The 70,301-nt window shown below is 48.4% G+C and overlaps 5 protein-coding genes across 9 annotated transcripts in view; 3 read left to right on the top strand and 2 right to left on the bottom strand.

Annotated features, from left to right (window-relative positions):
- LOC100275390 (uncharacterized) overlaps positions 1–538 on the top strand; it is a 966-nt gene extending 428 nt beyond the window's left edge. Inside the window, exon 1 of the mRNA NM_001149474.2 lies at positions 1–538. This exon is cut by the window's left edge and continues 428 nt beyond it. Within this exon, the coding sequence (NP_001142946.2) occupies positions 1–119 (119 nt within the window). The 3' untranslated portion in view covers positions 120–538.
- Positions 539–1,984: 1,446 nt separating this feature from the next.
- Positions 1,985–7,242, top strand: LOC103636309 (photosystem II reaction center PSB28 protein, chloroplastic-like). 5 transcript variants are annotated; one of them, XR_002263951.3, is made up of 3 exons: positions 1,985–5,245; positions 5,493–6,271; positions 6,381–7,019. XR_002263951.3 is itself a non-coding variant. In XM_020542308.2 (3 exons), the coding sequence occupies exons 2-3, from the start codon at positions 6,187–6,189 to the stop codon at positions 6,842–6,844; spliced, it is 549 nt and encodes a 182-aa protein (XP_020397897.1). In that variant the 5' UTR covers positions 2,308–5,245; positions 5,493–6,186; the 3' UTR covers positions 6,845–7,242. The 5 variants fall into 5 exon arrangements, 3 of the variants coding, with proteins under 3 accessions (XP_020397897.1, XP_020397896.1, NP_001309039.1); XR_002263950.3 differs by having other exon boundaries at positions 5,425–6,271; positions 6,381–7,017; XM_020542308.2 differs by having other exon boundaries at positions 2,308–5,245; positions 6,381–7,242.
- Positions 7,243–8,551: 1,309 nt separating this feature from the next.
- LOC100286166 (uncharacterized) lies at positions 8,552–14,877 on the top strand. Its single transcript, NM_001372394.1, has 9 exons — positions 8,552–8,919; positions 9,823–9,905; positions 11,969–12,020; positions 12,153–12,278; positions 12,370–12,452; positions 13,033–13,218; positions 13,634–13,970; positions 14,159–14,302; positions 14,393–14,877. Exons 1-9 carry the CDS (start codon positions 8,700–8,702, stop codon positions 14,527–14,529), a joined length of 1,368 nt encoding a protein of 455 aa, NP_001359323.1. The 5' UTR covers positions 8,552–8,699; the 3' UTR covers positions 14,530–14,877.
- Positions 14,878–21,143: 6,266 nt separating this feature from the next.
- Positions 21,144–22,323, bottom strand: LOC103636307 (uncharacterized). Its single transcript, XM_008658662.4, has one exon. It carries the CDS (start codon positions 22,091–22,093, stop codon positions 21,389–21,391), a length of 705 nt encoding a protein of 234 aa, XP_008656884.1. The 5' UTR covers positions 22,094–22,323; the 3' UTR covers positions 21,144–21,388.
- Positions 22,324–58,703: 36,380 nt separating this feature from the next.
- Positions 58,704–63,759, bottom strand: LOC103636306 (uncharacterized). The gene is made up of 5 exons (XM_020542373.3): positions 63,028–63,759; positions 62,118–62,227; positions 61,661–62,032; positions 60,146–60,896; positions 58,704–59,287 (listed from the first exon to the last, which is right to left on the bottom strand). Exons 1-5 carry the CDS (start codon positions 63,287–63,289, stop codon positions 59,196–59,198), a joined length of 1,587 nt encoding a protein of 528 aa, XP_020397962.1. The 5' UTR covers positions 63,290–63,759; the 3' UTR covers positions 58,704–59,195.
- Between the last annotated feature and the right edge of the window lie 6,542 nt (positions 63,760–70,301).

Genomic DNA, 70,301 nt, shown 5'->3' with positions numbered 1-70,301 from the left:
TGGCGCCGTTCGGCTCCGCGCCCGCCGTCGCCGCGCAGTCCCCCGCCGCCGCGCCGGCCCCGGCGTCGGCGCTCGTGCTGCTGGCCGTGCCGTGGCTGCTGCTGGTGGTGGTGGTGTAGCGGTTCGGTCTAGCGGCGTGCGCGACCTGCCTGCCGTGGACCACGCCGGCCTCTCCACACAGCTGCTGCTCCTCGTGGATCATGTCATGTGCATGTCTCGGCGGCAGGCGTGCAGGGTGCACGGAAAAAGGTGGTCCTCGCGGGTTGGTCGGCCTCGGCCGGGCTGGCTGGCTCTGCAGCTCGCCTTGCCGCCACTACTCTCTGCGTCCTCGTGAAGAACTGCTGCTTCTGCTGCTACATCTCATCAGCTTTTACTTCTCTATATCTCCTGTAAATCTTAGCTTACTTTTCGGGTGGGGTTACGGCCGGCGATTTCGCTATAGACTTTTTTTGTTTTGTTTTTAACTTTTGTTCAGCGGAGATTATTATTTGGGTGATTCTTGCAGTAAAACTGGACGGGTGGTTCCGTATTCGTGCTAGTTGATTGCTCAGCTACGAAGCACTGTGCTTACTACCTTGCGTGAAGCTCGAATTTGGTCCTCAATTACATGCTCCCCTCATACTTGCCTGCTGCTGATTCCATAAGCCCTATCCAGCCAATCATGGCTACATCACTGGTAGTCTAGGAATATATATATTTTTTTACTGCTAGCTTTCTGAACATGAGCATTCACCTGGAAAAGTGTGCGATGATTGTTTCCTTTCTAGTACCACTGATCAGTTCATGAATGAACAGAAAGCTCTGAAAAAGAAAGGGGGCAGGCACGATAATTCACCAGAAAGAACTCCACACCGGCCGAAATTCTATACCCACGTACGTACGTACCACGCTTTCTTTGCTCCATCCCATGATTGTCAGCGTAAAGTCTCTGGCATTGCCACTTCGCCAAGGAATTAGCTTCCAAGACATGACCAGCTGCTGCTGTGCTGCGGGCATGTGATCTAGCTAGCAGGCAGCTGGCTATGGCGGCGCCCAACAAAAGAACTCGCCGGATTAATTGAAGAAGATGAAACGAGATGGACACATGTGACGTGCGCTCGTGAGGGTGGGTAGGCGCGCGGACAAGCTGCTCCTTGGTGGGCCGGGCATCCAATGATAGGAAGAAGACACCCCGCGCGACGAAGATGGGATCGCCCGGCCGCCCATTTCGTCGTCAGGCTACACGACCTTCTTCGATCACGTGCAGTGTCCATTCCATCATCGAGATCAGTCTGACGATCGATCTCCACGATTACCAGGCAATTATGCATGGATAAATGGGACAAGGGTAAATCTGGCTTGGTTTTTAGTTAACCAGTTACCGGGAGGAGTATTAGTACCAGGCTACCACCTGTGTGTTTGGTTGTGGAACAGCTAGGACGGGATCGTCCCTTGACGTCCTCTCTCGTCCCTCCAAATTTGAGGGACAACAGGGGACAACACAGGATAGTACTGTCCCAACCCTTGATCCAGAACCAAACAACCTAATTTGAGGGATCGTCCCATCCCATCCCGTCCTGTCATTGCAACCAAACGCACCCAGCTTTCACTGTGGATGTGCGAGCTCGTGGACTGGACCGGAGAGGCTGCTGAATCTGAATCTGAAGCTGAGCTCCTTCCACAGCGGTCCGTCCAGCCAGCACGAGCAAGAAGCTAGACGAGATGAGCAACCCTGCCTGTCTCGTGCGTCGTGAGCTGTCTGCCTGCCAGTGTCAGCTACGAGCCATGAGAAGATTCTCCTGCTCCTGCTTCTGCCTTCTGCGCTCTGCTCCAGGGTAGGGTAGGCTGTCGGAGGAGGAAGACGCCAACGGATTAAGTAGGCAGTCACGTGCCCTTCGTCTGCTAATCGGGGTCCCTCGGCTCAACCTCCTCCAGTCCTCCTATTCCTAAATCTCACGTAACGGCGCGGCGACAGAGACTGCTTTCTCCCATTGATTTGCTTTCTTACTCCGTGTCGTGTCTTGGGACCGAGAGAATCGGTTCCTCGGCTCGTGGCAAAGCGCCAAGTGAGAAAAAGGCAATCTGGCGTGGAGGGCCACCTCCTACACATCACAGGTGCCCTAATTTCTAATAAACCTCAAATTTAGGCCCAAAATCCAGCTTATTATTATAGTCCATAACTGGCACAGCCAACAGTTGGACTCCCTTAATCCCTTTCCATCCTGGTGGGCTGGGCCAAAGTTTCCGTAGCTTTTCTTCGCCGGCCTTTCCTCTTCTGAGCTGTCAATTCTCAACGATCACAAATAACCGGCCTCGGCCTTCCAATGCAGGAGCGGCGCCGCAGCCGCCGCCTAAGCTCGACGCGCCGCGGCGGTGGATGCGACGCCACACCCCCGGCCTTCTCGCCGCCAATCTCCTCCGCGCCTCGTCGCTCCTCAGACCCCCGTCCGTCCTCGCCGCCCGCGCGGCCTTGCTCCACCATGCGCCGGACGACGCCCACCGCCTGCTCGACGAAACGCCGCGCGGGAGGGCGGCCGCCATCGTACGTGCCCTCACGTCCGCACCGTCTTCCTCCTCCGGTGACACGGCCTGCATCGCGTGCCTCCACTGCGCGGCCCTCAAGTCAGGCGCCGTGCTGGACCCGCCAGTGCGCACGTCCCTGCTCGCGGCGTACGCCAGGGCCGGCCGCGGCGCGGGAGCGGGAGCCGGAGCAGGCGCCGCCCTGGCGCTCTTCCGCGAGGCCGTTGCGCCCGACGTGATCCTGTGGAACGCGGCCGTCGGCGCCCTGACGACGAGCTGCCGGTACGACGACGCCGCGGCTCTGTTCCGGCGGATGGCGCGCGAGCTCGGGGAGTTTGACTCCACCACCGTGGTCGTCATGCTGTCGGGGGCGTCCCGCGCGGGTAACCTTCGGCGTGGAATGGAGCTCCATGGCATGGCGGCCAAGAGTTGTCTCGGCGCTCATTGTCTCGGCGCGTGGAACGCTCTCGTTGACATGTATGCAAAGTGTGGTGAGTTTAGGTCCGCAGAGGTTGTGTTTCATAGCATGCCGTGCAGGGACACCACCTCATGGAACTCTGTCATAAGTGGGAGCATTTTTAACGGGCTCGCTGAGGTGTCAGCGTGCTACTTCAGGGAAATGAGTTGCTCCATCTTCCAGCCAGATGAGGTGAGCCTCTCTTCTGTCCTCTCAGCCTGCTCTCGTCTGGATGATCTCTTCTCCTTTGGGGAGTCTGTGCATAGCTGTGCAGTCAAACTCGGTTATGAGGACACCGCGTCTTGCTCAGTAGCGAATTCTCTCGTGACGTTCTACTCTGAGTTTGGAATGCCAGAGGCTGCGAAGAAGGTCTTCGCCAGCAATTTGAACAGGAATTTGGTATCATGGAATGCTATGATCAAGGGTCTAGTCCAGAATGAAAGAGTAACCGAGGCCCTTGCTGTTTTGAGGCAAATGAGATTGGAGAACCAGCCAGATGTCGCCACTTTGGTGACCATAGTTTCAGGCTGTGCTGATCAAGGCCTACTTTCTGAAGGGGAAACACTCCATGGATACGTAATCAGAAAAGGACTTCTTCGTGAGGAGCCTTCCATGGGAAATAGCTTACTCGATCTGTATTTGAAATGTGACGAACCATCTAATGCAGGCCTGTTGTTTATGACAATGCCAAGAAGGGACTTGATATCGTGGAACACAATGATTTCTGGTTACTCAAGATATGGCCCACTGAGAGAAGAGGCTCAGTTAATGTTCAAAGGATTACTTTCTGAAGGTTCATCGTGCAGCTTGGCCACTATGCTAGCTGTCATACCATCATGCTCCATTCCGGAAGAACTTAGCTTTGGGAAAGCACTTCACTCTTTCAGCCTGAAGTGTGGATTTACATCTAGTGGGGTTTCGGCTGTTAATGCTTTGATACACATGTATATGAGCTGTGGTGATCCACTGGCCGCCTTTTCGCTTATTGAAAGAATAATACCGGTATCAGATATCATTTCCTGGAATACGGTCATAGTTGGGTGTCTGCAAAATGAACTCCATAAAGATGCATTGGAAATCTTTCGGTTCATGTATTGTTCTTTGGCCATAAACCCTGACAGTATTACAATAGTTAGTGTCTTATCAGCATGTGGAGATCTTAATCTACTAGCACTTGGGAAATCCATCCACTGCATGATCCTGAAGCACTTGTTTGCTTCCAATTTGAGGGTGAAAAATTCATTATTGACCATGTATTTTCGCTTTGGAGATACTAGAAGTGCTGAGTTAGTCTTTTATAGCATGGGAGACACAAATTTGTGCTCCTGGAACTGTATGATCTCTGGCTTTGCACAGAATAACAAAGGCTGGAGAGCATTGCAGTTCTATCAGAAGATGGAGGATTTCGAACCTAATGAAATATCTGTTGTCGGTATCATCTGTGCTTGCACACAGCTTGGTGGTTATAGACAAGGAAAGAGCATACACGGGCATGTGTTCAGGTCTGTTCTGCACAATAATGTTTTTATTTCAGCATCACTTGTTGATATGTATTGCAAGTGTGGGAGACTGGACATTGCTGTCAGAGTATTTGAAGCTTCTGCCGAAAAATCGATTGCCGGGTGGAACTCCTTGATATCAGCTTTTGGATTCCATGGCCATGGGATGAAATCTATAGATCTTTTCTGGAAGATGCATGATTCTGGAATGAAAGCCACGAAAAGCACATTTATTGCTCTACTGTCAGCTTGCAGTCACTCTGGACTTGTTGATGAAGGGTGGAAGTATTATTGCCTTATGTCAGAAAAGTTTGGGATCACACCAGCCCCAGAGCACCATGTCTGCATTGTAGACATGCTTGGGCGGGCTGGTCGGCTGCAGGAAGCGCACAAGTTTGTGGAGAGCTTGCCGTCTCAACAAACACACGGAATTTGGGGCGCACTGTTAAATGCTTGCAGTAGCAGGAGTGAACTCAAGATGGGCGAATCCATCGCAAAACATTTGCTACATTTGGAGCCTGGAAATAGCGGTTATTATGTAACTGCAGCAAACCTTTATGCATACAAAGACATGTGGAGTGGTGTGGCCCAAGTTAGGAGCGTTTTGCAAGATAAAGGGCTGGTGAAGCCCCATGGTCGTAGCACTGTTGGTTAAGCGGTGGGTCATAAACCATGGAAGCCATACAATATGACGAATCGCCATGAATGTTTGTCAACTTCCCAAGTTCTTCTCACAAGCCGTCTCAATTATGAGCTGCAAGTTGCACGCTGGTATAGTGGTATCTTATTCGTAAGTACGCTGTCTACTCTTTGTACCCTGTGTTCATAAGGTTTAGCTAGACCATGATCCAAATCCTACATGGCATAACTTTTCTACTTCTCCTTTTTCTTCAAATGCAAATTATGCAATACTAGTACTTAAATTCCACTGCTGTTTCTGACCAGTTTTTTTTTAACTAACTGTGCAAGCATACAACTGCGGAGGAAAAACTCCAGGTCGTGTATGTTTCACTTCACTAATTGAAAATTACTGCCAGAACATGGTAATTTTATAAAGGGTGCCTTCCTCCAACATGGTGTGCTGGGCAGCTGGATGGTGTTTGGGCGAAGAAGATGAAGGGCAGAGAGGAACGGAGACGGCCTTTGGGCGGCGGCTGCAGATAATATAGGAACTGCTGGCAGCCGATACTGCTTGCGAGTTACCCCCGCCAAAGCTGCTGGCCGCTCAAGCGCCGGTTGTCATTCCTGGTGCCTCCATGGGCCACGAGGGCACCACACAGCCACAACTGCATGCATGCCTTCTCATGATCCAAGGAAAGGAAGAAGACAGGCTGAGATGTGTGAGGAGAAGAAAAGGAAGGGCGGTGGGCCCACCAAGAAACAGGAGCATACGTGCAAATATGCGAAACCGGAGAGCAGAAGCAAGCAGTTGTCAATTGTCATCGGGAGGAGGAGGAGGAGGAGGAGAAGAAGATAGGGCCTGCCTGCAATAGAATCCCTCTGGAATCTGGATGATGGATGGCTGTCTTTTGAACACACCGCCACCCAATCACTATCGTAGTATCTCGTCCCACTCTGCACCACTCAAACCCGCTGCTCCCCTCTGCATTTCACCCGTCCTCCACCTCCTCCCAGACACCACACCAGCGCTCCCTTTCTGGCTGCAGCTTCCCCGGACAGCTAGCTGCCTGCCTCTCACTCGAGAGTCACAGAGACCACCCCTAGCTAGGGATGGCCGCAGTGATGAAGGCTCTTGCTGTCGCCTCGCCGGTGTCGGCACGGGCAGCACAGCATCCCCGTCGGTACCACGTCGCAGGTATACTATCTCGCACCAAGCAGGGAAACAAATCAAATATGTGCATGTGTTCCGTCAAGTTCCCCATAATACTGTCTCTGTACTCTACTATGGTGGTTCATTCGTTCAGGTGTCCCTAGCCAGCAGCATCAACAGCAGAACTTGAGCCTGCACCTGCAGTCGTTGTTCCACGGCGTATCGTCGGTTCAGTGCCCTGGGCGATGGCGGCGGGCGCAGGTGGTGGCGATGGCGGGCCGGCCTGCGATCCAGTTCATCCAGGGCACGGACGAGCAGACGGTCCCGGACGTGCGGCTGACCAAGTCCCGCGACGGCACCAACGGCGTGGCCGTCTTCGCGTTCGAGCGTCCGTCGGTGTTCGACTCGTCGGCGGAGCTGGGCGACATCACGGGCTTTTACATGGTGGACGACGAGGGCGTGCTGCAGTCCGTGGACGTGAGCGCCAAGTTCGTGAACGGCAAGCCGGCGCGGATCGAGGCCAAGTACGTGATGCGCACGCCTCAGGAGTGGGACCGCTTCATGCGCTTCATGGAGCGGTACTCCCGGGCCAACGGCCTCCAGTTCGTCAGGAACTGAATGAAAGCAACTCATGAGCCCGACGAGCCTGCCTGCCTGCCTGCTTTGAGCTCTCTCTCTCTCGCTGCCTGTCTGTCTCTTTCTCCTCTGCGCCCCTGTGTGAGTTGGAATGCTTTTGGATTAACGGCCGGATTGGAAGAGGACTAATCGTACAGTCTGACAAGTATTGTGCATCCTCTGATTGCTCGCACACAGGCTGGCCACATGCAACCCCTCCTCCCTGTTCATTGTCCGTGGCAGTTGTACCGTCCCGTTAGAGCCTTGGCCTTGGCATGACACAAAGCATGTGGCGTGCGCTGTGTCACTGTGTCTGTGTGAAGGAACAAGGAAGGGTATCGAAATTCGAACACCCTAAATCGATCTATCGATGAATTTGGGCCGTTTTGTGTTATTTCTCACTACAACTGTCCCAAGGTATCGAGGATGAGCAAGTACCAATCCATCAATCGTACGGATCTGCTATACCAGCTACTAGCTTCTGATAAAGACCGAAGCATCATGAGAGAAGAAGCTTTGCATTACTGCATGCCGCGAACCGTCTGCCATACTGTCTATTAATTACACGACCAATGGCATCATCGAAAAGCAGATCAAGCAAAGCCATCCAGGGTCTAAATCCCCGACCTTTTTCTAGCTGGCCCCGCAGCGCCCTCCATATCCTCCTATGTTCGTTATATATATCCCGCCTGTCTCGATCCCCCCTCTCCTTTTTCATCAAATGACTATATATTCAAGCGAACGAGGATAAATCTAGACACATATGTAAAATACATCCCTCAAGTCTTTGATGAATTCACCGTTGACTTAAAACGAAATTTATTTTGATACGGATGGAGTATTAGATTAAAATAAAATATATTTTTACAGAAAGCCTATTGATAAGATGTAGATATTATAGACTTTAAGAAAGTTTATTAGCTGGCTGGGCATCGAGCATCCACATCTTCTTTCTTTGTATGTAACCATGTGATGAAGGCAAGGCAACGGCACCCACGGTCCCACGCCTGTTCTGGTCTGGTCTGATGATGTCCCTCTCTGGGTCCAGTCTCCTCCAGGTCCAGCTCGCTGGATGGAGTTGGAGCTTGGAGGGGCAGACATGCCATCTCTGTCGTGGGAGGATGGACAGCGAGGGTTCTGTCTCGTCTCTTGCTCTTGTTGCCTCACCCTTTCCTCTCATCTCCGCATGCGGTCTTGTCCGCCCTTCCCCTTCATTCCTTGCCTTGGGTCCAGTGCCTCCCTTTGTTACCATCTGCCAGACCGCGGTGGAACCCAGGTTCTTGTTTGCCATTGCCACCTACTGCTGTTGTAACTAATAATAATAAGAACAAACAAAGCTGTGTTATTAACCTGCAAAGAATACACACATCTGTGTGACTGTGTTTAATAAAACACACATTTTTTTCTTCTTTTCTGACGACGAATATATCAATCATGAAGGGGGCAAAAAAACCATGCATGTTGCAGCTAGCTAATACTGAGTAGGAAGGAAAGACACTGACACACCATTGGCAAGGGAGAGAAGAGAAAAGTGAGCTGGGAAGGAGGCTCAAGGAGTCAAGTCATCATTGCAGCAAGTAGGGTGGAGGCTGGAGGGGAGGGGAGGGGAGTGTCCAGTCCAACTGCAGGCATGCATATCCACTAGGCAATTATTATTAGTTAAACTGCTCCGCTTCCGACGCCTTCAACTCCATCGCCTCTTCCACCACAACCTAAACCCAAAAAAACAATTGGCAGCGCAACCGCCCACAGCTCGTGACGAGGCGACCCAACCCCCCCGTAGCGGCGGCGGCGGCGGCGGCGAGCAATCCTCCGGTCCGGCCGGCGGAAACACTAGCGGCGGGAGGCAGAGCGTCCAATGGCGGAGGACGGGGGCAAGGCCGCGGCGGCGTCTGCGGCCGCGGCGGAGGCAGGAGGCGGAGGAGCCAAGGAGGGCGGCGAGGAGAGGACCGTCAAGCTCTTCGTGGGCCAGGTGCCCAAGCACATGGCCGAGGCCGACCTGCTCGCCTTGTTCCGCGAGGTAGCCGCCGTCGACGAGGTCACCGTCATCAAGGACAAGGCCACCAAGGTCTCCCGAGGTGCGCGGATCTGCCTGGCCCCCCGGATCTGGCCTCGCCGCCCCTCTCCCCTTCCCCGCCGCTCGCTTCGCCGCAATGCCGCGCCGTGAGCTCCACCGCTCGGGTTTGCGAGCATGCAATGCCGCCCGCCGGTCGGAGAAATCTGAGCTTTCTGGGCTAGAAATTTTCGTAGCGTTTTTTTTTTGCTTGCTTGGATCCCCCCCCCCCCCCCCCCCCCCCCCCCGCCTGTGTGGGATCGATTTTGCTGCAATGCTGCGGGGAGATCTCGCGTCGAGTCCTCTGGTTGCTTGGGTTTCAGCATGGATTCGAGTTTTTGTTTTGCTTGGCCTGAATTGCGTTACCTTCCTAGTGTACGTATTTGCTCCATTGCGCGTTTTGAATCTCTTCCATTTCCGTGTCTGTTTTTTTTAAAACCGTATTCTGTCCGCTCCCTCTATATTTTCATTTTGTAACCTATTTTTTTTAAAAAATAAATCTATTTAAAGATATAAATTTTTATTAATATTTTCTATAAATCTAGGTAAGTTCGATAAAGTTTCACAGGCACGAGCTTCAATGCGTCTCGGCTGTGGCTTCAGCTTGTTTTCGATTTCGAGCAATGCAGGCTTAAACGTGCCATAATGGCATACAGTCTGTGTGCTATATTTTGCTGCTTGGTTTGCGTTGGCGTTTCTGCATAACTAGAATTAGAAAAGCCTTTCCCATAAAAAAAGAATTAGAAAAGCTACCATGTTTCGCCTGAAACCTATTTTTTTGTTACTTCGCACATTGGCATGCTATAGTTTCCCACTTCTAGGCTATCTCCTTGGCTTGTTCTGCTCTTAACCTGACCGTTTTTCCGTCATTTTGCCCATCTGCTTCTCTATTTCACCTCAGTTTTACATGCTCTGGAACATAATGCAGGGTGCTGCTTCGTCATATGCCCCTCAAGGGAGGAAGCTGACAAGGCGGTGAATGCCTACCACAACAAGCAAACGCTCTCTGGGGTATGCGAGCATACTACTAACCTTGTTCTGGTAGCAGGTTCCTTCTTGCCAACAGCCTAGGTGGAATTATCAGTAACTGAACCAACTGTAGCACCTTTAGCTCCTTTCTGGGTCGCTAATTATGAAAGTATCCCATAATCTGGTTGGCAGGGGCCACATTGTCAGCTAATGTTTGCTTTTAGCTGTCCGGTGGGATTAGGTGAGTCTTTGGTGGGCCACTACAGAGAAACTGAATTTAGTGACTGCGACTTTGGTGGTTGGTTCAAATTTTGGAATTAGATTTATTTAAAAATTTTGGGCTCCAAGTTCTAACCACTAATGGTTTGTCAAGGTGTGCGCGCAAATGATTGCAAGGTGCGAAGCCATTCTCAGTTCTTGTCCCATTGTTTCAGTGCTTGACTTCTATGGGGAGTGTTTCATTTCTGATCTCAAGGATACATCCTAGCAGTGTCAAGCCCAGTGGCAATCGTTTCTTTTTTCTTCTTCTTTCTTTTGTACTCCAAAAAGAGGAATATGCACTTTAACTTATTTTGAATGAGTTCTTGCTGAATGAAGTTGCTCGGAATCTGTTTTCTAATGCAGATACGTAGTAGTGCTTTTAAGAACAAGCTAAGTAGACAAAGTATATGCAAACGTAATACAACAGCCCTTCATCAGTAGCCTTTAGGTTGGCTAAATCTTTTCTCTGTTACTTAGATTAGAATAAACTGGAGGACCATTACAGACATGGATTATGAATGCGATGTAAAATACATCATATTATTGTGTTTATCAAAGCTAGTCAGTTTAGCTTCATTTGTACAAACATATAATGTCTACGGTTTCCAACACTGTAACTTGTAAGCTGCAGAATGAGTTGGTCTTATGTAGGATAGGAGAAACTATAGAGATTTCAGTTCATGGTCCTGCCAAATGTGGAAATATTTATATAACATGTTGAAGTAGCTTATACCTACATGGGGCTATTAATATTTTAGCTGCAATTTTTGTGCCAATTAATAGAAATGATTCAAGTGGAAGTTCTTTTCTCAGTCCTCTGCAGTATAATCCTATGTAGCATCTATCGACAGAAACTAGTCAAAACATCGGTGTTTGGTTCCCGGGGCTAAATTTTAGTCCCTATCACATCGGATGCATGGATGCTAGTTAGAAGTATTAAATATAGTCTAATTACAAAACTAATTATACAGGCGAGGACTAAACGATAAGACGAACCTATTAAACCCAATTAGTTCATGATTCTCAATCATGCTAAGACGCGTTTTTTGTTCAGATATGAAGTAACACTGCATCGTTTCAATGTGACTAGCACTAACAGAGGCAAAAGTACATTCACCAAATGAGGATGGTGATACAAAGCATGCTGTCAAGTCTTGGTAGTTAGAGACGTATATATCCTGATCTTGGACAAAGTTTGAAATGCTTGTAGTAGGCAAACATGGACTTTTTGAGCCATTGAGAGTCCGAGACACTTGCTCATTACTAATACTAATTAGATGTACGTGCATTGCTACGGTTTATATATCACATAGTTAGACCTTGTTTCGCCCGGTTCGAGCACGGCCCGTCCCGTTGTCCACTCGGCCCATGACAGCCTGGCTCGATCATCGTGTTGTGTCTGGGCCTTAGGTGCGACATGGCAGGCTAGGCCCAGTACAGACTGGTTTTATTATTTTTTCCTATAGAATATAAAACAAAAATACGTTTTTTCTGTTGGCTAGGTGTGGGTGTTAATGTGGAGCCAACAACCATGGTTTAAACCCCATATTTATGCATAATTTTGCCTTATTTTTGCCAAAGGCGGGAAGGAAGGGGGTGACACACGAATGGAGAAACAGACATACACGCTTCGCGCGTGACGCACGACGACGGTGGACCAGTGGAAACTGGTTTATAGTAGAGATTTTTTTAGTCATATAACCAGTTAGCTACACTTTGATGCCTTGTTTGGATATGGTGATATGGGTGACACTTTTCTATGACACTCATCAAATACAGATCTTGTACAATTGTCTCTGCTTTGACAGTCTGATTACACTCTTGTATGTTTCTCTTTAACTCAGGCATCAAGTCCTTTGCAAGTAAAATATGCTGATGGGGAGTTGGAGAGGCTTGGTATGATTATTGTTTAAGTAGAACTTTCTCTTTGCCAGCAATTTTGTATGGGGATATTTGCTCAGGACATTGTTACCTGTTTTTTACTGATATCCAAACACTGCACTCATTTATACTTGTCATGACTTTCAGAACATAAGCTTTTCATTGGAATGCTTCCGAAAAATGTTACAGACACTGAGTTGACTGATTTGTTTTCCAAATATGGGAATGTCACGGATTTGCAAATTTTGAGAGGTTCACAACAAACAAACAAAGGTAATATCCTGCAAAGAAGTTGCTTTCCTTATGAATGGAATGATAAGCATTGCCTCAAGTGTATATTGTTAGTTAACTTTGCTCTTTGCAGCTGGCTGTGCCTTCATTAAATATCAAACAAAAGATCAAGCATTGGCAGCTATTGAAGCTCTAAACGGGAAGCACAAAATAGAGGTCTGTCAAAAATGGGTTCGGATATCAAATCATTTTTGAAATATATAATTTTTAGATTACTGAGATCTTATAGCATATAGGCTCGTAGCTTAGACTAGATTATTTATTTTATTTACCGTTCAACAGTCTGAAGTAACAATTTACGTTTACTCTAGTCAAATATATATAAGTTCAAATGATGTCATTCAGGACTTTTTTAGCCATCCAGTTTTCAGTCACTTCTGCAATTATTTCATTTCGTTTGGTTGTCTAATAAGTATGCAAATCTATTCGCACTCACCCTTAATTGCTTTAAGTTGTCCTGGTCTCCTGGATTTGCCTAGCAAATCCTGCTTGCCTTTTTTTAGCAAGAATCCTACCTGACTTGAATTCTAACTTCCCTATGGTGCCATGAATAGCTGGGGATGCGGCACAGCCTGAATCTTGTTGCTGTTTAATTATTATGTTGTTATTATTCAATTTGTACAAAAAAATATGAGTTAAAGCTCTTCTTTTTTTCATTTTAGACAGCCCATTTGACACTTATTATATGAACATTGTACATATTTGATATCCCAACGAGCTCTAATATATTTTGTAGGGTTCTAGCGTGCCATTGGTTGTCAAATGGGCTGATACAGAAAAGGAAAGGCAGGCTCGGAAAGCACAAAAAGCTCAGTCACAGCTATCTCATATACCCAATGCAAGTCCAATGCAGCAGCACTCTTCAGTATTTGGTGCTTTACAGATGGGATATATGCCTCAATACAATGGATTTGGTTATCAGGTGTCTTATGCTGTTCTTTTAGCCTTCTTTACATTTTACAGCCATATCATAGAAAATGCTCAATAGTTATACCAAGGGCAGCAGTCTTCCTATGCTATTCTACTTTCAAGTTTTTTCTTCATAAATTCTCCCCACCAATGCTTGTTCAGAACTTATGATTTGTTAACTTCTGTTCTTCTCACTTATAACATATCATCTGCAGTATTTGAATTGCTTCCTGCTTGGTCTTTTGGTAAACATATGCTGCAAACATAAAAAGATATATCCCATTCAAAATTTTGAAACTCTTAGCTTTACTCCTTTTTCATTATATTGATTCTTAAATAGTACAGGTTATATGTGGAAACTCCAAAAGCTGAAACCTCCGCTGTAAATGATGACAAATATAATGCAGTTTGTTTTATTTCCTGTGCAGCCACCAGGGACATACGGACTTATGCAGTACCCTCTATCTCCTATGCAAAATCAAGGCCCCTTCCAGAATATGGTTCAACCTCTTAACCAAGGGAACTCGATAAGAGGAGTCAATCCTGAAGTGTCTCCCAGTTCAGTTCAAAGGTCATTTAATGCAATGCAGCTAGGCAGCCCTTATCCTGCTATGCCTGGTATGCAGTATCCTGGATCATATCCCGGTGGTCCCATGGGCAACCGTCATTTGGGAAATTCTCACAATCCGATTAAAGCTCCAAATTCGAATGCCAATTCCACTGTTTCTTCTAGTCCCAGCAGCAATGCTGGTGGGCAGGTTGAAGGTTAGCCACATCTGATGCTCTATGTATGTCTATTCTGTGTATGCCCTCCCTTATCATATACAGGCTGTGCTATGAAAATGCATAAGGACCATAACCCATCATGTGATCAGCTAATCCGCTTCAGTTTTTTTTATAGCTGATACTGCATTGTGTTTTAAAACCCATAACCTAAAATTATGGTGTTACAGGTCCTCCTGGAGCCAACCTATTTATTTATCATATCCCACAAGAATACGGTGACCAGGAGCTTTCCAGCGCCTTCCAGAGTTTCGGAAGAGTAGTAAGCGCTAAGGTGTTCGTAGATAAAGCAACGGGCGTGAGCAAATGCTTCGGTAAGATCTTCTCTTATCTTTCAAGCTCGCACAGCATGGTAGCTTTTTTTTTTCCTAATCGCGATTCATATGGCCTGGCCCTGGCTGCAGGTTTTGTGAGCTACGACTCTCCTGCCTCCGCGCAGGCAGCCATCAACAGGATGAACGGCTACCAGTTAGGCGGTAAAAAGCTCAAGGTACAACTGAAGAGAGAAAACAACACCAAGCACAGTAGTAAACCGTTTTGACAGACAAGGCAGCAGCCGTCCGGTACCCGGTACATATTAATTGACCATCAACACATTGCAGCAGCAGCCTCAGGGCCTGGGGAGGGAAGAGACCCGTGTACCCCTCTTTGTTCACTTCAACATTCTTGGAGATTCGTCAGTCAGCTCAGCTCGTGTAATTCATTGCAGCAGACATAGGCCGTAGCAGCAGTTTGTACCATGATCAGATCACTTGTACACATGATTCATTCAATTGTTACTGACAGCCGGCTTTCATCCTAGAATAATTCGCTGTGACAACCTTATCATTTGCTGACGAATGAAGTCAGGTAGACTTGTTCATCTATGGAATGATGGCAACTTTCGAGCGAGTGCGCGGTGCTTATAACACGTTAAAGCATAAGATACTAAATGGAATAGCATAAAGAAATAACGTGTATTCTGCGTTGACCTGGTCATAAAAGCATATAATATGATATTTTACGGTTCAGTGAAAGAGTGACCTGTTCCGGAAGACAAGACAGCTACATCATTATTATATGCCAAAGGATCTGATATAATTACTGATATTTATTATAATCATAATAAGATAGGGATGTGAGAAATGCGTCTATTCAAAGAGGCGTTCGTTTCATGGCATAGGCTGATTTTGATGGCTGAACAGAACAGAAAAGTGTTGAGAACTAAGTTACCACGGATCACCAGATCCGCTCCCTTCCCTCCCGTCAGCAGTAGAGGCGCAAGAAGATGTAGAGAACCCGTCTCCCTTCCCATAAGCACGACAGAGAAAACACACGAGACACTGGATATAGGGTTGGGCCTCTGGCCTCTTTCTCATCTCTGTTCCATATGAGGGGTACAGGTTCTATATATAGAGACGCGATAGCCCTCAGGGCTATATTCGGTATTTGCCCACATAACCCTTTATTAGGGTTTCTCAACACTCCCCCTTGGGCGAATACCGCGACCAACACATGCCTCGTTAAAACTCCAAAAAAAACCCAATGGGAAAAATATGGAGAAAGAGTGCATGGTGATACAAATTGCATTTGCACTTTGTTGCCTCGTTAAAAACCTCATGTGAGAAACTTCAAGAAAACTCACCAAGGGAAAAAGAGTACAACGGTTGTCATCGGGACAGATTTCGATCCTCTGGGATCTAGATTCTATTGAATCTTCTACAAAGACTAACTTTAGAAATGTGCTCCCCCTGATTCTTGCAAAACTGTATCAATATGGCAAAATATTTTCTTCTGGAAGTATATGCACATATAGATTTAGCAAACAGATTGCATATCCTTGCAAAGATTATTTCAGGAACTTCACCTCAACTCACTTCTAGGATACACGAGGTAAGTGCACGTATCAACATAAATAAGCCACTTCGACTAGTGGTGTTCGATCGACTAGATCTACATATTTGATAGAAACTTCCATAAAGGTTCACATATTGATCATCAAGCTGACGCCTTCAGGCATAGAATATGACATTTATTGTCTCACGATTGTGATCAATATAAGCATTCACTCCCCCTGACGATGACATCCGTCAAAGTCGTTATCCCTCATAACTCAAGCATATTCTTCAAGATATATGTCTCATTGTTCATCTGGAATAACGAGAATGGATGAGGTTGGGTGCTATCATTTTCTATCTTACACCACAATTTATACATAGTTGTGCAAAGCAAATAACATGTCCTTCAATAGGACTTAGGGGATAATATAGTTGCAATAGTACATATTCTAAATATGACACATCGCTCCAGGCGTTCATCCATCGCAACTTCTATGATGATGTAACAAAAGTCCATCAAAGATCGTAATCCATCAGGGATTTTTCATCGATCAGATACATCGTTATAGTCTGTCATTCTGGCACAATGGGGATATTTTTGCCAGTAACACCTAAACCTTATAGGTTTCTGCCATCGGGGCTTTAGAGGATACCGTAATTCCACATCAAGTGGAAAATACCATGAGTAAAACTCGTGGAATGCACATGTGCTTATTTGGTGAACTTCAAATCCTTTGGTACCTCATCTTATACCTTTTTGGGTTTGTATGGGTCTTTATCCCTTTATAGGGATTATCAAACTTTGGTGTTTAACACAGACTTTATTTCTTCTGGAAGGTTCCAGCTGGGAACTATAATCTCAACTATGAGATATTCTCTCTACACTGGAGAGTGGTCATTCATCAGGAATGTATTATCCAGTATGAGATTTATATGTTGCATATTTATAATTCAAAGATATGAGTCCTCCTAGGATCTCATGACGGATCTTCAGAATCCTATTAACTGCATATTATAATTCATGCCATTTGTCAGATATATTACATAGTGGAACTGTGTTTATTCAACACATATGTGGGATGGGTCTCTCACTAGACCACTTGAACCATCGCATTCACCACACATTATTTCAATAGTGCCCATAAATGTCCGAACTTTAAGCTCGCGACTTTCATTTTGCGATTCTTGGTTCAGCCTCGATTGCATTTATCAATGACCCGATAAGAGAGCTTAAAGCACTCATGCCTAGGACTTTGTTTTGGATCCATTTGCAATCTAGAGAGGCAATATAGGTGTCGACATATTTGTCTCCCACATTTAATAATGATCTCCGTTATTTCCCAAAACGAAAGACTCATTGTTCTGTATTCCCAGCACAATGATATTGCGCGCATTGCTAGGAATTTCATCATCAAGTGAGGCAAATCACCATCAGGGTGAATTAATCGGATGAGAGTTATCACAGACCACGTGAATCTGCAATCAGAACATATGCTTTAACTAAGGCTAATGGACCATATTCGCAGGCGTCCCCGAGAATAGATCAAATACCAATAAGTCAAATGTGGATATGATATTAATCCCGGGTATATCCACATCTACATCAGGTAGAAGCATTCAGACCAATATGGTTACTCCTCAACGATTTCTGGCAAACTCCATATACACAGGAGTACACACTGAACGACAGGTTCAGTTTGGCTTTTGTGCGTTTAATAGAATATTGAGGCATTACATTATATGGGCATTCCTCCCCCTAATGCCGATATGTTCTAAAAGCATACAGATAAAATCCCCAACCACAATCATCTAGTTGTGGCCAATGTATGCTATTGTGGTGATTTATTTGGGAAATCTTACGCACATTACAGATAGGGGTTTTATGCAGTGAGCATTGGACTTAAATTAATGTAGTGGCATGAATACTACATCTTTTTCCTTCAACATGAAGGGTTAGTCTCAACATCCAGCGAGACACGCAACACAAGTTGCTTCGTGGTTACAATTCTGCAAACTTATTGTTATTATTACCAAATGCACAGTCAATCATTAAGATTTAGACTAACATACACAACACTATTTTTATCCATAAGGCTTCTTCAGGGGCTCATGAATACCATTCGTCATTTGGAGCCATTAGTTGACTTCAGATCAACAAGTAAAATGACCATCAGGGTCTAACGCTCACAAAGACATTCACTGGTTGCATTGTGCTTTGAGGCACATAGGAAAATGTGTTTATATTGGTAGTAAAGTGCACGTCATCAGGCCAATGCTGCCAAGCAAAGATTTTTATATGCAGAGATGTATAGTCCAGCTCGTTTTTATCATTGCCCATGGTTTACCCAATTACTCATACCGCTCTGAAATTGGGTATCGATTAATGCAACATTTTTATGTATAATAATTTTGAGAGAGAACTTATACCAATAGTCAAATATTTGTTGTGTAAGCTGCCAAAAGGCAAACTTTTCTTCTCATATTATACACCAATTTGTTCTATAAAGAATTATTTCGATCTCTTCATTGTTCAGCAAAAAGAGAAGCTTTGAAATAGAACATACAAGGCCAAAAATTCGTTTTGATGAAGCAAATGATGATATCTGCTTGGCAAGAACAAAACAAGACCGGTATCCATCTGGGACCAGACCTTAACAACAGATAATACTGCTCTCATACGAAGAAATCATCAGGAGTAGAGAGGATACAATAGGTCTCTACAATATCTTCATATTTCTATCACAAATTACCAATACCAACAACTTAGTGGTCAAGAATTATGGATCTTTCGGTGCCAATTTGTGATGTCTTCTATGCCAAAAAGGCTTTCATGCATTAATATTGAATTTCTTCAGGTTACTTCGGGTAAAACTTTATGCATGAGGTGAGGGCAGAGAATTAATTTATCTATGTTTCATTGTATTTCAATTTAATTTCCCAGATTTCCAAGCACTATAGAGCTTGATACAGTTGTTATGGCCACTTGGCGATATATATCAATATATGATGCCACACAACACAATCAAAAAAAAATATAGAGCCAAATAAAATTGTTTAAGAAGGTTGCACATAATGTGACTTCAGGACCTTGAACAATCCACCATAATCCATACGAATACAAGCTCGAGCGTATCCGACGTTAATGCGTGTGCAGCCATCAGGGCTAGGACAACACAACAAGCCTTCATAATAAGCGCAACAGACACAATTATGGCTCGGTAATTGGATACACGATAAATCCACGCAACGTGCACAACAGGCGCAATTGTGGCTTGCGGCAGACAGACAGTGCCTACAGGGCATGCAAAAAATACGCGACTCAGCGATGGCGGTCTGACTCAACGGGAGCGATCCGATTAATGGAGAGCGCGACATAGCAATCACATGACGCAGCCAAGTTCGAACGGCACAAATATTGCGTCGTGTTGCCAGGGCGCAGTCAATATTCAGCTAATGCCATAACTAAGTCGATTACCAACGCAGCCTGATCGGCGTGTCTGAGTACCCATTATACAATATAATCGGTCGACGTGAGTTCGAAGGCTCAACACATAGCAAATATTTAGAGCGATTTAAGTATACACAATATATACTCCACATGCATTTAATAATTTTCTACTATTTACTTCAGGAAATAAAGCAGAAAAAATAATACTATAATTAATACATGAACATAAGCACATCAGGTGCAAAAAGTTATTTTTCAGGGAAATAGTTAATTAAGATAGAAATCGCAATAAAAAAAATATGCTTTGTTCTATTTATTGTTTGCATCAGGAAATAATATAACTTGGGTAAAAGAGGCTGCTTATTCGATGTACCACGTTCTAAATATAGCCATGACGAGATGCATGTCTACTTTACTTTCTGCATGGTTAAAATAATAATAAAGAAAGATGGGAGCGTGCATGTGCATGCGTGGCCGCGTAACTTTCTCCTTTTTTTTTCTCATGAACCGTTGTAAGATCCGCTTTATGGGCTATGGAAGTGGTCACGTCCTTATCGCCACGGTGCCATCGCGGACGCTTCCAACTGTCTGCACGGGCGTGACTACTGGCGCGACCCTTTGTGGCATGGCCTCCGACGTGCATGGCTGCCGAGTGCTGACGCGTTTCTCCATGGCTGCGGGCCTGGCGAACGCCGTCGATCTCCATAGGCCTGGCCGCAGGAGTATCAGGTGCCCCTCTTGCGCGCGAGCCACCACGGACGCTGCCACTGCATGGTCATCGTGCTTTGTAGGTGCGCGCAAGCCAAAGTTTGTTGACGGCATACAACCGCACGACCACAGTGCGAGGCTACGAGCACATTGGCAGTAGTTTTTGTCCAAACTAATTCAGATGCCATTCGTTCATGCAAGTGCTAGTACATGGAGCCGAAGTAGAGAGTAAATCCATATGCAGTTTCATATCTAATCTATAATTTTCATACCATGTTTCTTGATTCAACGAACGGAAATGAAGTCTGTCGCGTAGGACAGTTCGGCTAGGCCAGGGACCTGCCGACTTGACGAAGACTTGATGTAGATCAGATCCGTAGCAACGTTGAGGTAGAGCGTGCTGATAACGTGTTGAGAACTACGTTACCACGGATCACCAGATCCGCTCCCTTCCCTCCCGTCAGCAGTAGAGGCGCAAGAAGATGTAGAGAACTCGTCTCCCTTCCCATAAACACGACAGAGGAAACACACGAGACACTGGATATAGGGTTGGGCCTCTGGCCTCTTTCTCATCTCTGTTCCATATGAAGGGTACAGATTCTATATATAGAGACGTGATAGCCCTCATGGCTATATTCGGTATTTGCCCACATAACCCTTTATTAGGGTTTCTCAACAAAAAGAACAGCTCAGAGGAGGGACTGCAGACGAGTAACGAATGGATGTGGCATGCCATGGCCCATGGTCGCCAGTGGATATGGCCCATGGGCGCCAGTCGGCTACAGCAGCGGGGAGTTGGATCATATCGTTGTCTTTCTTGCACAATAAAAGCCATCCGCCGGCCCGCTAACCACCAGTCGGACTCATCCATGAGTTGCACATTTGTCAGTTAAACTGAGGAGTCAGACAATGCATGGCTATCTCTATCTGCACCAGTCCACAAACACCCCATTAGGCTGATGGCCAAGAGAGCGTGTCATTGAAGAGTATGATCTTATGGTTGCTCGTCGACCATCGATTATTTGGCTGCTTAGGGTGCAATGGCGAGAAGCTTCTATGGTGGAGTTGTAGGTGTTGCTATTTGGCCTCTGAAGATCGATTTGTTCTTATCGTGCCATAAATAGGATCCACCGAGTGCAGTTTTTTCGGGGACTCCTAGTACGGCATAACCTTCACCACACACAAAAAGAAAAACATTTCAAACCCTTTATTTACCATATTTCAACACTAAAAACCAAGTAAGCATCAGGTCAATGACTCGATAGTGCACACAACAACTCATGATGTCATCGCAGTTCCGACATCACGCACGCACACGAAGCGCTGGCTGCACAACGGAACGGAGATGTAGACATGTGGGCTCGCACGACCCACCCGGCCACCGGATAAGTAACCGGCAGGCAGTGCGAGCTGGACGTCCGATACAGCTACACCTTGTAGAGCACCCCAGCAGCAGGGTGCAGCTGCCCGGCCGCCCTGGCCCTGGCCTTGGCCTTGCAGCCGTAGTAGTAGTCCGCAAAGGGCACCACGGCGCCCCGCGGCGGTGCGGTCGTCGTCGGTGACGGCGCCACCTGCAGGAACATGTAGTTCCCGGCGAAGAGGTCCCCGACGTAGGGCCGGCCCTCCCTGAGCCGCCGCGCCACCCTGGCGACCGACGCGCGCACCAGGGCCCCGGCGGCCGCCGCCCTCCGCCGTAGCGCGCGCGCCAGGGCTCCCCAGGCCCTCAGGCGCCGCCGAGGCCGAGGCCGAGGCCGCTGCCTTCCGCCGCCGTCCCGCCACCGCTGCCGCCTACCCCTCGCCACCAGCGCGCGGTAGTAGGACCGGTACGAGTCCTCGATGGCGGCGGCGGCGCGCCGCGGGTCGCCTTCATGCTCTAGGCCGCGGCTAGCGGGGGCCGTCGTGGCGGGAGGAGGAGAGGGAGCGGCGACGGGGAGCTTCTTGAGCCTGTGGTAGGAGAAGCTCCGGCTGCCCATAGTCGCTAGGTACGACGAGCGGCCGGCCGGCATGCTGGGCCGCTGCTTGCGCGCGCAGGAGGGAGGGAAGGGGGGAGTGGAATAGAATGGACGACGCGCCCACGCGGGCATGGATCGCCGTGCGATGGTGGGTGGACGCTTCACTGTAACGATGGACATGGATGGATGATAGCAGGAGGCGAGCGACGGCAATTTAACGCTGGTCCAGCGCGTGCCCTTGCTGGTCGTACTCCCATGCACCCAAAAAACTACAACGATACCGCCTCCAACCACTCCACGTACTTAAGTGTGTGACTCAATTTCAACGATGAAGGGACTGGACTAAGATATATGATGAAAGAATGGTAATACACATATATTTTATGATTTGGACATAAATTTTAGATCGACGATATTTTTTAGTTCATAAATTTATAGGTCCATATGTTCTTACTACACTCTCTTCGCCTTGTTGAGGGCAACAATAAAAAAGGTCGATGTCGGTACCCTGAATCAGGGGTACCCCCTACTACAGTATAAAGATATTGTACACGTACGACGTCTCCTGCCCGCACGGAGAACGGCACCCGACCCCACCATATGGACAGGTCTAGGGGCACCATGTGGCAAGGAAAGATGGTACAACCCGGGATGTATCATTGGGTCCGGACCTCCACGGAGGGACACCGGACCCCTGTACACACAACCCGGACCCTCGATTACGGTTCGGGACACCCAAGAAGGCATGTCGGGTCCCTCGGATGGGCCCCAGGTCCCTCCGAGTAAGGTCCGGACCTTAGCAAGGTCCCGGGACGGGGGAACCCCGTCATGAGTTAGGGTCTGGTGCTGGCACGTGTCCAGGCATTGCCCTGCGCTCCCCGCTCAAGCGGAGACCTGCTGCTGCCGCGTGGCTTGTGGCCCGTGACGTCAGCCAACGGGCGGAGCCTGATGTAAGGTCTCTAAAGCCGCGCGATGTCAGCATTTATTGCGGAGAGGATGCGCCGCTTGCCACCATGCTGACAGACGATGTGCCCTCTCAGCATTTAATGCGTCATGTCCACTCCGCTGGCAGACGGCGTCAGGGGTCATCCTGCAGACGGCGCGCTTGTCCAGTCTATTGTCAAATAGTGCGCCCGTGCCATGCAGCGCACTGTACTCACCACCCTGCACGCTGAGGATACGCAGATCTCGGATGTCAGGGCGTGAGAAGATTGCTCCAGCGGCAAACATTTGTAGCTCCAAGTGCTATATCCATTATGTCCCTAGGCCCACATGTCAAGGCCCAGTACCTTTGTGCATACCCCCCTTCAGCTATAAAAGGGGAGGCATGCGACGTTACAACACAAGCTCAGTCTTTAGGCTCACTTAGATTCAGACTCTCAAGCTTCCACAGCAATCCAACACACAGTGGAGTAGGGTATTACGCTCTGACGACCCGAACCACTCTAAAACTCTCGCGTGTTCATGTGTTTCATGTCCGCTTAGCAGGATAGGCAAAACGCTTAAGCCCCTTCCTCATCTTAGGATTTAGGGCGGGTGCACTCCGCCACCCGGCCGGATAATTCCCTCTCCGACATTTGGCGCGCCAGGTAGGGGCCTAGGCATTAGGTTTTTGCTTGCATCCTCGCTCAGCATGATGGTGCAAATCGTTGAGCACCGCGCCGAGACATCGACGGACTTCTTGATGGAGGAAGAAGTTGTTTCTTCCACGCCACACGTCTCCGACCGCCCAGTGTCGGGCATTACTGCTGTGCACGCTGCACGGCAGCATACAACAGCGCAGACATCCCGGACTCCGTCAAGAATGGTCCCGGGAGCATTGTCAGCAGCAAGGGAGTTGCTGCGTCGCCCTTCAAGCTCCAAGGCCTCACTAGGGGCCATGAAGCAGTGGCGGGACGACGTCAACCGACTGCTCGGCATGGCGCATTCTACCTTGACCAGGTCGAGGTCACGGTCATCCCGGCGCCAACATGAGGCATTGGCGTCTGTGCGCTCGCCCTCAGTAAGGGGCGCACAGACCAACGACCTCCGGGTCGAGCTCAACCGCAGACGTGCGGGAGAGGACGCCCGGATCTCTTTGAAGAGGGCGCGCGAGCGCCGACAGAACGTTGAGGGTCGCAACCTTGACCAAGACTTTGCTGCGGTAGCACCGTAGACCCCAATGGGCGCCGGGTCTCAAGCGGGTGTCCCATTGGCCGGCGTGGGCTGCGCCGCACTCGCAGATCATCTCCACGCAGCGTCATGTCCATCCAAGTTTCGACCACACCTACCGGAAAAATATGACGGTACGTCAAACCCGTTGGAGTTCCTACAGGTGTACGTCACCGCTATCACAGCAGCAGGTGGAAACACCGCTGTGATGGCGACATATTTTCATGTAGCCTTGTCTGGACCTGCCCGGACTTGGCTCATGAACCTCGCCCCAGGATCAATCTACTCCTGGGAAGAGCTCTGCGCGCGGTTCGTTGCGAACTTTACCAGTGCTTACCAGCACCACGGTGTGGAGGCCCACCTCCATGCGGTGAGGCAGGAGCCCGGGGAGACTCCCCGGACGTTCATCTCCCGCTTCACCAAGGTGCGAGGTACTATACCTTGCATTTCCGATGCTTCCATCATCACGACCTTCTGTCACGGAGTACGTGATGAGAAAATGTTGGAAAAGTTGGCCACACACAACGTGGAAACTGTCCCCACACTCTTCGCTCTGGCCGACAAATATGCCAGAGCCACCGAGGGCCGTGCATGGCACTCGGCCCCACAAACCGGGACTGCCCAGTCGGGTGGCTCAGGTGCCGTCCCCCGGGACGGTAAGAAGAAAAAGAAGAAGGATTGCGACTACCAGAAGTCGCGGTCCACCGCTCTGGTCGTTGCAGCCGCGACCGGGGGCCGGGGCGACCGCAACAAACGTCCATGGCCACAGAGGGGTAACATCGGCTCATGCCCTGTGCACCCCAACGGTCGCCACAACGCCGCGGAGTGTCACGAGATCATTGACCTCGCGAAACGCGTCAGCGAGCGGCGCGAGCAGTCTTCCAAAGACGGCTCCCCACCTCATCGCCGACCTGGCAAAGAAAAGGTGGACGACGGTGAGGTGGTCGCGGCTGAACGGGACCTCGGGTATCAGTCACCCGAGGGGGACCTGAAGGATGTCTTCGCCGGAGGCTCCTACTCTGGTGGAGACAACTAGACGGGCCCCTAGAGGGACCCCGTGCTCCCTGGTCTACGGAGCTGAAGCCTGCCTTCCTCCGAAAACCCTTCTGGACTCCCCACAGGTCTAGATTCCCGATAGGTTCATGCAGTTGATAGTCGCCTAGAGGGGGGGTGAATAGGGCGAAACTGAAATTCTCAAAAATAATCACAACTACAAGCCGGGTTAGCGTTAGAAATATAATTGAGTCCGCGAGAGAGGGTCGAAAACAAATCGCAAACAAATAAGAAGTGTGACACGCGGATTTGTTTTACCGAGGTTCGGTTCTCGCAAACCTACTCCCCGTTGAGGAGGCCACAAAGGCCGGGTCTCTTTCAACCCTTCCCTCTCTCAAACGGTCCCTCGGACCGAGTGAGCTTTCTCTTCTCAATCACTTGGAACACAAAGTTCCTACAAGGATCACCACAAGATTGGTGTCTCTTGCCTCAATTACAAGTGAGTTTGATCGCAATGAAGGAATCAAGAAAGCACGATTGCAAAAGCCAAGCGACAAGAGCGACAAATAACACACGGATCACTTTCTCTCTCAAGCCACTAATCACTAATGATCTCTTTTCTCAATTGTGAAACTTGGAGAGATGAAGGCTTTGAATGTGTCTTGGAATGGATTGCTAGCTCTTGTATTGAATGTTGAAGGTTGGAATGCTTGGGTGTAGTGAATGGAGGTGGTTGGGGTTGTATTTATAGCCACCAACTACTTCCTAGCCGTTACTCCATTCTGCTGAGCGCGGACGGTCCGCCCGCCAGGTCCGGACGGTCCGCCCGCCAGGTCCGGACGGTCCGCCCCTGTAGATCAACTGCTAAAAATGCAACGGTCAGCAGTAACGGCTATATCAACGGCTATATTGCATTTAATGCGTCGTCAGATGTCAGACAGACCCAGTCGCGGACGGTCTGGTCGTGCACCCCGGACGGTCCGCGAGGCCGCTATAATTCATTCTTCCGAACCCGTCACCTTCGGGTTTTTCGGATCCTTGCCTACCGGACTGTCCGCGCCTGAGGCCGGACGGTCCGAGCGAGGTCCCAGACGGTCCGCGCTTATCCTCCGGACGGTCCATAGTGCAGACTCGGATTTTTGCATTGGTTCTGTCCGAGGGTCATCCTTGTGTCGCGGACGGTCCGCCGCAAGAGCCCGGACGGTCCGCGCTTGGCCTGTTTTTCCAAAAAAAACTTCTCCTGTCCGGAATAATCTACGGTATTCCGGACAGTCGATTTAGTATAGTTGTAGATGAACCTTTGACACCTGTAGAACATATAATCTAGAGCAAACTAGTTAGTCCAATTATTTGTGTTGTGCAATTCAACCACCAAAATCAATTAGGAAATAGGTGTAAGCCTAATTCCCTTTCAATCTCCCCCTTTTTGGTGATTGATGCCAACACAAACCAAAGCAAGTATAGAAGTGCATAATTGAACTAGTTTGCATAATTGTAAGTGCAAAGGTTGCTTGGAATTGAGCCAATAAAAATACCTATAAAGTATGCATGAATTGTTTCTTTATTTTTAACATTTTGGACCACGCTTGCACCACATGTTTTGCTTTTGCAAATTCTTTTGTAAATCCTTTTGCAAATAGTCAAAGGTAAATGAATAAGATTTTGAGAAGCATTTTTCAAGATTTGAAATTCTCTCTCCCTGTTTCAAATGCTTTTCCTTTGACTAAACAAAACTCCCCCTAAATGAGATCCTCCTCTTAGTGTTCAAGAGGGTTTTGATATATCATTTTTGAAATACTACTTTCTCCCCCTTTTGAACACAATAGTATACCAATTAAAAATACTCTTGGAAAAACTAAGTTTTCGAAATTGGTGGTGGTAGTGCGGTCCTTTTGCTTTGGGCTCATACTTTCTCCCCCTTTGGCATGAATCGCCAAAAACGGAATCATTAGAGCCCTCGAAGTGCTTTCTTCCCCTTTGGTCATAAATAAATGAGTTAAGATTATACCAAAGACGAAGTCCTTTTGTTCTCTCCCCCAACAATGGAGAGTGACATGGAGCGATGGCGAAGGATGAGTTACGGAGTGGAAGCCTTTGTCTTCGCCGAAGACTCCAATTCCCTTTCAATACACCTATGACTTGGTTTGAAATAGACTTGAAAAACATATTAGTCATAGCATATGAAAGAGACATGATCAAAGGTATATAAATGAGCGATGTGTGCAAATTAGCAAAAGAAATTGCGTGAATCAAGAATATTGAGCTCATGCCTAAGTTTGTTAAAAGTTTGTTCATCAAGAGGCTTGGTAAAGATATCGGCTAATTGATCTTTAGTATTAATGTAAGAAATCTCGATATCTCCCTTTTGTTGGTGATCCCTCAAAAAGTGATACCGAATGGCTATGTGTTTAGTGCGGCTATGCTCGACGGGATTATCCGCCATCTTGATTGCACTCTCATTATCACATAGCAAAGGGACTTTGGTCAATTTGTAGCCGTAGTCCCGCAGGGTTTGCCTCATCCAAAGCAATTGCGCGCAACAATGGCCTGCGGCAATGTACTCGGCTTCGGCGGTGGAAAGAGCGACCGAATTTTGCTTCTTTGAAGCCCAAGACACCAAGGATCTTCCCAAGAACTGGCAAGTCCCCGATGTGCTCTTTCTATTGATTTTACACCCCGCCCAATCGGCATCCGAATAACCAATCAAATCAAATGTGGATCCCCTAGGATACCAAAGCCCAAACTTAGGAGTATAAGCCAAATATCTCAAGATTCGTTTTACGGCCGTAAGGTGAGCTTCCTTAGGGTCGGCTTGGAATCTTGCACACATGCATACGGAAAGCATAATATCCGGTCGAGATGCACATAAATAGAGTAAAGAACCTATCATCGACCGGTATACCTTTTGATCCACGGACTTACCTCCCGTGTCGAGGTCGAGATGCCCATTGGTTCCCATGGGTGTCTTGATGGGCTTGGCATCCTTCATCCCAAACTTGTTTAGAATGTCTTGAGTGTACTTTGTTTGGCTAATGAAAGTGCCCTCTTGGAGTTGCTTCACTTGAAATCCCAAGAAGTATTTCAACTCCCCCATCATAGACATCTCGAACTTTTGTGTCATGATCCTACTAAATTCTTCACATGTAGACTCATTAGTAGACCCAAATATAATATCATCAACATAAATTTGGCATACAAATAAGTCATGTTCAAGAGTTTTAGTGAATAAAGTAGGATCGGCCTTTCCGACTTTGAAGCCATTAGCGATAAGGAAATCTCTAAGGCATTCATACCATGCTCTTGGGGCTTGCTTGAGCCCATAAAGCGCCTTAGAGAGCTTATAGACATGGTTAGGATACTCACTGTCTTCAAAGCCGGGAGGTTGCTCAACATAGGCCTCTTCCTTGATTGGTCCATTGAGGAAGGCACTTTTCACGTCCATTTGATAAAGCTTAAAGCCATGGTAAGTAGCATAGGCCAATAATATACGAATTGACTCAAGCCTAGCTACGGGTGCATAGGTTTCACCGAAATCCAAACCTTCGACTTGGGAGTATCCTTTGGCCACAAGTCGAGCTTTGTTCCTTGTCACCACACCATGCTCATCTTGCTTGTTGCGGAAGACCCATTTGGTTCCTACAACATTTTGATTAGGACGTGGAACTAAATGCCATACCTCATTCCTAGTGAAGTTGTTGAGCTCCTCTTGCATCGCCACCACCCAATCCGAATCTTGGAGTGCTTCCTCTACCCTGTGTGGCTCAATAGAGGAAACAAAAGAGTAATGTTCACAAAAATGTGCAACACGAGATCTAGTAGTTACCCCCTTATGAATGTCGCCGAGGATGGTGTCGACGGGGTGATCTCGTTGGATTGCTTGGTGGACTCTTGGGTGTGGCGGCCTTTGTTCTTCATCCTCCTTGTCTTCCTCAATTGCATCTCCCCCTTGATCATTACCGTCATCTTGAGGTGGCTCATTTGCTTGATCTTCTACTTCATCAACTTGAGCTTCATCCTCATTTTGAGTCGGTGGAGATGCTTGCGTGGAGGAGGATGGTTGATCTTGTGCATTTGGAGGCTCTTCGGATTCCTTAGGACACACATCCCCAATGGACATGTTCCTTAGCGCGATGCATGGAGCCTCTTCAATACCTATCTCATCAAGATCAACTTGCTCTACTTGAGAGCCGTTAGTTTCATCAAACACAACGTCACATGAGACTTCAACTAGTCCAGTGGACTTGTTAAAGACCCTATATGCCCTTGTGTTTGAGTCATAACCAAGTAAAAACCCTTCTACAGTCTTAGGAGCAAATTTAGATTTTCTACCTCTTTTGACAAGAATAAAGCATTTGCTACCAAAGACTCTAAAATATGAAATGTTGGGCTTTTTACCAGTTAGGAGTTCATAGGATGTCTTCTTGAGGATTCGATGTAGATATAACCGGTTGATGGCGTAGCAGGCGGTGCTGACTGCCTCGGCCCAAAACCAATCCGAAGTCTTGTACTCATCAAGCATGGTCCTTGCCATGTCTAATAGAGTTTGATTCTTCCTCTCCACTACACCATTTTGTTGTGGCGTGTAGGGAGAAGAGAACTCATGCTTGATGCCCTCCTCCTCAAGGAAGCCTTCAATTTGAGAATTCTTGAACTCCGTCCCGTTGTCGCTTCTAATTTTCTTGATCCTTAAGCCGAACTCGTTTTGAGCCCGTCTCAAGAATCCCTTTAAGGTTTCTTGGGTTTGAGATTTTTCCTGTAAAAAGAACACCCAAGTGAAACGAGAATAATCATCCACTATTACAAGACAATACTTACTCCCGCCGATGCTTATGTAAGCAATCGGGCCGAATAGATCCATGTGGAGTAGCTCAAGCGGCCTGTCGGTCGTCATGATGTTCTTGTGTGGATGATGAGCTCCAACTTGCTTTCCTGCCTGACATGCGCTACAAATCCTGTCTTTCTCACAATGAACATTTGTTAGTCCTAAAATGTGTTCTCCCTTTAGAAGCTTATGAAGATTCTTCATCCCAACATGAGCTAGTCGGCGGTGCCAGAGCCAACCCATGTTAGTCTTAGCAATTAAGCATGTGTCGAGTTCAGCTCTATCAAAATCTACTAAGTATAGCTGACCCTCTAACACACCCTTAAATGCTATTGAATCATCACTTCTTCTAAAGACAGTGACACCTACATCAGTAAATAGACAGTTGTAGCCCATTTGACATAATTGTGAAACGGATAGCAAATTGTAATCTAATGAATCTACAAGAAAAACATTGGAAATAGAATGGTCAGGAGATATAGCAATTTTACCCAATCCTTTGACCAAACCTTGATTTCCATCCCCAAATGTGATAGCTCGTTGGGGATCTTGGTTTTTCTCGTAGGAGGAGAACATCTTTTTCTCCCCTGTCATGTGGTTTGTGCACCCGCTGTCGAGTATCCCCCCGATGCATAAACCTACAAAACAAGTTTAGTTCTTGACTTTAGGTACCCAAATGGTTTTGGGTCCTTTGGCATTAGACACAAGAACTTTGGGTACCCAAACACAAGTCTTTGACCCCTTGTGCTTGCCCCCAACATATTTGGCAACTACTTTGCCGGATTTGTTAGTCAACACATAAGATGCATCAAAAGTCTTAAATGAAATGCTATGTTCATTTGATGCATTAGGAATTTTCTTCTTAGGCAACTTAGCACGGGTTGGTTGCCTAGAGCTAGATGTCTCACTCTTATACATAAAAGCATGATTAGAACCAGAGTGAGATTTCCTAGAATGAATTTTCCTAATTTTGTCCTTGGGATAACCGACAGGGTATAAAATGTAACCCTCGTTATCCTGAGGCATGGGAGCCTTGCCCTTAACAAAGTTGGACAATCTTTTAGGAGGGGCACTAAGTTTGACATTGTCTCCCCTTTGGAAGCCAATGCCATCCTTGATGCCAGGGCGTCTCCCATTATAGAGCATACTTCTAGCAAATTTAAATTTTTCATTCTCTAAGTTATGCTCGGCAATTTTAACATCTAATTTAGCTATATGATCATTTTGTTGTTTAATTAAAGCCATGTGATCATGTATAGCATCAATGTTAACATCTCTACATCTAGTACAAATAGAAGTGTGCTCAACGGTAGATGTAGAGGGTTTGCAAGATTTTAGTTCTACAACCTTAGCATGCAATATTTCATTTTTACTTCTAAGGTCGGAAATAGTAGCATTGCAAACATCAAAATCTTTAGCCTTAGCAAGTAATTTTTCATTTTCATTCCTAAGGCTAGCAAGAGATATGTTTAATTCTTCAATCTTAGCAAGCAAATCATTATTATCATTTCTAAGATTGGGAATTGAAACATTACAAGCATTTGAATCAACCTTAGCTAACAAATTTGCATTTTCATTCCTAAGGTTGTCAATAATTTCATGGCAAGAGCTTAGCTCACTAGAAAGTTTTTCACATTTTTCTACTTCTAGAGCGTAAGCATTTTTGACCTTAACATGCTTCTTATTTTCTTTAATAAGGAAGTCCTCTTGGGTGTCCAAGAGATCATCCTTTTCATGAATGGCAATAATCAATTCATTAAGTTTTTCTTTCTGTTGCATGTTGAGGTTGGCAAAAAGAGAGCGCAAATTATCTTCCTCATCACTAGCATTATCATCACTAGAGGATTCATATCTAGTGGAGGATTTAGATTTAACCTTCTTTTTGTCGTCCTTTGCCATGAGACACTTGTGGCCGACGTTGGGGAAGAGAAGTCCTTTGGTGACGGCGATGTTGGCGGCGTCCTCGTCGTCGGAGGAGTCGCTAGAGCTTTCGTTGGAGCCCCACTCCCGACAAACATGGGCATCGCCGCCCTTCTTCTTGTAGTACCTCTTCTTCTCCTTTCTTCTCCCCTTCTTGTCGTCGCCCCTGTCACTATCACTTGATAATGGACATTTAGCTATAAAGTGACCGGGCTTACCACACTTGTAGCAAACTTTCTTTGAGCGGGACTTGTAGTCTTTCCCTCTCCTTTGTTTGAGGATTTGGCGGAAGCTCTTGATGACGAGCGCCATTTCCTCATTGTCGAGCTTGGAGGCGTCGATTGGTTGTCTACTTGGTGTAGACTCCTCCTTCTTTTCTTCCGTCGCCTTGAATGCGACGGGTTGAGCTTCGGACGTGGTGGGTTCGTCAAGCTCGTTGATCTTCCTCGAGCCTTCGATCATGCACTCAAAACTTACAAAATGCCCGATTACTTCCTCGGGGGTCATTAGTGTATATCTTGGGTTGCCACGAATTAATTGAACTTGAGTGGGGTTAAGGAAAATAAGAGATCTTAGAATAACCTTAACCACCTCGTGGTCGTCCCACTTTTTGCTCCCGAGGTTGCACACTTGGTTCACCAAGGTCTTGAGCCGGTTGTACATGTGTTGTGGCTCCTCCCCTTTGCGAAGCCGGAACCGACCGAGCTCCCCCTCGATCGTCTCCCGCTTAGTGATCTTTGTGAGCTCATCTCCTTCGTGAGCGGTTTTGAGCACATCCCAAACTTCCTTAGCGCTCTTCAACCCTTGCACTTTGTTATACTCCTCTCTACTTAGAGAGGCGAGGAGTATTGTTGTCGCTTGAGAGTTGAAGTGCTCGATTTGGGCCACCTCATCCTCATCATAGTCTTTATCCCCTACAGATGGTACCTGTGCACCAAACTCAACAACATCCCATATACTTTTGTGGAGTGAGGTTAGATGAAATCGCATTAAATCACTCCACCTAGCATAATCTTCACCATCAAAAGTTGGTGGTTTGCCTAATGGGACGGAAAGTAAAGGTGCATGTTTAGAAATGCGAGGGTAGTGTAGGGGGATCTTACTATACTTCTTGCGCTCTTGGCGCTTAGAAGTAACGGATGCCGCGTCGGAGGCGGAGGTGGATGTTGATGAAGTGTCGGTCTCGTAATAGACCACTTTCCTCATCCTCTTGTGCTTGTCCCCACTCCGATGCGGTTTGTGAGAAGAGGATTTTTCCTTCTTCTCTTTGTTGTGAGAAGAAGATTTCTTCTCCTTCCCTTTGTTGGAGGAGCTCTTCTTCTTCTCCTTCCTCTTGGTGCGGGACTCTTCCGATGAAGTGCTCCCGTGGCTTGTAGTGGGCTTTTCGCCGGTCTCCATCTCCTTCTTGGCGTGATCTCCCGACATCACTTCGAGCGGTTAGGCTCTAATGAAGCACCGGGCTCTGATACCAATTGATAGTCGCCTAGAGGGGGGGTGAATAGGGCGAAACTGAAATTCTCAAAAATAATCACAACTACAAGCCGGGTTAGCGTTAGAAATATAATTGAGTCCGCGAGAGAGGGTCGAAAACAAATCGCAAACAAATAAGAAGTGTGACACGCGGATTTGTTTTACCGAGGTTCGGTTCTCGCAAACCTACTTCCCGTTGAGGAGGCCACAAAGGCCGGGTCTCTTTCAACCCTTCCCTCTCTCAAACGGTCCCTCGGACCGAGTGAGCTTTCTCTTCTCAATCACTTGGAACACAAAGTTCCTACAAGGATCACCACAAGATTGGTGTCTCTTGCCTCAATTACAAGTGAGTTTGATCACAATGAAGGAATCAAGAAAGCACGATTGCAAAAGCCAAGCGACAAGAGCGACAAATAACACACGGATCACTTTCTCTCTCAAGCCACTAATCACTAATGATCTCTTTTCTCAATTGTGAAACTTGGAGAGATGAAGGCTTTGAATGTGTCTTGGAATGGATTGCTAGCTCTTGTATTGAATGTTGAAGGTTGGAATGCTTGGGTGTAGTGAATGGAGGTGGTTGGGGTTGTATTTATAGCCACCAACTACTTCCTAGCCGTTACTCCATTCTGCTGAGCGCGGACGGTCCGCCCGCCAGGTCCGGACGGTCCGCCCCTGTAGATCAACTGCTGAAAATGCAACGGTCAGCAGTAACGGCTATATCAACGGCTATATTGCATTTAATGCGTCGTCAGATGTCAGACAGACCCAGTCGCGGACGGTCTGGTCGTGCACCCCGGACGGTCCGCGAGGCCGCTATAATTCATTCTTCCGAACCCGTCACCTTCGGGTTTTTCGGATCCTTGCCTACCGGACTGTCCGCGCCTGAGGCCGGACGGTCCGAGCGAGGTCCCAGACGGTCCGCGCTTATCCTCCGGACGGTCCATAGTGCAGACTCGGATTTTTGCATTGGTTCTGTCCGAGGGTCATCCTTGTGTCGCGGACGGTCCGCCGCAAGAGCCCGGACGGTCCGCGCTTGGCCTGTTTTTCCAAAAAAACTTCTCCTGTCCGGAATAATCTACGGTATTCCGGACAGTCGATTTAGTATAGTTGTAGATGAACCTTTGACACCTGTAGAACATATAATCTAGAGCAAACTAGTTAGTCCAATTATTTGTGTTGTGCAATTCAACCACCAAAATCAATTAGGAAATAGGTGTAAGCCTAATTCCCTTTCAGCAGTAATGGCCACAACCAAAGACGAGGGCTCCTTCGTCAAACGTAGATGGGGACCCAGGGTCGGGACCTATTCTTACAGAAAGTACCAAATCAAGAAGGGCTCTGCAACACTCTCCCAGCTGGGAAGGACCCTTCAAGGTAACGGGAATGCGCCGACCCGAGGGCAACTATCTAGCTACGACTGAAGGAGTGCCTCTCCCCGGTGCCGGAACATCTCTGTAAGTTCTATCCATAGAGAAAGTCTGAGGGGTCGAATTTGTTTCACTTTTGTAACTAGGTAACGCATACGTGTACGCCAATCCGGTGGGGTCCGTCCCCATAAACCCGGCCTGTTGGTCTGCACCCATGCATGATAAGTTATAAAGAAAAATACCCCCTCAGTTGTGCCCCTATGATAGTTCCATCTTGCTGCTTCATGGTCTTACCTTGCAGTTTTTCAGATAATACCTTTTATCTAACCCACCCTCACGGTTCCCATCTGCCCTGACATGGCGACATCCGAATTGAACAGACAGGCTTGCAGTTTAGGACCCCTTGTACGAAAGTTGGGAGGTCCGACAGCCTGGGGGCCGGCTCTAGAGAACGGGACCCCGTTCCATGGGCTAGTCCGGAGCCTGTGTGGCTGCTTAGCCTGGTTCCATACCCGAAAGCCTGCACACTCCACCACTCCATGACGGGTACCTAGTATTTGGAGCTATAAGTCATGTGGGTCCGACAACCTGAGGTCCGGAACTAGAGAATGGACATCTGTCTCCTGGGGTGGTCCAGAGCCCGTGTAGCCGCTCAGCCTGGTCCCGTACCATGGGCCTGCACGCTCACCACTCTGCGACAAATGTCCTGGTATCTAGAGCCGCGACCCAAGGGGGTCCGGACATGCAACTTGGCCACCCGGACTAAACCCTGCGAGTCCCGAGCATGTATCAAAGGATGACTAATATCAGACAGGGGACCCTATGGGTGTACTACTAACGCTCCCTAGCTAAAGTTGTGTACAGATCCAGATCCCGGCGAGGCTGCCTCCCGAGAGTTGTTGACAACCCTTTCAGATAACGCTGGTATCCTACCTCGACACATCAAGCCTGCATCCCAGGCGGGGGGCAGGTACCATGGAGGAGTCAACAACATAACATCACGCACAGCAAGAGCAGGTGGTACACAGATAAGTGCTACTACTGCTTATAGTACTCAAAAGTACCTTACAAAAAGCAAAAGTATTACATCTGCTTTCAAGTAGAGCCCTAGTTCCATCTCTACTCTGCAGATATAAGCTGCCCGACGCTAGCAGGGTCGCGCTGGAAGGCTGCAGCCACTGCCCTTGCGGAATCCCCCAAGACGGCGTAACAACGGTGATGGCTGCCTCAATGTGTGCGCCATTGCGAAGAGGTCCTCGCCCCCGTCCTCCTACGGGGGGCGGCAACGAGGCCATTAAAGTCAAAGAGTTGGAGGCTCGGCGGCAGGTGGCACTGATAGTCTCGCCAGCGGAGGCAACCACCTCTGTAGTGGGTAGCCTCACCAGCGGCGGCGACCACCTCAGCACCGACGACAACGTCCACCTCTGCACCGGCGGCCGCCTCAGCGCGCGCGAAGAGGTCCTCGCTCCCGTCCTCCTACGGGAGTGAGGACAAGACCATCCAAGAATGCGGCCGCCACCCCCATGGCGTATGACGCCTTGTACGACCCCCCGAACGGCATCGGAACAGTACGGCCGGCGGCGCGGGAGAAGCCGTGGATGTGGCGGACCTGTGCACGACGCGACCGTCGCCTGTGCGGTGGACGGACAGCCATGCCTCGACCAAGCAGCAGGAGGCAGCGCCGGAGGCGACACCAAAGCCATCTAGGCCAAGGAGCCAGGCACGCGGCAGCTAACGGCGCCTGCGGCCGGCCGGCCCCGCATAGCCGAAGTTCGCCTCCTCCGCAAGGCTGGTGAACGTCCTTCTCCCCCGAATGCTGGAGGAAGAAGCAGGTCACCAGCCCATGCGGAAGGCAGGACCCTGAGAGCACCTAGAGGGGGGGTGAATAGGTGATCCTGTAAAACTTAAACTTATAGCCACAAAAACTTGTTAAGTGTTAGCACAGTTATTGCCAAGTGGCTAGAGAGGAGTCAAAACACAATAACCACAAGAAAGCAATCACAGAGATGACACGGTGGTTATCCCGTGGTTCGGCCAAGTACAAAACTTGCCTACTCCACGTTGTGGCGTCCCAACGGACGAGAGTTGCACTCAACTCCTCTCAAGTGATCCAATGATCAACTTGAATACCACAGTGTTCTTCTTTTCTTTGCTCTTTTTCCGTTTGCGAGGAATCTCCACAACTTGGAGTCTCTCGCCCTTACAATTGAGTTTCACAAAGAAGCACGGAGTAAGGGAGGGAAGCAACACACACAAATCCACAGCAAAATGCGCACACACACGGCCAAGAATCGAGCTCAAAAGACTATCTCAAAATTCTCACTAGAACGGAGCTCGAATCACTTAGAATGACAAACGAATGCGCAAAGACTGAGTGTGGATGATCAAGATTGCTCTAAGGTTGCTTGGTCTCTTCCTCCAAGCGCCTAGGGGTCCCTTTTATAGCCCCAAGGCAGCTAGGAGCCGTTGAGAACAAATCTGGAAGGCCATCCTTGCCTTCTGTCGTCGGGCGCACCGGACAGTCCGGTGCACACCGGACACTGTCCGGTGCCCGATTTCTTTCCTTAACAGGCGCAGCCGACCGTTGCCGACCGTTGCAGATCTGGCGCACCGGACAGTCCGGTGCACACCGGACAGTCCGGTGCCTTCTTCCGACCGTTGGCCAGACCACGTGTCGCGCGCAGATTCCGCGGCCGACCGTTGGCTCGGGCCGACCGTTGGCTCACCGGACAGTCCGGTGCACACCGGACAGTCCGGTGAATTTTAGCCGTACGCCGTCGGCAAATTCCCGAGAGCGGCGTCTTCAGGTCGAGGCAGCCTGGCGCACCGGACACTGTCCGGTGCACCACCGGACAGTCCGGTGCCCCAGACCGAAACAGCCTGTTGGCTGTACACAACCAACATTCTCCTTTCCTTCTTCTCTCTGTTTCTAACACTTAGACAAATATATTAGTACACAAAACCAATGTACTAAGGCTTAGAAACATACCTTTACTTTTGATTTGCAACTTGTTCATCCATGGGCATAGATTCACATTTAAGCACTTGTGTTGGCACTTAATCACCAAAATACTTAGAAATGGCCCAAAGGCACATTTCTCTTTCAATCTCCCCCTTTTTGGTGATTTATGCCAACACAACATAAAGCAACTAAAACAAGTGCAAAATCACTTCAAATAGAACTCAAATCTATTTTGATTCACTTTTGGCATATATGGATCATCCTTTGCCACCACTTGGTTTGTTTTTGTAAATCAAACTCAAATCTCTATCTCTAAGTCAAACACACATGTTGAAGCATAAAGAGAGTTATTCCAAAAGAGATTGATCAAAGATTTCAAAAACTCCCCCTTTTTCCCATAATCACTACTTCTCCCCACAAGAAGCCACTTTTTGACAAAAGAGACAATGCTAGAGTTTTGACAAACCAAAAGCTCTATTCTACTATTTTCAAAGTTTCTCAAGTGGTAGCTGATCCATTTATTGCTTTGGCCTTTATTTTCTCCCCCTTTGGCATCAAGCACCAAAACAGGATCAACTTTGGCCCTATAACCCCATTGCCTCACCAAGATCTTCAATTAAGAGCAAATGGCAATAGGAGTTCATGAGATGAACTTGGAATAAGTTACCCTCTCATCGGAGTGCAGTGGAAGTCTTTCATGGTCCAAGTCCACCTTTTCCCTTTCAATTCTCCTTCGAGACTAAATCAAGCAAACTCAAGCATATGGTTAGTCTCAAAGGGTCAAGTTGTAACACAACTCCCCCTAAACATGTGCATCACTTTGCAACGGACTTGTGAGGTCTAGGGAGTGTCTGTACAACTTGAGCACCATAATAAGCAACAAAATGCAGAATGAACATGATCAAAGGCATAAATACATGTATGCTACAATTCAATCCAAGTTCCGCGAATCTAAGACATTTAGCTCACTACGCAGCCTGCAAAAGGTCTTCTCATCTAGAGGCTTGGTAAAGATATCAGCTAGCTGGTTCTCGGTGCTAACATAAAACACTTCGATATCTCCCTTTTGCTGGTGGTCTCTCAAAAAGTGATGCCGGATGTCTATGTGCTTTGTGCGGCTGTGCTCAACAGGATTTTCCGCCATGCGGATAGCACTCTCATTATCACATAGGAGTGGGACTTTGCTCAGATTGTAGCCAAAGTCCCTGAGGGTTTGCCTCATCCAAAGTAGTTGCGCGCAACACTGTCCTGCGACAACATACTCGGCCTCAGCGGTGGATAGGGCAACGGAGGTTTGTTTCTTAGAGTTCCATGACACCAGGGACCTTCCTAAGAATTGGCACGTCCCCGATGTACTCTTCCTATCGACCTTACATCCAGCATAATCGGAGTCTGAATATCCAATCAAGTCAAAGGTAGACCCCTTTGGATACCAGAGCCCGAAGCAAGGCGTAGCAACTAAATATCTAAGAATTCGCTTCACTGCCACTAAGTGACACTCCTTAGGATCAGATTGAAATCTAGCACACATGCATACGCTAAGCATAATATCCGGTCTATTAGCACATAAATAAAGTAAAGACCCTATCATTGACCGGTATGCTTTTTGATCAACGGACTTACCTCCTTTGTTGAGGTCGGTGTGTCCGTCGGTCCCCATCGGCGTCTTTGCGGGCTTGGCGTCCTTCATCCCAAACCGCTTTAACAAGTCGTGCGTGTACTTCGTTTGAGAGATGAAGGTGCCATCCTTGAGTTGCTTCACTTGGAACCCAAGGAAGTAGTTCAACTCGCCCATCATTGACATCTCGAATTTCTCCGTCATCACCCTGCTAAACTCTTCACAGGACTTTTTATTAGTAGAACCAAATATTATGTCATCGACATAAATTTGGCACACAAACAAATCACCATCACAAGTCTTAGTGAAAAGAGTTGGATCGGCTTTCCCAACCTTGAAAGCATTAGCAACTAAGAAATCTCTAAGGCATTCATACCATGCTCTTGGGGCTTGCTTAAGTCCATAGAGCGCCTTAGAGAGCTTACACACGTGATCGGGGTACCGTTCATCCTCGAAGCCAGGGGGTTGCTCCACGTACACCTCCTCCTTTATTGGCCCGTTGAGGAAAGCGCTCTTCACATCCATTTGGTACAACCTGAAAGAATGGTGAGCGGCATATGCTAGCAAGATACGAATGGACTCTAGCCTAGCCACAGGAGCAAAAGTCTCCTCAAAGTCCAAACCTGCGACTTGGGCATAACCTTTTGCCACAAGTCGAGCCTTGTTCCTCGTCACCACTCCGTGCTCGTCTTGTTTGTTGCGGAACACCCACTTGGTTCCCACAATATTTTGCTTAGGACGAGGCACCAGTGTCCAAACTTCATTCCTCTTGAAGTTATTGAGCTCCTCTTGCATGGCCAACACCCAGTCCGGATCTAGCAAGGCCTCTTCTACCCTGAAAGGCTCAATAGAAGAGACAAAAGAGTAATGCTCACAAAAATTAACTAATCGAGACCGAGTAGTTACTCCCTTGCTAATGTCACCCAGAATTTGGTCGACGGGATGATCCCTTTGAATCATCGCTCGAACTTGGGTTGGAGGTGCCGGTTGCGCTTCTTCCTCCATCATATGATCATCTTGTGCTCCCCCTTGATCACGCGCCTCCTGTTGATGAACCTGTTCATCGTCTTGAGTTCGGGGAGGCACCGTTGTTGAGGAAGAAGGTTGATCTTGCTCCACGTGTTCCTGTGGTCGCACATCACCAATCGCCATGGTGCGCATAGCGGTCGTTGGAACATCTTCTTCATCTACATCATCAAGATCAACAACTTGCTCTCTTGGAGAGCCATTAGTCTCATCAAATACAACGTCGCTAGAGACTTCAACCAAACCCGATGATTTGTTGAAGACTCTATACGCCTTTGTATTTGAGTCATAACCTAACAAAAACCCTTCTACTGCTTTGGGAGCAAACTTAGAATTTCTACCTTTCTTCACTAGAATGTAGCACTTGCTCCCAAATACACGAAAGTAAGATACATTGGGTTTGTTACCGGTTAGCAGCTCATACGAAGTCTTCTTGAGGAGGCGATGAAGGTAGACCCTGTTGATGGCGTGAAGCCGTGTTCACGGCTTCCGTCCAGAAGCACTCGGGGGTCTTGAACTCTCCTAGCATCGTCCTCGCCATGTCGATGAGCGTCATGTTCTTCCTCTCTACCACACCATTTTGCTGTGGTGTGTAGGGAGCGGAGAACTCGTGCTTGATCCCTTCCTCTTCAAGGAACTCCTCCACTTGAAGGTTCTTGAACTCGGACCCGTTGTCGCTCCTTATCTTCTTCACCTTGAGCTCAAACTCATTTTGAGCTCTCCTGAGGAAGCGCTTGAGGGTCCCTTGGGTTTCAGACTTATCCTGCAAAAAGAACACCCAAGTGAAGCGGGAAAAGTCATCAACAATAACTAGACCATACTTACTCCCTCCTATGCTCAGATAGGCGACGGGTCCGAAGAGGTCCATATGCAGCAGCTCCAGGGGTCTTGAAGTGGTCATCATATTCTTGCTGTGATGCGCTCCTCCCACTTGTTTACCTGCTTGACAAGCTGCACAAGGTCTATCTTTTTCGAATTTAACGTTAGTCAAACCTATCACGTGTTCTCCCTTTAGAAGCTTGTGAAGGTTCTTCATCCCCACATGTGCTAAGCGGCGATGCCACAGCCAGCCCATGCTAGTCTTAGCTATTAAGCATGCATCTAGACCGGCCTCTTCTTTTGCAAAATCAACTAAATAAAGTTTGCCGTCTAATACACCCTTAAAAGCTAGTGAACCATCACTTCTTCTAAAGACAGACACATCTACATTTGTAAATAGACAGTTATACCCCATGTTGCATAATTGACTAACAGATAGTAAGTTATATCCCAGAGACTCAACTAAAAACACATTAGAAATTGAGTGCTCATTTGAAATTGCAATTTTACCTAACCCTTTTACCTTGCCATGATTCCCATCACCGAATACAATTGAATCTTGGGAATCCTTAAATTTGACGTAGGAAGTGAACATCTTCTTCTCCCCCGTCATATGGTTTGTGCATCCGCTGTCGATAATCCAGCTTGAACCCCCGGATGCATAAACCTGCAAGGCAAATTTAGGCTTGGGTCTTAGGTACCCAACTCATGTTGGGTCCTACAAGGTTAGTGCAAATGTCCTTAGGGACCCAAATGCAAGTTTTGTCTCCCTTGCATTTTGCCCCTAATTTCCTAGCAACAATTTTCTTATCCTTTCTACAAATAGCAAAGGAAGCATTTAAAGCACAATAAATTGTAGAAGGTTCATTCACTACTTTCCTAGGAGCATGAATAACATTCTTTCTAGGCATAGCATTTTTCCTAGACATATTTCTACCATGCATACATGAAGAACTAGAAGCAAACATGGCATGTGAGTTAAAATCATCATAAGCATTATAACCCCTATAAGCACTTCTATCATGATACAAAAAAGCATGGTTCTTTTTAGTGCTACTAGCCATAGGAGCCTTCCCTTTCTTCTTGGCGGAGATAGGAGCCTTATGGCTTGTCAAGTTCTTGACTTCTCTCTTGAAGCCAAGCCCATCCTTAATTGAGGGGTGTCTACCAACCGTGTAGGCATCCCTAGCAAATTTTAGTTTATCAAAATTATTCTTGCTAGTCTTAAGTTGAGCATTAAGACTAGCTAATTCATCATTCAATTTTGAAATAGAAACTAAGTGTTTGCTACAAGCATTAATATCAATATCCTTACACCTAGTGCAAATTTCAACATATTCAACACAAGAGTTGGATTTATTTGCTTCTACTAGTTTAGCATTTAAATCATCGTTTATGCTCTTTAAGTTAGAAATAGAATCATGGCATGTTGACACTTCACAAGCAAGCATTTCATTCCTCTTAATTTCTAATGCAAGGGATTTTTGAGCCTCTACAAACTTATCATGTTCTTCATATAACAAATCCTCTTGCTTTTCTAAAAGTATATTCTTTTCATTCAAGGCATCAATCAATTCATTGATTTTGTCTATCTTAGATCTATCTAAGCCCTTGAACAAACATGAATAATCTACTTCATCCTCATCACTAGATTCGTCCTCACTTGAAGAAGCATAGGTAGAGTTGCGAGTACATACCTTCTTCTCCCTTGCCATAAGGCATGTGTGACGCTCGTTAGGGAAGAGGGTTGATTTGTTGAAGGCGGTGGCGGCGAGTCCTTCATTGTCGGAGTCGGAAGATGAGCAATCCGAGTCCCACTCCTTGCCTAGATGCGCCTCGCCCTTTGCCTTCTTGTAATGCTTCTCCTTTTCCCTCTTGTTTCCCTTTTCCTGGTCACTATCATTATCGGGGCAGTTAGCGATAAAATGACCAATCTTACCGCACTTGAAGCATGAGCGCTTCCCCTTCGTCTTGGTCTTGCTTGGCTGCCCCTTGTGACCCTTTAGCACCGTCTTGAAGCGTTTGATGATGAGAGCCATCTCTTCATCATTAAGTCCGACCGCCTCAATTTGTGCCACCTTGCTCGGTAGCGCCTCCTTACTTCTTGTTGCTTTGAGAGCAAAAGGTTGTGGTTCATTGATTGGTCCATTCAAGGCGTCGTCCACGTACCTTGCCTCCTTGATCATCATTCGCCCGCTGACGAATTTTCCTAAGACTTCTTCGGGCGACATTTTGGTGTACCTGGGATTCTCACGAATATTATTCACCAAATGAGGATCAAGAACGGTAAAGGACCTTAGCATTAGTCGGACGACGTCGTGGTCCGTCCATCGCGTGCTTCCGTAGCTCCTTATTTTGTTGATAAGGGTCTTGAGCCGGTTGTATGTTTGAGTTGGCTCCTCGCCCCTTATCATCGCGAACCGTCCAAGCTCGCCCTCCACGAACTCCATTTTGGTGAGCAAGGTAGCGTCATTTCCCTCATGAGAGATCTTGAGGGTATCCCAGATTTGCTTGGCGTTATCCAAGCCACTCACTTTGTTATATTCATCCCTGCACAATGAAGCTAGAAGAACAGTAGTAGCTTGTGCATTCTTATGGATTTGCTCATTAATGAATATAGGACTATCCGAACTATTAAAGTGCATTCCACTATCTACAATCTCCCATATGCTAGGATGGAGAGAGAATAGGTGACTACGCATTTTGTGGCTCCAAAATCCGTAGTCCTCCCCATCAAAGTGTGGGGGCTTGCCGAGTGGAATGGAAAGCAAATGTGAATTTGAACTTTGCGGAATACGAGAGTAGTCAAAGGAAAAGTTAGAATTGACCGGTTTCCTTTGCTCGTAGTCGTTGTGGTCGTCGTCCTTTTGGGAAGAAGTAGACTCATCACTGTCGTCGTAGTAGACGATCTCCTTGATGCGCCTTTTCTTCTTCTTCTTCCCTTCCTTCCGTCTATGGCCCGAGCCGGAGTTGGTAGGCTTGTCATCTTTGGGCTCGTTGATGAAGGACTCCTTTTCCTTGTCGTTGATCACGATTTCCTTCCCCTTAGGATCCATCTCTTCGGGCGGTTAGTCCCTTTCTTGAAGAGAACAGCTCCGATACCAATTGAGAGCACCTAGAGGGGGGTGAATAGGTGATCCTGTAAAACTTAAACTTATAGCCACAAAAACTTGTTAAGTGTTAGCACAGTTATTGCCAAGTGGCTAGAGAGGAGTCAAAACACAATAACCACAAGAAAGCAATCACAGAGATGACACGGTGGTTATCCCGTGGTTCGGCCAAGTACAAAACTTGCCTACTCCACGTTGTGGCGTCCCAACGGACGAGAGTTGCACTCAACTCCTCTCAAGTGATCCAATGATCAACTTGAATACCATGGTGTTCTTCTTTTCTTTGCTCTTTTTCCGTTTGCGAGGAATCTCCACAACTTGGAGTCTCTCGCCCTTACAATTGAGTTTCACAAAGAAGCACGGAGTAAGGGAGGGAAGCAACACACACAAATCCACAGCAAAATGCGCACACACACGGCCAAGAATCGAGCTCAAAAGACTATCTCAAAATTCTCACTAGAACGGAGCTCGAATCACTTAGAATGACAAACGAATGCGCAAAGACTGAGTGTGGATGATCAAGATTGCTCTAAGGTTGCTTGGTCTCTTCCTCCAAGCGCCTAGGGGTCCCTTTTATAGCCCCAAGGCAGCTAGGAGCCGTTGAGAACAAATCTGGAAGGCCATCCTTGCCTTCTGTCGTCGGGCGCACCGGACAGTCCGGTGCACACCGGACACTGTCCGGTGCCCGATTTCTTTCCTTAACAGGCGCAGCCGACCGTTGCCGACCGTTGCAGATCTGGCGCACCGGACAGTCCGGTGCACACCGGACAGTCCGGTGCACACCGGACAGTCCGGTGCCTTCTTCCGACCGTTGGCCAGACCACGTGTCGCGCGCAGATTCCGCGGCCGACCGTTGGCTCGGGCCGACCGTTGGCTCACCGGACAGTCCGGTGCACACCGGACAGTCCGGTGAATTTTAGCCGTACGCCGTCGGCAAATTCCCGAGAGCGGCGTCTTCAGGTCGAGGCAGCCTGGCGCACCGGACACTGTCCGGTGCACCACCGGACAGTCCGGTGCCCCAGACCGAAACAGCCTGTTGGCTGTACACAGCCAACATTCTCCTTTCCTTCTTCTCTCTGTTTCTAACACTTAGACAAATATATTAGTACACAAAACCAATGTACTAAGGCTTAGAAACATACCTTTACTTTTGATTTGCAACTTGTTCATCCATGGGCATAGATTCACATTTAAGCACTTGTGTTGGCACTTAATCACCAAAATACTTAGAAATGGCCCAAAGGCACATTTCCCTTTCAGACCCCAACTTGGCTCGCCTTCCACCCCAGCGAGGATGATGAACATCCTTGAAGCTGAGGGCAGGGGGGAGGCCGCAACCCGGCTCGCTTCTCTCCACCACAAGGCTGGTGGTCATCCTTCTAGATGACCACTGGCGGGAGATTGCAGCCGGGCTACATGATGAAAATCCTTGAAGCCGAGCGATGGCAGAAGAGCTCCAACCCCCATGAGGTCGTGCTCTTCTAACAGGAGCAAGAAGAAGACAAGATCGGCAGCACCGCCGCGCAGGAGGCGAAGAGCGCATGCTCCCCGGCGGTGAGACCACCGGAGGGGGTGGCCCTGACGCGAATCCTTCCAGTGAACACCGACTCGCCCCATCCAGAGGCCCGGAAGGCGGAAGAGCGCGATGAATGCAAGAGGAGAGAGGCATGGCTACTGCCCGGGGGATGGACCCCTTTTTAAAGGCGGATTTCCCCACTCACGCCCCGAAGCGTCGCGGGCAAAGTCTCCTCTGATGAGCACCGGGGCTCCCACCCTAGGACACGGGGGCCAGACCCCACATGTCATACAGGCTGACCCGAAGCACGAAGAAGGAAAATCGCCGCGCAAGGAGCATGCAACTGCCCCGCAGTTATGCGCCCCTTCATTTTCACTGCAACCAGCGGTCAGGAAGACGAACCACCTCACAAGGAGCGTGCAACCGCCCCGCGGTTATGCGCCCCTTCATCTTTGCTGAAACTAGCGGTCGAAAAAGCGAACCGCCGCGCAGGAAGCGTACAACCGCTCCACGGTTGTGCGCCCCCTCAGCTTCGCTGCAACCGACAGTCCAACATGGGGGCCCAGGCCCACATGTCATGCAACCGGCGCGTCAGCTACTGGGTGCGGAAAGGTCGCACCGCCGCTCACGCCAATACCACGTCTCCTCGGGGCCGTCACAAAAGACTAAAAAGATAAGTTTTCAGAACCAATGCAGCGACTCGAGGCACCCCGCATGGCCCAACAGTGACATTAAGTACGAAGGTCACGGGCCAGTCAACCGCAGGAACAGGCGTGGCAGTCGGCGTGACCATAGGTGGGCCGGCAGTAATTGCATCAACAGGCGCGTAGGAGCAGCAGGCCAATCGCCAATCAGACTCTGGCCCCACCTGCAGGCTCGTATCCTCCCCTGAGACGGGCCCGGGGGCCACTGTCGGTACCCTGAATCAGGGATACCCCCTACTACAGTATAAAGATACTTCTGGCCACACGGAGAACGGCACCTGACCCCACCACGTGGATAGGTCTAGGGGCACCATGTGGCAAGGAAAGATGGTACACCTCGAGATGTATCATTGGGTCCGGACCCATGTACACACAACCCGGGCCGTCGATTACGGTCCGGGACACCCAAGAAGGCATGCCGGGTCCCTCGGATGGGCCCCAGGTCCCTCCGAGTAAGGTCCGGACCTTAGCAAGGTCCTGGGACGGGGGGAACCCCAGCATGAGTTAGGATCTGGTGCTGGCACGTGTCCAGGCCTTGCCCTGCACTCCCCGCTTAGGCGGAGACCCACTGCTGCCGCGTGGCTTGTGAAAGGGAAATGTGCCTTTGGGCCATTTCTAAGTATTTTGGTGATTAAGTGCCAACACAAGTGCTTAAATGTGAATCTATGCCAATGGATGAACAAAGTGCAAATCACAAGTAAAGGTATGTTTCTAAGCCTTAGTACATTGGTTTTGTGTACTAATATATTTGTCTAAGTGTTAGAAACAGAGAAAAGAAGAAAAGGAGAATGTTGGCTGTGTACAGCCAACAGGCTGTTTCGGTCTGGGGCACCGGACTGTCCGGTGGTGCATCGGACAGTGTCCGGTGCGCCAGGCTGCCTCGACCTGAAGACGCCGCTCTCGGGAATTTGCCGACGGCGTACGGCTAAAATTCACCGGACTGTCCGGTGTGCACCGGACTGTCCGGTGAGCCAACGGTCGGCCGAGCCAACGGTCGGCCGCGGAATCTGCGCGCGACACGTGGTCTGGCCAACGGTCGGAAAGTGGCACCGGACTGTCCGGTGTGCACCGGACTGTCCGGTGCGCCAGATCTACAACGGTTGGCAACGGTCGGCTGCGCCTGTTAAGGAAAGAAATCGGGCACCGGACAGTGTCCGGTGTGCACCGGACTGTCCGGTGCCCCCGACGATAGAAGGCAAGGATGGCCTTCCAGATTTGTTCTCAACGGCTCCTAGTTGCCTTGGGGCTATAAAAGGGACCCCTAGGCGCATGGAGGAGATAACCAAGCACTCCTTGAGCACTCTTGATCACTCACACATCAATCTTGCGCACTTGTTCGACATTCTAGTGATTTGAGCTCCGTTCTAGTGTGTTAGTCTCTTGAGCTCAAGTCTGGGTCTTGTGTGTGCGTATTCGCTGTGATCTTTGTGTCGTGTGTGAGTTGCTAATCCCTCCCTTGCTCCGTGATTCTCTGTGAACATCTTTTGTAAGGGCGAGAGGCTCCAAGTTGTGGAGATTCCTCGCAAACGGGATTGAGAAAAGAAAAGCAAGAACACCGTGGTATTCAAGTTGATCATTGGATCACTTGAGAGGAGTTGAGTGCAACTCTCGTCCGTTGGGACGCCACAACGTGGAGTAGGCAAGTTTTGTACTTGGCCGAACCACGGGATAACCACTGTGTCATCTCTGTGATTGATTTCTTGTGGTTATTGTGTTTTGACTCCTCTCTAGCCACTTGGCCATAATTGTGCTAACACTTGACAAGTTTTTGTGGCTTAAGTTTTGAAGTTTTACAGGATCACCTATTCACCCCCCCCCCCTCTAGGTGCTCTCAATTGGTATCAGAGCCGTTCTCTTCAAGAAAGGGACTAGCCGCCCGAAGAGATGGATCCTAAGGGGAAGGGAATCGTGATCAACGATAAGGAGAAGGAGTCCTTCGTCAATGAGCTCAAAGATGACAAGCCTACCGACTCCGGCTCGGGTCATAGACGAAAGGAAGGGAAGAAGAAGAAGACGAGGCGCATCAAGGAGATCGTCTACTACGACGACAGTGATGAGTCTACTTCTTCCCAAAAGGACGACGACCACAACGACTACGAGCAAAGGAAACCGGTTAATTCTAACTTTTCCTTTGACTACTCTCGTATCCCGCAAAGTTCAAATTCACATTTGCTTTCCATTCCACTCGGCAAGCCCCCACACTTTGATGGGGAGGACTACGAATTTTGGAGCCACAAAATGCGTAGTCACCTATTCTCTCTCCATCCTAGTATATGGGAGATTGTAGATAGTGGAATGCACTTTAATAGTTCGGATAGTCCTATATTCATTAATGAGCAAATCCATAAGAATGCACAAGCTACTACTGTTCTTCTAGCTTCATTGTGCAGGGATGAATATAACAAAGTGAGTGGCTTGGATAACGCCAAGCAAATCTGGGATACCCTCAAGATCTCTCATGAGGGAAATGACGCTACCTTGCTCACCAAAATGGAGTTGGTGGAGGGCGAGCTTGGACGGTTCGCGATGATAAGGGGCGAGGAGCCAACTCAAACATACAACCGGCTCAAGACCCTTATCAACAAAATAAGGAGCTACGGAAGCATGCGATGGACGGACCACGACGTCGTCCATCTAATGCTAAGGTCCTTTACCGTTCTTGATCCTCATTTGGTGAATAATATTCGTGAGAATCCCAGGTACACCAAAATGTCGCCCGAAGAAGTCTTAGGAAAATTCGTCAGTGGGCGAATGATGATCAAGGAGGCAAGGTACGTGGACGACGCCTTGAATGGACCGATCAACGAACCACAACCTTTTGCTCTCAAAGCAACAAGAAGTAAGGAGGCGCTACCTAGCAAGGTGGCACAAATTGAGGCGGTCGGACTTAATGATGAAGAGATGGCTCTCATCATCAAACGCTTCAAGACGGTGCTAAAGGGTCACAAGGGGCAGCCAAGCAAGACCAAGACGAAGGGGAAGCGCTCATGCTTCAAGTGCGGTAAGATTGGTCATTTTATCGCTAACTGCCCCGATAATGATAGTGACCAGGAAAAGGGAAACAAGAGGGAGAAGAAGAAGCATTACAAGAAGGCAAAGGGTGAGGCGCATCTAGGCAAGGAGTGGGACTCGGATTGCTCCTCTTCCGACTCCGACAATGAAGGACTCGCCGCCACCGCCTTCAACAAATCATCCCTCTTCCCCAACGAGCGTCACACATGCCTTATGGCAAGGGAGAAGAAGGTATGTACTCGCAACTCTACCTATGCTTCTTCAAGTGAGGACGAATCTAGTGATGAGGATGAAGTAGATTATTCATGTTTGTTCAAAGGCTTAGATAGATCTAAGATAGACAAAATTAATGAATTAATTGATGCCTTGAATGAAAAGAATATACTTTTAGAAAAGCAAGAAGATTTGTTATATGAAGAACATGATAAGTTTGTAGAGGCTCAAAAATCCCTTGCATTAGAAATTAAGAGAAATGAAATGCTTGCTTGTGAAGTGTCAACATGCCATGATTCTATCTCTAACCTAAAAAGCATAAACGATGATTTAAATGCTAAACTAATAGAAGCAAATAAATCCAACTCTTGTGTAGAACATGTTGAGATTTGCACTAGGTGTAAAAATTTCGATGTTGATGCTTGTAGTGAACACCTAGTTTGCATTTCTAAATTAAATGAAGAGGTAGCTAGTCTTAATGCCCAACTTAATACTAGCAAAAGTGACTTTGAGAAACTAAAATTTGCTAGGGATGCCTACACGGTTGGTAGACACCCCTCAATTAAGGATGGGCTTGGCTTCAAGAGGGAAGCCAAGAACTTAACAAGCCATAAGGCTCCCATCTCCGCCAAGGAGAAAGGGAAGGCCCCTATGGCAAGTAGCACTAAAAGGAATCATGCTTTTATATATCATGATAGGAGACAAACTAGAAATGCTTATAGGAGTTATAATGCTTATGATGATTTTAACTCACATGCCATGTTTGCTTCTAGTTCTTCCTGTATGCATGGTAGAAATATGTCTAGGAAAAATGCTATGCCTAGAAAGAATATTATTCATGCCCCTAGGAAAGTAGTGAATGAACCTTCTACAATTTATTGTGCTTTAAATGCTTCCTTTGTTATTTGTAGAAAGGATAAGAAAATTGTTGCTAGGAAGTTAGGGGCAAAATGCAAGGGAGACAAAACTTGCATTTGGGTCCCTAAGGATATTTGTGCTAACCTTGTAGGACCCAACATGAGTTGGGTACCTAAGTCCCAAGCCTAAATTTGCCTTGCAGGTTTATGCATCCGGGGGTTCAAGCTGGATTATCGACAGCGGATGCACAAACCATATGACGGGGGAGAAGAAGATGTTCACCTCCTACGTCAAGAATAAGGATTCCCAAGATTCAATCATATTCGGTGATGGGAATCAAGGCAAGGTAAAAGGGTTAGGTAAAATTGCAATCTCAAATGAGCACTCAATTTCTAATGTGTTTTTAGTTGAGTCTCTGGGATATAATTTACTATTTGTTAGTCAATTATGCAATATGGGATATAACTGTCTATTTACAAATGTAGATGTGTCTGTCTTTAGAAGAAGTGATGGTTCACTAGCTTTTAAGGGTGTATTAGACGGCAAACTTTATTTAGTTGATTTTGCAAAAGAAGAGGTCGGTCTAGATGCATGCTTAATAGCTAAGACTAGCATGGGCTGGCTGTGGCATCGCCGCTTAGCACATGTGGGGATGAAGAACCTTCACAAGCTTCTAAAGGGAGAACACGTGATAGGTTTGACTAACGTGAAATTCGAAAAGGATAGACCTTGTGCAGCTTGTCAAGCAGGTAAACAAGTGGGAGGAGCGCATCACAGCAAGAATGTGATAACCACTTCAAGACCCCTGGAGTTGCTGCATATGGATCTCTTCGGACCTGTCGCCTATCTGAGCATAGGAGGAAGTAAGTATGGTCTAGTTATTGTTGATGACTTTTCCCGCTTCACTTGGGTGTTCTTTTTGCAGGATAAGTCTGAAACCCAAAGGACCCTCAAGCGCTTTCTCAGGAGAGCTCAAAATGAGTTTGAGCTCAAGGTGAAGAAAATAAGGAGCGACAACGGGTCCGAGTTCAAGAACCTTCAAGTGGAGGAGTTCCTTGAAGAGGACGGGATCAAGCACGAGTTCTCCGCTCCCTACACACCACAGCAAAATGGTGTGGTAGAGAGGAAGAACAGGACGCTCATTGACATGGCAAGGACGATGATAGGAGAGTTCAAGACCCCCGAGTGCTTTTGGACGGAAGCCGTGAACACGGCTTGCCACGCCATCAACAGGGTCTACCTTCATCGCCTCCTCAAGAAGACGTCATATGAGCTACTAACCGGTAACAAACCCAATGTATCTTACTTTCGTGTATTTGGGAGCAAGTGCTATATTCTAGTGAAGAAGGGTAGAAATTCTAAATTTGCTCCCAAAGCTGTAGAAGGGTTTTTGTTAGGTTATGACTCAAATACAAAGGCGTATAGAGTCTTCAACAAATCATCGGGTTTGGTTGAAGTCTCTAGCGACGTTGTATTTGATGAGACTAATGGCTCTCCAAGAGAGCAAGTTGTTGATTGTGATGATGTAGATGAAGAAGATGTTCCAACGGCCGCCATGCGCACCATGGCGATTGGTGATGTGCGACCACAGGAACACTTAGAACAAGATCAACCCTCTTCCTCAACCATGGTGCATCCGCCAACCCAAGATGACGAACAGGTACCTCAAGTGGAGGCGTGTGATCAAGGGGGAGCACAAGATGATCATGTGATGGAGGAAGAAGCGCAACCGGCACCTCCAACCCAAGTTCGAGCGATGATTCAAAGGGATCATCCTGTCGACCAAATTCTGGGTGACATTAGCAAGGGAGTAACTACTCGGTCTCGATTAGTTAATTTTTGTGAACATTACTCCTTTGTCTCTTCTATTGAGCCTTTCAGGGTAGAAGAGGCCTTGCTAGATTCGGACTGGGTGTTAGCCATGCAAGAGGAGCTCAATAACTTCAAGAGGAATGAAGTTTGGACGCTGGTGCCTCGTCCTAAGCAAAATGTTGTGGGAACCAAGTGGGTGTTCCGCAACAAACAAGACGAGCACGGAGTGGTGACGAGAAACAAGGCTCGACTTGTGGCAAAAGGTTATGCCCAAGTCGCAGGTTTGGACTTTGAGGAGACTTTTGCTCCTGTGGCTAGGCTAGAATCAATTCGTATCTTGCTAGCATATGCCGCTCACCATTCTTTCAGGTTGTACCAAATGGATGTGAAGAGCGCTTTCCTCAACGGGCCAATCAAGGAGGAGGTGTACGTGGAGCAACCCCCTGGCTTCGAGGATGAACGGTACCCCGACCACGTGTGTAAGCTCTCTAAGGCGCTCTATGGACTTAAGCAAGCCCCAAGAGCATGGTATGAATGCCTTAGAGATTTCTTAATTGCTAATGCTTTCAAGGTTGGGAAAGCCGATCCAACTCTTTTCACTAAGACATGTGATGGTGATTTGTTTGTGTGCCAAATTTATGTCGATGACATAATATTTGGTTCTACTAACCAAAAGTCTTGTGAAGAGTTTAGCAGGGTGATGACGCAGAAATTCGAGATGTCGATGATGGGCGAGTTGAACTACTTCCTTGGGTTCCAAGTGAAGCAACTCAAGGACGGCACCTTCATCTCCCAAACGAAGTACACGCAAGATCTGCTAAAGCGGTTTGGGATGAAGGACGCCAAGCCCGCAAAGACGCCGATGGGGACCGACGGACACACCGACCTCAACAAAGGAGGTAAGTCTGTTGATCAAAAAGCATACCGGTCAATGATAGGATCTTTGCTTTATTTATGTGCTAGTAGACCGGATATTATGCTTAGCGTATGCATGTGTGCTAGATTTCAATCCGATCCTAAGGAGTGTCACTTAGTGGCGGTGAAGCGAATTCTGAGATATTTAGTTGCTACGCCTTGCTTCGGGCTCTGGTATCCAAAGGGGTCTACCTTTGACTTGGTTGGATACTCAGACTCCGATTATGCTGGATGTAAGGTCGATAGGAAGAGTACATCGGGGACGTGCCAATTCTTAGGAAGGTCCCTGGTGTCATGGAACTCTAAGAAACAAACTTCCGTTGCTCTATCCACCGCTGAGGCCGAGTATGTTGCCGCAGGACAGTGTTGTGCGCAACTACTTTGGATGAGGCAAACCCTCAGGGACTTTGGCTACAATCTGAGCAAAGTCCCACTCCTATGTGATAATGAGAGTGCTATCCGCATGGCGGAAAATCCTGTTGAGCACAGCCGCACAAAGCACATAGACATCCGGCATCACTTTTTGAGAGATCACCAGCAAAAGGGGGATATCGAAGTGTTTCATGTTAGCACCGAGAACCAGCTAGCCGATATCTTTACCAAGCCTCTAGATGAGAAGACCTTTTGCAGGCTGCGTAGTGAGCTAAATGTCTTAGATTCGCGGAACTTGGATTGAATTGTAGCATACATGTGTTTATGCCTTTGATCATGTTCATTCTGCATTGTGTTGCTTGTTGTGGTGCTCAAGTTGTACAAACATTCCCTGGACCTCACAAATCCGTTGCAAAGTGATGCACATGTTTAGGGGGAGATGTGTTACAACTTGACCCTTTGAGACTAACCATATGCTTGAGTTTGCTTGTTTTAGTCTCGAAGGAGAATTGAAAGGGAAAAGGTGGACTTGGACCATGAAAGACTTCCACTGCACTCCGATGAGAGGGTAACTTATTCCAAGTCCATCTCATGAACTCTTATTGCCATTTGCTCTTAATTGAAGATCTTGGTGAGGCAATGGGGTTATAGGGCCAAAGTTGATCCCGTTTTGGTGCTTGATGCCAAAGGGGGAGAAAATAAAGGCCAAAGCAATAGATGGATCAGCTACCACTTGAGAAACTTTGAAAATAGTAGAGTAGAGCTTTTGGTTTATTCAAAACTCTTGCATTGTTTCTTTCGTCAAAAGTTGGCTTCTTGTGGGGAGAAGTATTGATTATGGGAAATAGGGGGAGCTTTTGAAATATTTGATCAATCTCTTTTGGAATGACTCTCTTTATGCTTCAACATGTGTGTTTGACTTAGAGATAGAGATTTGAGCTTTGATTTACAAAAACAAACCAAGTGGTGGCAAAGGATGATCCATATATGCCAAAATTGAATAGAACTCAAATTTATTTTATTTGAAGTGATTTTGCACTTGTTCTAGTTGCTTTATGTTGTGTTGGCATAAATCACCAAAAAGGGGGAGATTGAAAGGGAAATGTGCCTTTGGGCCATTTCTAAGTATTTTGGTGATTAAGTGCCAACACAAGTGCTTAAATGTGAATCTATGCCAATGGATGAACAAAGTGCAAATCACAAGTAAAGGTATGTTTCTAAGCCTTAGTACATTGGTTTTGTGTACTAATATATTTGTCTAAGTGTTAGAAACAGAGAAAAGAAGAAAAGGAGAATGTTGGCTGTGTACAGCCAACAGGCTGTTTCGGTCTGGGGCACCGGACTGTCCGGTGGTGCATCGGACAGTGTCCGGTGCGCCAGGCTGCCTCGACCTGAAGACGCCGCTCTCGGGAATTTGCCGACGGCGTACGGCTAAAATTCACCGGACTGTCCGGTGTGCACCGGACTGTCCGGTGAGCCAACGGTCGGCCGAGCCAACGGTCGGCCGCGGAATCTGCGCGCGACACGTGGTCTGGCCAACGGTCGGAAAGTGGCACCGGACTGTCCGGTGTGCACCGGACTGTCCGGTGCGCCAGATCTACAACGGTTGGCAACGGTCGGCTGCGCCTGTTAAGGAAAGAAATCGGGCACCGGACAGTGTCCGGTGTACACCGGACTGTCCGGTGCCCCCGACGACAGAAGGCAAGGATGGCCTTCCAGATTTGTTCTCAACGGCTCCTAGCTGCCTTGGGGCTATAAAAGGGACCCCTAGGCGCATGGAGGAGATAACCAAGCACTCCTTGAGCACTCTTGATCACTCACACATCAATCTTGCGCACTTGTTCGACATTCTAGTGATTTGAGCTCCGTTCTAGTGTGTTAGTCTCTTGAGCTCAAGTCTGGGTCTTGTGTGTGCATATTCGCTGTGATCTTTGTGTCGTGTGTGAGTTGCTAATCCCTCCCTTGCTCCGTGATTCTCTGTGAACATCTTTTGTAAGGGCGAGAGGCTCCAAGTTGTGGAGATTCCTCGCAAACGGGATTGAGAAAAGAAAAGCAAGAACACCGTGGTATTCAAGTTGATCATTGGATCACTTGAGAGGAGTTGAGTGCAACTCTCGTCCGTTGGGACGCCACAACGTGGAGTAGGCAAGTTTTGTACTTGGCCGAACCACGGGATAACCACTGTGTCATCTCTGTGATTGATTTCTTGTGGTTATTGTGTTTTGACTCCTCTCTAGCCACTTGGCCATAATTGTGCTAACACTTGACAAGTTTTTGTGGCTTAAGTTTTGAAGTTTTACAGGATCACCTATTCACCCCCCCCCCCCCCCCCTCTAGGTGCTCTCAGCTTGTGGCCCGTGACGTCAGCCAACGGGCAGAGCCTGACGTAAGGTCTCTAAAGCCGCACGATGTCAGCATTTATTGCGGAGAGGACGCGCCGCCTGCCACCATGCTGACAGACGATGTGCCCTCCCAGCATTTAATGCGTCCTGTCCACTCCGCTGACAGACGACGTCAAGGGTCATCCTGCAGACGGCGCGTATGTCCAGTCTATTGTCAAACAGTGCGCACGTTCCATGCAGTGCACTGTACTCACCATCCTTTATACAAGAAGCTTCCCCTGCACGCCGAGGATACGCAGATCTCGGATGTCAGGGCGCGAGAAGATTGCTCCAGCGACGAACATTTGTAGCTCCAAGTGCTATATCCATTATGTCCCTGGGCCCACATGTCGGGGCCCAGTACCTTTGTGCATGCCCCCCTTCAGCTATAAAGTGGAGGCATGCGACGTTACAACACAAGATCAGTCTTTAGGCTCACTTAGATTCAGACTCTCAAGCTTCCACAACAATCCAACACACAGTGGAGTAGGGTATTACGCTCTGACGGCCCGAACCACTCTAAAACTCTCGCGTGTTCATGTGTTTCATGTCCGCTTAGCAGGATAGGCAAAACGCTTAAGCCCCTTCCTCATCTTAGGATTTAGGGCGGATGCACTCCGCCATCCGGCCGGAGAATTCTCTCTCCGACAGTCGACCTTTTAGGGCCAAATAGAGAGTATGTACAACTCCAGCATGTAACCTTCTCGCCATCGTACCCCAAGCAGCTAAAGAATTAGTGGTCCACAAACAACCGCAAAGTCTATGTCGGGCACCCAGGAACGAGGTGCCCAAAGAAAGCCCAAGAAACTACCACAAAGATGTCAATAGAGGACTCGCTACAGGGACCCTTATGATGAACAAGCAAGGCGATACGACATACCAGGAGTATGGCTACAGACAACCCTACGGACTGCCTCAGGAGCGCTACGCCAGATCGAGGCAACATATAGCCCACGTGCCCATAGAGAACAAGTCGCCTCTATAAGGTCCTGTCCTTGAGTTATAAAACGGCAAGCTCTCCTTCCTCTTACACACGAGCACACGAACTGTAACACACTCCATTGCAATACTACGATCAACACTACACTAGACTAGGGCTCCGGCCTAAACTAGTATAAACCCCATGTCCCAAGTTCTTCGTACGAGTCCCAGAGATTCACCATTCGAAGTGATTCCCCGCTAGCATTTCGCTCCGAATGTCTCCCGGTTTCCGAAACCACGACAATCTCCCTCTTCAATGGCACATACAACTGATTGTCTATGGCTCATCAAAGGGAGCAAATGATGTTATGATCCTTGAAGCGGCAAAAGAGAGCTTTCGTAGTAGGTCCAGTGAAACAGACTTCAACTTGGAGCACATGTGGCACACTCTTCACCATCATCCCAAGTGGTGCACACGACATATGGTGACGACGACTCTAGCGCAGGGGTGGTAGCGGGCCATTTAATTTAGCCTAGGAAATTTAAGGATCGGGTCAAGTTAGGGCCGGATCATAAAACAATATAATTTTGAACTAACAAAATTAAGGGCCTTGTTGGTTTGTGAAGGAAGTATTAGGGTCATGATCCATTACCACCCCTACTCTAGCGATGGAAGGAAACGATTCCATCATAACTTGGACAACAATTATAGCTCCACATCATTGGATAGCGTCGAACCAACACGCCCTATTGGCCATGATAGAGCAAGAGCACAATGCAAAGAGACAGGGTCAGCAACGAGCCACCTGTCATGGAGAAGGGCATATTGAACAAGCTCTACAAGATCAGCCAGAGGATGATTGAATCAAAATTGTTTGAGCAATTCACCAAGATGGACAATGATACGAAAAGGGTCCACAAGTTGACAAAAAAATGACGAAGGGAATATAGAAGAGATGAAAGGAAAGGATGACAATGATGAGTAGTATTATATCATTTTTTACTAACTACGTATTTATTTTAAAAAATACATTTTATTTTTTGTTTAATTATGTGTTTTTTGTTAATTATGTGATAGTGTGAGTTTTCCCAACAAAACATCATGTTTTATTTTAAATAAAAGTTTGTAAAAGAAAAATTGATATAATGTTAATGTGGCTCTAAGATGATGGTAAAGTTTATGCACTCGTGATGGTGTAATTGGTAACCGAAGTGATGGGACTGGAAGCGCTATAGGTAGCAGAGTTAAATTTTCCGATCGAAAACCGGCGGTTTTCCGGTATTTTTTTCGTTACCGGTTGGCTCCGAAAGCTATTTTCGGTAATTTTCGTTTTAAAATTTAAAAATTATAAAAATTTATCTAAAATCAGAGAAAATATAATAAAAACTAGATATTTTTATGAGTCTTTTGTTGTAGCATTGTTTAAATTCAAGATCATATAATGTAAAAATAATATTTTCGTCTGACGTGATGGCTTTCTGCTGTTTTTCGAGCGGAAAGTGGATGATAGGCAGAGGGCGGCGTTAATGCAACTGGCCGACGGCAGCCGGCAAGCGAGGAGGAGCAAAGGCGCTCGATAGTTAGCCGGGGAGTGAGGGCGTGGTGGTCAGGCAACCACTTTTTTAACCTGATGAAAGATAGTCAGTACTCGGGTTCCCCGGGTGTCCTACTTGTCCTGTAGCGAGTTAACGCCGCAAAGAGGCAGAGGCCAGTTATAGCTGCCACGCCCGCGCCGCACTGTTTGTTGCTTTGGTGCTGCGCTGGATCTATACCTGCTGCTGATGTTGCTGCACTGGTAGCATGGCTGCATGGCCGACAAAAACAAAACAAAAAAATCTCGATTCTGTCGTTTGGACTTCTATTTTGCTTGATTCTACGACTCCACGATCTTAGCTGATATTACAACTTTATACGACACGGTAAGCACAGACACATGAACTACCGCCACAGCAAAACTGAGCGCGTGGATAGATGCGGAACGAACCCTCCGGAACTGGAGGTTCTTTACACTTTTGACGAGGCCGCGTCTGCCGAATTCAGACTTGAGAATCAGCAGCAGCGGCAGCAGCACTACACACACGCTGGACAAGGGCCTGCCACCCCCTGTGGCTTTGACCACCACGCGTCTCGCGGTTTTGTAAACCCATCCAATATTTACATGCAGCGACAAACTGACAGCTACCAAGCAACGAGGGGCGAGCTCGTTATGGTCTTCTGATGGTCGCCTTGCCGGTGGGAGACCCGTGCGGTCGGTCCTCTTTAGCACGTACAAACAGCGGCGGCGGTTGCTGATGTTGGCCGGCCCGTGTACTCCTTTCATCGTACTAGCAGGCTCGTTATGGTGCATAGCGCGAGGAGAAAAAGAATCCAGCGGCAGGGAGCATCGCCCTGCATCCTGGCGGCGTAAGCTGCAATACCACAAACATCATGTAGACATCCAAGAGGCTATTTTGGTTTCATGGGCTCTCAACTAGTAGTATATGATTGTACCATATGACAACACCATGCTGTGTTACTGTTAGCTCGTCAGCGATAGGATTTCCTACCTGTAGTTGTAAGTTGTTGGAAAATAAATGGAGCACTGGATTATTCTCCGGTAGTTGAACTAACCATAACTATCTCGCCCTATGCAAGCCTCTTCCACCCACCCACCCACCAATAAAAAAGGATCCACTTTGTAATGGAAAACATAAACTTACTCTTCCTAACAGTTATGTATGAAGCAATGCAAACAGTATTCATAGGAAAAAATTAAAAAAGAATTTGCCAATTTAACCTCAACTAATTATACTGGCAATAAGGTCAGATGTTGGATTAAGTAAAGGGAATATATCACCTTATCCTTACAAGCACAGATTTTGGAAAAAAAAACTTTATTGCAGCCCGGCTGCAAACCAGGAGGTTTGCAGTCCCTCACAAAAAGGAGGATAGACCCCACCTGCAGGTCCACCAGGTAACGTTTTAGTTGTGTTATTGACCTGCGCATGAGGTCTATCCTCTTTTTTGTGAGGGGCTGTAAAGATCCTGGTTTGCTGCCGGGCTGCAGCAAATTTTTTCCCCAGATTTTACCTAAAAAGTGGGGGAAATAATGGAGTGAACTGTTCAAACCCTCATGTGAGTATTATCATAACGTTAGACTTGTTAACCATTGCACGGTGTTTTACTTCCAATGTGCATACTCTACTCTAGAGCAGATAAACTAAGTGCTTTTTTTCCAGATAACAATCTACAACAGTTGTAAAAGTGTAAATGGAAAAGGAACTCACATGCATGAGGTGCAGGTGCCACTTGTGACATCCCAGCAGGATCTGCTAGTGTTGCCGCCTCTTCACTTGGAGCAGGACTTATCCCTGTTCCATGTTCACTTGGAAGATGTGGATGAGCGAACGAAACGGTGGGCAAAGGTGGCTCTGGTAGAGCAGGAGGGTGAGAAACAGGAGCTCCACCCTGCATACTGGGACCATGTCGAGAGCGACTAGCAGATGAAGTTGACGATGGATGTGGTGGTAAAGCAATGGAAGTAGATCGGTGATCATTAGCTGCAGGCTCAGCAGCTGGTGTAATTGTAACAGGCCCTCTTTTATTTGGCTTGTTTTTGCTGTATGGACACCCAGATGGAGGTGGAGCACCATATCTGGGTTGCGGCATAGCAAAATGTACTGGAGCTGGAGCAGGAGCTAGATGCCTGTTGTCGTCATGACTGTGGTGATGGTGATGATTGCCATGATGACCATGGTGATGCATGGGTGCAGGACTTGGTGCATCAGAACCACCTCCAGTATGCAAAGAATGCCTAAGATAGGATGAAAGGCTAATCTGCTTTACCCTTCCGAATACTGTATGATTCAGACCCAGGTTTCCCGAGGATGAAGATGAATTGGTAATTGTGCGTGCCAATTGCTTCATCCTTGGTACAGATGGCTGGTGATTTCCAACTTCGAGGACAATGGAGGTCTCAACGATTGTTGGCGGGAGAATCGTCGAACCTTCCGAATTTGTCAATTTGATATACAGATTCTGCAATGCAAAATATTTGAAACTCAAATGACAGGACAAGGAAAGAGGAAGGTACACCACTACTAGGCGACCCCTCCCTTCTCAATTTTCTTTTTGGATTAGAATAGAATGACAAGTCCAAAGCACCACACACAAATAAAAAAAGAAGGTGCAAACAACTATCTATGCTCCGTTCTTTTTTTACTTCTTGAGATCACAAATACAAGTATACAACTCTATCTAGGTTTGTCCTCAGTGAACTCTTTTTTTATAACTTTGGCTATATGGATTGACAGCAAAATATTAACATTACTATATTTATGATGAAAAAACAATTTTATTAATGATGATGTATTTTTATTGATATTGGCATATTGCTTGTTAAAACTATTTTTTTTACTAATGGCAACCCTGGATGGACTTTTATTTGTGATACTATGTGAACTGGTGCCGTATGCCTACAGTACATGAATTCCATGTTCACAGGAATATTTGAACACATGCCCAGCAAATTAATAAATGACATAAACTTCCATTAGAGATTGCAATATGTCTGCAAGATTATATGCATCACTTGCATGCAAATTTCGTATAAATATGCATAACTTGTGAAGTGCCAGAAACACCAAATGTCTATACGCTTTTAGCATAATTAAGGTTGCTAGAAGAATCAAATGAACAAATCTTACATGTACATATGTTTCCTCCTTTGATGCTATAAAATTGAACAGACAATGCAGACAAACACAAAGAAACAAGGCCAGAAGGCAGAAGGTACAACTAACCTCATATGGATTGAGTAGTAGTCCTGCCTCCATTTGATCCTTTAACTCATTAGTCCTGTCTTGTAATTTGTAGATCGGATAGTTCAGAGTAAAATTAAATGTCGCATGAGGCTTCTGAAGAAGAAAAGCAGTTTGTGGAGGGATAATTGTTATTCCTCCTGGGAATTTAATTACTTCAAAGTATGATGAATTCCCGAATAGAGGCTTAGTCAAGTGGATTGTTGACTGCCGTACAACCAAGGACATGAACTTTGATCTAAGAATGCTCAACCATGTTGATGATATAGTTGCGTTCTCTGGGAAAGGGACAATGCTGAAGATGATGTTTGTCCAGTTTGATCCATCCAATGGATGTAGCTTATTCACAACCACCTGTATAGAACTTTTGAGCATCACTTTAAGGCAACTGGATACAAATATCAAGCAATGTGTAGATCAAGGCAATCAGAGGGCCTACCGTGGAATTAGGAATGCCAACTTCCTCATAGATATCCAATACGAGCTGGGATTTATTTCCACTTAGCTCAGGAACTGTCTTGTGTAGCCTAAAGCTTGCCGCTATAGCAGCTGCAAAAAAAAGGTTAATTAGTAAAGATAGGTTATAATGGAATGTTCGTTGCTATGTGCCCAGTGCAAGATTGTATTTCATATGGTTTAAGAATAGGCAATAGGGCAAATTCCTGTCTACTGATTACCTGAGCTAACCAAGGAATGCTAACAGAACGCTAGGTGGCAACACTAAATCTAGTCAGGCACACAGAATCGATATCCTTGGGCCCTGGCATCATCAAATTTGATGAAACGCAGAATCTAATATGCCACACAAAATAGCTGGTGAGTTGTGACCGCACTCCAGCTATTACCTAATACCACAGACCAGCGCAGAATAGTAGCCCCGTTTTAGCATAAAGCTTTGTTGCCTGTATAAACCTACTATGTTTACAAAAATAGCACTTACACATGCCAAAACAGACCCATTCGTTCCAGTTGATTTGAATTTTATGCAAACGCATAACGACTCACTTGTTTCGGCTGAATAAAAAAGAGCACCGACACTTGTCCAACGGCCTAAGCAGAAACGAGCCATATGCGACTACATCTGCGCACCAACAGAGAGCTCGGAGCTCCACCAGAAGATCCAGCTTGCGGCCCCAACACGCAACGTCTCCACAAGGTTCCTCGCAGTCAAAGGTAATTCAAATTTCCAGCCCGCAACCGCAACTATTCACCACGCACATCCAGATCCGAAGCTGAGCGTTCACCAACGAACCCCAGCGCAAAGCAGACGCAGATCGAGCATAGAACCGGCACTCGGCGACCACGGGCGAATGGAACCGAGATCTCGCAATGCGGGGGGAAGAGCTCACCTCCGAACTCGTCGCCCGGATCCGGGCCCTCCTTGCCGCCACCCCGCCCCGCGAAGGGCGGGAGCCAGAAGAGCGCCGACAGCAGCACGGCCACCCCGAGCACGAGTGCCGCAACGCATTGCAGCCGAATCACCCTCGCCGCTCCTCCTCCTCTTCCGCACCAGCAGCAGAAGCGGCCGCCCCTGCTTCCTCCTGCGCCTCCGCCTGCGCCGCCGCCCGCCCCGTCCGGCGGCTGCTGCGCCTCGCCGGCGTCTTTCCCCATCCGGCGCCGCGATCTCACGCATCCCGGCCGGCCGCCGCCGACGAGCGAGAGGTGAGGGGGCGCCCCGCCATTGCGCCGCTGAGTGGGTACGCGTGCGTGCGGTCGGCCCAGCTGCTCGTCTCTCTCTGTCTAGGGTTAGGGTCGCGGGTCGCTCGCCGCGTCGTTTGCTTAAGGACGAGGCGATGGTTAAGGACGAGGCGATGGAGGTGGGCGAGGAAGGTGAGAGAAAGGGAGAGGTAAACCGCAGCGAGGTGAAATGGAAGGCGAATGCGGCGGAGGGGGAGAACTGGAGAAGCGAGCTAGCTCTAGCAGGACTGGAGTATTTCACCACTTATTTTAAATTTTATTTCGTCTACAGTACTATAGTAATACTCTGTATATGTTCATTCATGTTTACCGATAAGAACGGGCAGGTAAAGCACTCTTGGATAGACTTGTTAAAGCTACTAATTAATTGTTTCTTTAGTTGTGTTAATGTAGACTATATTTTGCTTTTTGAACTTTTTCTGTTGATCTGTGTGGTTGTTTTTATTAGCTTGTCTTTGTGTAGATTTTTGGTGGTGGATGGTTTGAAGATTTTGAAATTGGGATGGGGCATTGGTAAGGCAAGATCTTCTATGATCATTCCGCATTTCCGCCTAGACATGTCTAAACGTCGGATCAGAGTCGGGTCATGGGTCGTTTAGAATGACGCGTGCTCGGTCCGTGTATAGTGTCGTGTCGGATCAAGTTGATATGTGCCTCTCGATTGGACGCGTTAGGTTGGGGTTTTTCGGGTTAGGTCAGGTTTTTTTGGCTTTGTGTCAGATTTTTTTAGGTTGGGCCGGGTTTTGGGTCAAAAATCACGACCCATACCTGACCTGTGGATTGTTGTGGATCAAAAACTATAGCCCGTACCTGCCCGTCGCATTGATCGGATCGGATTTTTTCGATGGGTCGAATCAGATGGCCCTTGATTAGGTCTAATTTCATCGTGTTTTACACATGCCCATAGAGGCCCTATTTGTACATGAAGACTCGAAAAGTGCAGTTGTAGGCTTAGTTAGAGTTGCAATAACTCAATCTTAATTGTTTAGTATGATCTTAATTTGTAATTTAATATTACAAATGGATATATTTCCAAAGTATTTAATCCACAATAAAAAATATATAACAACTTGTTAGTATGATATATATTAATAAATTAAGATATAAATTTAATCAATTTTAAGATCTATTTTAGAAATTTAGAATAGCATATCTTGGGACCAACGAAGATTTACTAGAGATTACCTTGTATGACTTGAGCTATGTCTTCACGTGTATCTATGAGTTGAATATAAAAAAATTAGGACATGTCTCTTGAGGGCACACATCACTTGACTTCATGCTTAAAATACAAGATATAGTTGACTGGTGCATTGAATTTACACCGGTTTTAGACATATTTATTGTATCACACTGAGGGGGTGTTTGGTTTCTAGGGACTAATTTTTAGTCCCTACATTTTATTCCACTTTAGTTACAAAATTATCAAATATAGAAACTAAAACTCTATTTTAGTTTCTATATTTGTCAATTTATATGCTAAAATGGAACAAAATGAAGGGACTAAATATTAGTCCCTAGAAACCAAACACCCCCTGAGTCTATGATGTGTCTATGCTCAAGATACAAGACATAGTTCATTGGTGCGCTGGATTTACATAGATTTTAGATACATCTACATCTACTGTATCACACGGTGTTTTGTGTTTGTGGCACCGTGCAAGGGTTCAAAGTTGTATATGCCCTTAGGGCATGTACAATGGATGCCTTAAGTTGTGTCTAAGGGGGTGAATGTAAAAAAACTCAAGACATGTATCTTGACGAAGACACAGTGTCTTAGCTCTATGTTCGAGATATGAGACTAGCTGATTGGTCACTTTAATTTATTGAATGCTTTGATTGGTAAAATAATTATGGTAAGACACATGTTTTAGACATGACCATTGTATTATGTTGTGTTTTAGTTGTGTCTTATACTTGAAGTACCGTGCAGCAGTGTCTAGGTTGTACACGCCCTTAAAGAATACAATACACACTTTGTACACATGAGTGATTAATATATTTTTTTTCTTCTAACGGAGGACGTAATCAAATTATGAAAGATGTACGTGTTGTGACGGTGGAGGCTAATGGCGGGTCGTGGGCGCAATAAATGAAAACAAAGATGTGAAACATACAGCACTGCCACTAAGATACTACTAATCCCCGACGCGAACCTTCTAGAGGAACAGATCAACTGCTGAATTGGCCCGTGCGTACGGGTACTCCGAGGTGGTGAGGTGATCGCGCGCGGCCATGCCCCGTGCGGTCGTGCCTGCGCCACAGGAGATCCGGTTGGCCGGCGTTGGGTGCGGTGCGGGCGGATGGATGAACCACTCGACCCGCCCGATTCGATTCTACTAGTCAGACTCGAGAGACCCGTGACGTGGGCCCCACCTCTCCTCCCTTGGCTTTCTCGTGGCCCTTCCCTCTTCTTCGAAACCGACGGGCCTCCGATGTCCGATCCGACCCCACCCTACGGACTGATTTGATAGACAAAAATAAATAGCAACAGGATTTTTCTCCATAGATCTTTTTCATTTCTATGTTCACCAAACCAGCCCTACAAGTTCCTTCCTAAACCCATCTGCATACAACCAGCGTGTTCGGCTGGTCTACTTCGGCTTCTTCGGCTGGAATCAAAAAGGCCCAGCCGTTCGGCTGGTGGGCTGCAGCCGTTCGGCTGGCCTACTACGGCGACAACACGCTAGGTTTTCCCGCGGATGGCCCTAGCCTCGCCCTCCCTCTCCCCGCGCCTCTCCTCGCACTCCGCCGCTCGCGACGCCCTACCGCGCCCTCCGCCCCCAGCGCGCCTCTCTCCTCGCCGACGCCCTACCGCGCCCTCCGCCCCCAGCGCGCCTCTCTCCTCGCCGACGCCCTACCGCGCGCTCCTCGCGCCTCCCTTCCTCGTCGTTGCCGGATCCCTCCCTTCGTCGGCGTAGCCGAGGTGAAGGAGGAGGACACGGCCGTCGACCGTCTCCAGACGGCAACACGCAGATCCGGCCTCCCTTCATCTTGCACGGTCCTTCCTGCCGTTCTGTCGGCGTTTCGAGACAGGGGGGTCCCTAAGCCGACGAGTGAGTGTGCTGCGTGCCCCAGCCCAGATGGGTCGAGCGCGTGGGCGAGCGCGAAGGGGGGAGAGGCGAGGCGGCCGGAGCCGAGCGTGAGAGAGGTGGAAGTCCCGCGGCCTTCGTGTTCGTCCCGCGCCCAGGTCAGGTGCGCTTGCAGTAGGGGGGTTACAAGCGTCCACGCGGGTGAGGGAAGCGAGCGGCCCCAAGAGAGCGCCTGTCCCGTCCTCGGTCCCGCGCGGCCAACCTTTTCTGAGAAGGCCCTGGTCCTTCCTTTTATAGTCGTAAGGAGATGAACCAGGTGTACAATGGGGATGTAGCAGAGTGCTACGTGTCTAGCGGAGGGAGAGCTAGCGCCCTAGGTACATGCCAATGTGGCAGCCGGAGAGATCTGGGCACCCTGCTGGCGTGATGTCGTGGCTGTCGGAGGTGCGGCGGAGCCTGATGGAGGGACAGCTGTTGGAGCGGTCGAGTCCCTGCTGACGTTGTCCTGCTTCCGTAAGAGAGTTGGGGGCCGACGTCGTCATAGAGCTTGTGGAGCGCCATCATTGCCTCTCTGGCGGAGCTGGCCGGATGAGACGTCGGTCTTGTTCTCCGTGACCCGAGTCGATTCGGGGAGGGATGATGATGGCGCCTCCTGTTGACGTGGCGGTCTGTGCCCTAGGCAGGGCGACGTGGGGTTTCCTCCGAAGCCGAGGTTGAGTCTGCCTTCTGTTGCCGTGGCCGAGCCCGAGCCAAGGGGTCGGGCGAGGCGGAAGTCGTTCGGCCGAGGCCAGGGCGGAGTCCGAGCCCTGGGGTCGGGCGAGTCGGAAGTCGTTCGGCCGAGGCCAGGGCGGAGTCCGAGCCCTGGGGTCGGGCGAGGCGGAGTTTCGTCGTCTTCCGGGTCTTAGCCCGAGTCCGAGCCCTGGGGTCGGGCGGAGCGGAGTTCGCCGTCTTCCGGGTCTTAGCCCGAGTCCGAGCCCTGGGGTCGGGCGGAGCGGAGTTCGCCGTCTTTCGGGTCTTAGCCCGAGTCCGAGCCCTGGGGTCGGGCGGAGCGGAGTTCGCCGTCTTCCGGGTCTTAGCCCGAGTCCGAGCCCTGGGGTCGGGCGGAGCGGAGTTCGCCGTCTTCCGGGTCTTAGCTCGAGTCCGAGCCCTGGGGTCGGGCGGAGCGGAGTTCGCTGTGGCGCCTTTGGCAAGACCTGACTGCCTGTCAGACTTACTCTGTCGAGTGGCACTGCAGTCGGAGTGGCGCAGGCGGCGCTGTCCTTCTGTCAGACTGGCCAGTGGAGCGGTGGAGTGACGGCGGTCACCTCGGCTCTGCCGGGGGCGCGTGTCAGGATAGAGGTGTCAGGCCACCTTTGCGTTAAATGCCCCTGCAATTTGGTCAGTCGGTGTGGTGATTTAGTCAAGGTTGCTTCTGAGCGAAGCCAAGGCCTTGGGCGAGCCGGTGATGTGTCCGCCATAAAAAGGGGGCCTCGGGCGAGACGGAAGTCTCTCGAGGTCGGCTGCCTTTGGCCGAGGCTAGGCTCGGGTGAAGCGTGATCGAGTCACTCGTGTGGACTGATCCCTGACTTAATCGCGCCCATCAGGCCTTTGCAGCTTTATGCTGATGGGGGTTACCAGCTGAGAATTAGGCGTCTTGAGGGTACCCCTAATTATGGTCCCCGACAGTAGCCCCCGAGCCTCGAAGGGAGTGTTAGCACTCGCTTGGAGGCTTTTGTCGCACTTTTTTGCAAGGGGACCAGCCTTTCTCGGTTGCATTTCGTTCCGGTGGGTGCGCGCGAGCGCACCCGCCGGGTGTAGCCCCCGAGGCCTCGGAGGAGTGGTTACACTCCTTCGAGGTCTTAATACTTCGCTTAACGCTTCGGCTGGTCTGGTCGTTCCCTCATGCGAACTGGCCGTAGCCCGGGTGCACGGTCGGGGCCCAAGCTCTCGGGCTGGTATGTTGACGCTGTCAACGATTTGGCCGGAGCCAGTTTTTGCGAGAGCAGCCCCCGAGCCTCTGCACAGGGCGAGAGGACGATCAGGGACAGACTCGGCTTTTTACATACGCCCCTACGTCGCCTTTCCGCAAGGAGGAGGGGGGGAGTGCGCCATGTTACCCTCGATGGGCACCGAACATGGTGTCTCCGGTGAGCTGCAAGCGGGTAATCCGAGTGGACGTCCGTGCCCCGTTCGTTGGGGGTCGGCTAGGGGCCCAGAGGCACGCCCAAAAGTACCTGCGGGTGATTTGCCGGACCCGGTCCCCTGGCGACGGGGTCCGAGGGCTCGATGCCTCCCTCCGATGGGATTCCGTTACAAGATCGTTCCCGCTGGTCTCGGAAATGTCCTAGGGTACCTCGGGAGCGCAGCCCGAGCCTCGGTTATGTATCGAACGTACCCCTGGTCATCCCTCGCTCGGTGTCTGAGGCGACTGTGAACCCTTCGGGGGCCAGCCTTCGAACCCCTGATCAGTAATGGGCGCGGAGCCCGAGTAGCCTGAGGCGGCCATGAAGCCCTTCGGGGGGCTGGCCTTCGAACCCCTGACCAGTAGTGGGTGTCGGGCCCACGCGATCTGAGGCGACTGTTGAACCCTCGGGGGGGCCAGCCTTCGAACCCCTGATCAGTAATGGGGGGCTCGGAGCCCGGTTCCTTCGCGGAGAAGAATCCCTTTCGGGGTATCCCCCTTTCCCGGTCCCTGTCGCAAGAGATAGAGAAAGAGAAAAACGGAAAAAGGATACGAAATCGGATGACATGGCGTACCTTTTCTGACGCGGTTATTACGGCGAAGGTGAAGTGTCGCGCGCTCCTCCTACCCGAGGCGCCGCGTGTCCCGCCGCGGAGTTAATGCGACGGGGCGAGTGGTTGGCGGAGCGGCCGTTGCGCGCGCGCGATCCGTTCGAGGAACGGGTCACGGGTGCACCGTCTTCACGCCGTGAGAGGAGGCTCTCTTGCTGTCTCAGGATGGGACGTGAGCCTGGCTGATGACGTGACCGCTGCGCCCGCCCGCCTGCCACCGCTATTACTGCCGGCCCACTTTCGGTCGCTTTGACCGATGCGCCAGTCTGGCGCTGTTGGGTCGCCTCGAGTCGTGGCATAGGCTTCGCAACCGAAGAGGCGCGATGGTGGCACAAGTGGCGGTGCGGTTGCTTGCATGCAGCAACTGGCGCGCCGGTTGCTCGACGCGTGGGCCTGGGTTCCAAGCTGGCGTGTCAGAAGTCGGAGAAGCGCGTCCATCTGGTGCGGTTGCATGCCGCCTGCATGGCTGCCCGCCCCTTCTGCCCGTTGGTCTGGGCGAAAATGGGGGGTCGCCTGTAACCGCTGGACGGTCGTGCGCACCATGCGCGGCGGTTTGGCTTCTTCTGCCCTGAGCCGGCTTGCATGACGTGCGGGACCCAGCCCCCGAGTCGCAGGGGAGGGCCTTGGAGCGTGTTGGAGAAGACTCGGCCCGCGGCGCCCGGGGGCGCACGTAGGGGGAGTTGCCTTTAAAAGGAGGGAGACTCCTTTCGTAAGGCAACCATGTCTTCTTCCTCCCTTAAGCGTCGGGTCTTCCCGTCTTCCAAGCCCCCGGATGGGGGATATCCGCCGCCTTTCCGCCTCCTCGTTGGAGGAACGCAACTCCATGGGAGTTGGTACCTCTCAGCCATCGTTCGGCTTCAAGGATTTTCATCAGGCAGCCTGGTTGCTCCCTTCCGCCGGTGGCCACCCAAGACGGTGGCCTCCAGCTCCTGGATGGGGAGAGACAGACCAGGCTGTGATCCCGCCCTCAGCGTTGGGTGTGTTCGTCATCCTCGCTGGGGCGGGGGCCAAGGCGAGCCGGGGCTCTACCTCGCGTGCGGGTCGGCGAGCCACCTCTTCTTCCAGCTTCTGGTGGTGGCAATCGTCCTCCCGCGCTGTGACGGAGTCGTCCTCCAGTCATG

The sequence above is a fragment of the Zea mays genome, chromosome 8, assembly GCF_902167145.1.
Source record: "Zea mays cultivar B73 chromosome 8, Zm-B73-REFERENCE-NAM-5.0, whole genome shotgun sequence".
NCBI lineage: Eukaryota > Viridiplantae > Streptophyta > Magnoliopsida > Poales > Poaceae > Zea > Zea mays.
This window is presented reverse-complemented; position numbering and strand designations above follow the sequence as displayed.

Bases quoted from the DNA above. Each gene is read 5' to 3' on its own strand.
- LOC103636309 (XM_020542308.2), top strand. From the start codon at position 6,187: ATGGCCGCAGTGATGAAGGCTCTTGCTGTCGCCTCGCCGGTGTCGGCA. The intron at 6,272-6,380 runs GTATACTATCTC...TCATTCGTTCAG, and splicing joins CCGTCGGTACCACGTCGCAG to GTGTCCCTAGCCAGCAGCAT.
- LOC100286166 (NM_001372394.1), top strand. From the start codon at position 8,700: ATGGCGGAGGACGGGGGCAAGGCCGCGGCGGCGTCTGCGGCCGCGGCG. The intron at 12,279-12,369 runs GTAATATCCTGC...TGCTCTTTGCAG, and splicing joins TTCACAACAAACAAACAAAG to CTGGCTGTGCCTTCATTAAA. The intron at 14,303-14,392 runs GTAAGATCTTCT...CCCTGGCTGCAG, and splicing joins GGGCGTGAGCAAATGCTTCG to GTTTTGTGAGCTACGACTCT.
- LOC103636307 (XM_008658662.4), bottom strand. From the start codon at position 22,093: ATGTCCATCGTTACAGTGAAGCGTCCACCCACCATCGCACGGCGATCC.
- LOC103636306 (XM_020542373.3), bottom strand. From the start codon at position 63,289: ATGGGGAAAGACGCCGGCGAGGCGCAGCAGCCGCCGGACGGGGCGGGC. The intron at 60,897-61,660 runs GTTAGTTGTACC...TTTGCATTGCAG, and splicing joins TACTACTCAATCCATATGAG to AATCTGTATATCAAATTGAC. The intron at 59,288-60,145 runs GTGAGTTCCTTT...GTGGTATTGCAG, and splicing joins GGCACCTGCACCTCATGCAT to CTTACGCCGCCAGGATGCAG.